This window comes from Urtica dioica, chromosome 6 (assembly GCF_054948205.1).
Source record: "Urtica dioica subsp. dioica isolate 48M chromosome 6, U.dioica_male_clone48M_v1_H2, whole genome shotgun sequence".
Taxonomy (NCBI): Eukaryota; Viridiplantae; Streptophyta; class Magnoliopsida; order Rosales; family Urticaceae; genus Urtica; species Urtica dioica.
Window position 1 is genome coordinate 3834635 of NC_142761.1, and position 72089 is coordinate 3906723.

At 40.5% G+C, this 72089-nt stretch overlaps 4 protein-coding genes and 1 pseudogene across 5 annotated transcripts; all 5 read left to right on the plus strand.

Moving 5' to 3' along the window:
• The first annotated feature begins 2041 nt into the window (after positions 1 to 2041).
• LOC149392994 (putative aspartic proteinase GIP2 pseudogene) lies at positions 2042 to 3244 on the plus strand (annotated as a pseudogene).
• A 2878-nt stretch (positions 3245 to 6122) lies between these two features.
• On the plus strand, positions 6123 to 7966 carry LOC149392995 (putative aspartic proteinase GIP2). The gene is made up of 2 exons (XM_089617510.1): positions 6123 to 6877; positions 7222 to 7966. Exons 1-2 carry the CDS (start codon positions 6183 to 6185, stop codon positions 7856 to 7858), a joined length of 1332 nt encoding a protein of 443 aa, XP_089473636.1. The 5' UTR covers positions 6123 to 6182; the 3' UTR covers positions 7859 to 7966.
• A 6301-nt stretch (positions 7967 to 14267) lies between these two features.
• LOC149392996 (uncharacterized) lies at positions 14268 to 16341 on the plus strand. Of its 2 annotated transcripts, XM_089617685.1 has the most exons (4): positions 14268 to 14312; positions 14806 to 15187; positions 15301 to 15751; positions 16054 to 16341. In XM_089617685.1, the coding sequence occupies exons 3-4, from the start codon at positions 15319 to 15321 to the stop codon at positions 16086 to 16088; spliced, it is 468 nt and encodes a 155-aa protein (XP_089473811.1). In that variant the 5' UTR covers positions 14268 to 14312; positions 14806 to 15187; positions 15301 to 15318; the 3' UTR covers positions 16089 to 16341. The 2 variants fall into 2 exon arrangements, with proteins under 2 accessions (XP_089473811.1, XP_089473810.1); XM_089617684.1 differs by lacking the exons at positions 14268 to 14312; positions 14806 to 15187 and having other exon boundaries at positions 15221 to 15751.
• A 2991-nt stretch (positions 16342 to 19332) lies between these two features.
• Positions 19333 to 21788, plus strand: LOC149392997 (putative aspartic proteinase GIP2). The gene is made up of 2 exons (XM_089617141.1): positions 19333 to 20072; positions 20968 to 21788. The coding sequence occupies exons 1-2, from the start codon at positions 19369 to 19371 to the stop codon at positions 21608 to 21610; spliced, it is 1347 nt and encodes a 448-aa protein (XP_089473267.1). The 5' UTR covers positions 19333 to 19368; the 3' UTR covers positions 21611 to 21788.
• Positions 21789 to 50737: 28949 nt separating this feature from the next.
• On the plus strand, positions 50738 to 52968 carry LOC149392998 (uncharacterized). The gene has a single exon (XM_089617712.1). It carries the CDS (start codon positions 50849 to 50851, stop codon positions 52904 to 52906), a length of 2058 nt encoding a protein of 685 aa, XP_089473838.1. The 5' UTR covers positions 50738 to 50848; the 3' UTR covers positions 52907 to 52968.
• The last annotated feature ends 19121 nt before the right edge of the window (positions 52969 to 72089 follow it).

Here is a 72089-nt window from a genome sequence, read left to right on the forward strand (position 1 = left end):
AATCTCGTGTTCCTTCTTTTATTTTTCGTTTTTTCTGTTTCGAGAGAGAGAGGTTTTGACAGAGTTAACCCAACACGGTTGGGCGAACTGACGAACTGAATCCAAAGACGTTTGGACGAAGTGCGAACTCATTCCAGGTCGATCTGAGGAAGTGACGAGCTCGACTGACGAAGAGACGAGCTCGACTGAGGAAGTGACGAGCTCGACTGACGAAGAGACGAGCTCGACTGGACGAGTGACGAGGTCAAAATCCCAATAGCATCGCCGATCCATTTTCCATCGAGGTTTCTTGAATCGTCATTGAAGAGTCGATGAAGAAGAAACAAATATCAAAATTGGAGGCGAAACACAGAAAATCTCAGAGATTCTTGCAAAAAAAAAATCTTGCGAAAAATCCCTCTGAAGCGTAAGAAGCGTCTCCGTCGATGAAGCCTCTTCCGTCATTAAAGTGATGGAGAGAAGAACTTGAAATTGAGATTAAGAAACGCAGAATAAATGACATTCTCAGAGGGTGCGAGGGTGCGAAAATTCGACCTTCGTGATTTTTCACAGGAGCATGCGTCGGAGATCTATGTTTCTGTCTAAATCGCCATTGGAGTCTGGGAGAGAAGGAAAAGTAGAGATCAATTGCCAAACATAGGAAATCGTGGACGAAGATGGAGTTTTCTGACCTAGAAAATCAAACACGAAAAATTCGCTCTAATACCATATTGGATTTCAAGTTTTTTATCGAGAGAAATTGATGAATTGGGAATACAAGCTCTGATATGTTTTATTCCTTTCTAAAATAATAGACAATACAAGCTTATATGCATCTGTGAAAAGACTAAGCCAAATGACAGACCGTTTGCAAACCAAAGAAACTACTTAAAAACTACTAAACGACAAAGAACAATTATTCTGAGATACAGACTAAGTAATTTTCTTATGTTCCAATGAATATATCCATGATTTCGTTATCTTAGTCAAATCAAAATATGTCCGGTTATAATTTTTATATCTCGTAAATTTTTATATTTATGTATAGATTTGTCGGAGTTAAGTAGTTTTTTGTTTGGATCTACTATGCTTAGCTGTTTATGGTTTGTGGTAGCCCACCATTTAGGGTAAGTTTTGGAGTGCGTGAGATGTGTGAGTCATCGCCGGTTTTAGATTTGATGTCCCTCTTAAAAAAAGGGTGTTATGTGGATGGATTAGTTTAATCTAAGTGCAAGGTTTGAAGTTCCTCTAGGTTTGAGGGTGGATTAAGATTTGAGTTTATGTCTGTATTTGGCAGTCTCACTTGCTCGATTCAGGATTTGCAGAAGACATTTGTTGAAGAGGCCTAAAAGAATTGTTGGCAGGATTAACATTATTAAACAAAATAGTCCGTTGTCTTTTTTGTTTCATTTGTCAATCTTCTATTTCTCATTTTCAATTTAGGACATTTTTTAATAAAGTATACCAGCCTCTATCCGGAATTTTTGTATGGCCGTAGTCAGTTCTTTTTTTAACGAGAATAAAAGTTTTAGTTTTTAATTCATTTTTTATACATGAAAAAATGTAATAATGAAAAATGATGAAGTGGTCTAATGGATCTTGATTAATTCCAAACACATGATGAAGTAAAAATAGGAGAGAGCTAACTTAATCAGCTCATCGATAATGCTTCATTACCTTGGGTCATATATATTGTAGCTAATCATTTATAATAAACTTAACTTCACGGCTATTTTTGGATAACATTAATAACTTAATAAAAAATATTGAACATTTAGTTAGGACAACAAGACAGACAGGTCAATAATAACTAAAAACAGGTTTCAGCTGTCTTCTCTTCTCGAAACCCCCCAAAAATACAAAATTTAACAACTTGTTTTATTAGCATAAATTTAGCACTAAATAATTAAGAGGCCAACAACAATATTTTTTCCGTTTAAAAAACGATCTTGAAACCAATTGATCCATGATATAACTAGTTCTATAGTAAAAAAAAAAAAAAAAAAAAAAAAACCAAATCCATGTATCCTCTTCCCACCCAAAATAAACACACACAGAAAATATGGCTTTCTCTTCATCTTCTCTTCATCATCTTCTGATCATATCATGTTTCTCTCTTCTCATCACACTTTCCCAACAAACACCTCTAATCCCAAATGCCTTAGTCATCCCTGTCACCAAAGACACATCCTCTAAGAAACCCCAATACACAACCCTAATCACCGCAAAAACCCCTTCCGTGCCTCTCAAGCTAACCCTAGACCTCTCCGGACGCTACGTCTGGCTCGCTGGCGCTTCAACCAACTCCTCATCCACGTTCCGCTCCGTCCGGTGCAAAAACCCGGCTTGCACCGCCCGGCTCTGCAACCCGATAACCCGCTCGAAGGCCGCCGGAAAACTAGGCTCCGACGTGGTGTCTCTCCGCCCCGAGCTCCACATCATCGCCGCAAAGCCAAAGCGCTTGATCTTCGCCGCCACGGCCTCGTCACTCCTCCGGGAAGGTCTTGCCTCCGGAGTCGCCGGGGTCGCCGGACTCAGTCGCAAGCCGACCGGACTCCCGTCCCAGCTCTCGACCCTCTTCGAACTCCCGCGGAGATTCTCTCTGTGCCTCGCTTCCTCGCCAGAGCCGGATCAGGGCTTCGCTGCGTTCGGAGGCGAGCCTGATTCTCCTCCGCTGACCTACACTCCGTTGCTCCAAAACCCTAAGAGACCAACGGAGTATTTCGTAGGAGTTGCGTCAATCTCCATCGATGGAACCGCCGTCCCGGGGCTGAGCCCCGAGCTCTTCTCCTTCGACGTGAAAACCGGTCGTGGCGGTACGAAGATCAGCACCGCCGAGCCTTACACGGTTTTGCAAACCACGATATTCTCCGCGGTCGTCAAAGCTTTCGACAAGGCGGTTCCGGCCAACTTTCCGAGGGTTCAGGCCGTGTCTCCGTTCGGGGCTTGCTACGCCACAGAGGGGTTCGAAGGACTCTCTCCCATGGTACCGAGGATCGACTTGGTTCTTGAGAACAAGGGCTCGGTTTGGAGTATCTTTGGTCCGAATTCTATGGTCCGGATGGGCGACAGTTTGGTCTGCTTAGGGTTCATAGACGGTGGTTCGTCTCCGTCCACGGCGATGGTGATCGGAGGTCAACTAATTGAGGACAATCTTCTTCACTTTGACTTGGCTGGATCCAAGCTAGGTTTTACCTCTTCGCTTTTGGAGAGAAAATCGAGCTGCTCAGGGCTCAATTTCACGACTAATCAATTTCGATTTTAACCAATTTTTTTATGGTACGTACGTAGGTGTGATCTGCATGGTCTGCATGGGGTATTTTATATATATATATATATATATATATATATATATATATATATATATATATATATATATATATATACATGCATAGGAAAACTGTTATGTCGCAAATCGATGTATATCTGTAGTGGAAACGACTTTGGCAAAGAAGTAGTTCACATATTTAAGAATTATTACGTTTTATCAATTAAATTAAATAAATTAATTTCGTAAAAATTGAAGTAACATGTAAAACCACAAGGAGAGCATCAAGAATATGTAATACATTGAGATCTACTAAAAACTATATTCTCTGAGACTTTTCCTGACAAGAGGAACAAATATGAGATCTGATCATGTTTATGAATCTCATGTGAGATAATGATTTGCATTTATTTTATTTTATCCACTGATATGTTGAAAGATGTTGATTTCTCCCCGATTGAAGCTGATCATGATTTATGAGGAACAAATTGATGGAACAATTTTTTTTATTATTGGAATGCATTTAGAACAGTTTGAGGTTTGATATAATTTCCCTTATATGAAATTTATACCATAAAAATAAAAATAAAAAAACTTTTGTAGAGGATAGATTCTTGTCGGTATTTTTAGATCTTATCCAATAATTATGAAATGTCAGTATATTAATTTAGGGAAAGAGGTTGACAAAAAATTTGAAGATATTTTTATTTTCATGTATATAAAATTTGTAACTAGTTAAACCACTTTAAACATGTGATTTTGGATCTATCTTACGTTTGATAATTTTTAAGGATGCCAAATGGCTTATGTGATAATAATTAAAGTCTGATTTGCCCTTATTTATTAACAAATTCGTCACTTTTCCTCTCCTATTTTTTTTCAAATAATTTTTTTTTTCATCAAAACTTCAAAAATTCGTATCTTTCTCATACGAACTCGAAATTGAGTGATTTCAGATCCTACAAATTTGTGGCGTCGATATCTTAAAAAATAGACCCATTGTGTTTGATGAAAAATTATATTTAATGCATCATATTTACGTTTTCATTTATTTTTTTTTATAAATTTAAGTTATTTCCATATTTAAGATAGTAACGTGATGTTTCTACATCTATGGTATTAAACATGATTTTTCATCAAACACAATAGATCTATTTTTGAAGATCTCGGCGTCACAAATCCGTAGGATTTGGAATCACTCAATTTCGAGTTCGTATGAGAAAAATACGAATTTTTGAAGTTTTGATGTAAAAAAAAATTATTTGAAAAAAAAAAATAGTAGAGATAAAGTGATGAATTCGTTAATAAATAAGGACAAATCAGACCTTAATTATTGTCACATAATAGTCACTAAAAATTGTCAAACATAGATTAAAAACAAATTTTATAGTTTTATTTTGACTATTTTTATGTTATGATTTATCATTTATGGACGTTGATAAGATCCTTTAGCCAAGAAAGCCATGGGTTTTCTGCCCCTGCGGGGATGGAGCGACAGAAGTTTTCCGTTGAAGTCCCTATCATTATGAGTCGGTTCTTTGTAAGAATCAGGAATTCCTCTTCCAACTTGTCCCGGTCATATAATAATCCAAAAATAGAAAAGGAGCTGCCCAAACTTAAAAGCAGATCCATGACTTTTTATCTTTTTCGAACTTTATCATCGCACACAGGAAAGTCTTAGAAAAATCAAAACCGACAGCGACACGAATATGAATATGAGAAGAGAACACGATATACATATAATTAATTAATATATTCGATTGTAAAAGTAACTAATTAGTTACTGCAGCGCGTTGATGTAAGTGACACAATCGCAAACTCAAATAGCTTCTTTGACCAATTCTTCTCTGGATTCTCAGAGTATGACCCTTTTTTTTTCTTTAATAAACGTCACAAATGATGATTTTTTTATCGCGAAAAATTATCCGTACACGCATAACTAAGTGAACTTGTTATCGTTGATATATTTATATACCGAACTTTAAAATAATTAATATTGCGGATAAGATGTATTTAATATTTAATTAATTTAATAGGCAATTACATCATTAACGATTGAAGCATTCACGGTACATTCCCTCCTGTCTCATACAAAGTTGAATTAATTAAATCGGTTATTTACAAAATATTTACCAAAGGTTGACTAATTTACAATTCCTATAGTTTAAGTGGCTTACGTAACCAATTTTTTGTTAAATAAAAGTAAAAAAATCAAGATCATAAAAGGTATAAAATATGCGTTTTCTTGTTGGATTTCAGATTGCTTTACTCTAAACAAAACATCGGAGAAATAAAAGAAGGCAGCTAGCATGACTATGACATGCATTAGCCATTTAATTAAGAAAACAAATTCCATATTACAAGTTCCCTGATTTACCACGGACAGTGTGATATTTATTATTGTTTTCCAGATTTAGATATGGAGCTATGGAAGACGTTATCATAAATAGTTTTAGAGAGAAGAATTGGCTAAAAACTTGACAAATGAATTAATATTTTTTATATTCAACAATTATATTTTATTTTATGATAATATATATTATAGTCAAATTTGTTGAATCCACTCATATAAGTATAAAATAAACCATTCATCAATATATATGATTGAAAAACATAAAGCTATATCCAGCTGTAACTTGTACATATAGGCAAGTCGGCAAGTTTGACCAATCAATCTCCTTCTAGCCGTCTTAAAATGAAACTCCCCAAAAAAGGAAAACTTTGATATCATGCTTTTGTTTTGTACTTCGATCAAATAAAAAAAATAAAAAAATAATTACTACGAGCGTCCACCTAAAAAATCTAAAATAGTTTTGAAAAAGACCCGAACGAATATAAATATCACATAGTCAATAGTATACAATTTGAACACTATAAAACCCCCCCACCAAAACTCTTACTTTATTCAAAACATCTTCACACAACTCATCAAAAAATGGCTTCAACTTCTCTTCATTTCCTTGTGCTGCTAATCTCCTCCTCTATTCTCTTCTTCACACTCTCAGCATCCAAAACAACGTCGTTTAGGCCAAAAGCCCTAGTGATCCCAATCACCAAAGACACGTCAGCAAACACAACCCAATACACGACGGTTCTAAGCCAAAGAACCCCTCTAGTCCCACTGAAGCTGACCGTTGACCTCGGCGGCGACTTCCTCTGGGTGGACTGCGAGAGAGGGTACACGTCATCAACTTACCGCCCGGCCCGTTGCAGATCGGCCCAATGCAATTTGGCCCAATCCAAAGCCTGCGGAGAGTGCACCGAAGGCCCAAAACCCGGTTGCAACAAAAACACGTGCGCGCTTTTCCCTTACAACCCTTTCATCAGAACCAGCACCAGCGGTGAGCTCGCCTCTGACGTCATCTCCGCCGCGTCCACAGACGGGAAAAACCCTGGCCGCCACGTCACCGCCAAGAACGTCCTCTTCACCTGCGGTTCGACCTTCCTCCTCGACGGCCTATCGCGCTCCGCCGCGGGAATCGCCGGACTAGGCCGGAAGAAGATTGGGCTTCCGAGTCAACTCGCTGCGGCTTTTAGCTTTGACCGGAAATTTTCCATCTGTTTGTCTTCGTCTCCGTCGGCGAAAGGTGTTGTGTTCTTCGGAGACGGTCCGTACACTTTCCTTCTCAGGTAATAAAGAGATAAACCTTTTGAGGCTTTGTTGGTAATTCGGTGGATTTTAAAATAGTCGTAATTAAATGTCATTTTTTCCAACAAAAAACGAATTATACACGTCAATATCCCACTTGTTTGAATGCTAGACAATAATGTTATACCACATTTCAAAATATATTATTGCAAATATGCTTTATTTTTTTATTTTAGACAGCTACAATTTTTTCTCAAACAAACTACAAACAATGTCTATTTTAGTTATAAATCTTCCAAATTTTGTTTCCCTCACGTTTTCTTTAGCACAAATTATAGTATCCATACTAAAACTAGAATGTATCTCAATTCTTATTTTTGATCAGGCACGAAATCGACCCAAAAGACCTGACCAAAACGCCGCTAATTCTCAACCCGGTGAGCACCGCCGGTAGCTTCTTCAAGGGAGAGTCTTCCTCCGACTACTTCATCGGCGTCACGGCCATCAAAGTCAACGGCCTAAAAGTCAACGGTATAAACTCAACTCTCCTGAAAATCGACCAGGAAACCGGAGTCGGTGGGACCAAGATCAGCACCGTCCAACCCTACGCCGTCCTCCAGACCTCGATTTACAAGGCCGTCGTGACGGCGTTCGTTAACGCCGTCAAGAAAGTCCCGAGAGTCAAAGCCGTTTCTCCGTTCACGGCGTGTTACGCCACGGGAAGTTTCGGAAGCACCAGAGTGGGACCCGCGGTGCCTCAGATCGACTTGGTGCTCCACAAGAGCGACGTCGTTTGGCCTATTTTCGGAGCTAACTCTATGGTTCAAGTCAACGATAAGGTTCTGTGCTTGGGGCTCGTGGACGGTGGAGATTCTCCGATGACCTCGATCGTGATCGGCGGCCATCAGATTGAGGATAATCTTCTTTACTTCGACTTGGCTTCTTCTACACTTGGATTCACTTCTTCCTTGCTCTTCAGTCAAACCACTTGTTCCAACTTCAACTTCACATCCAACGCTTAATGTTCTGGGAAGTGTCTAATAAATATAAGTATTTAATATAATAAAGGGAATTTTATTAATTCTCGTTGGTAATCTTTATAATCTATATCAAGCGTTGCCGTTTGTTTATATCAAGTTGTTTTATTCTTAAGTAAAGTTTTATGTATGCCCAATCTAATCCTTAAATGAACTATGCATTAATTACTACGTAATTCATCCTCCTCTATCTTTTGTATTTTTATCTTCTTCTTAGAATTATGTTTTGTTTAATTTGTTATATTTTACCATACATAATGTCATTATTCATGAATATTTTTCAACTCTGTATACATGTTGCATCTCTTACGTTTATTGTTCAATTCATAAAAAGAGTTGAAAAGATAATGAGGGTTGAAGGTGGAAAAATTACTAATTGATAAGGGTTTGAAGGTAATTCTTGAATTTCACAAAATTGGTGGGATAATTCAAATCTTGTAACAACTTTTTAAATGGGAAAACATGTATCGTTCTTTGTATCAATTCTTTCTAATTAAAAATGTCAAATAAATTTGGGGCGCCTTATAAAGTAGTCAAATTACGCACGAAAAAAAAAACCCGAACAAGAATATGAAGATGATCAACTATTGATAGTACTTAAAGATTATTAACTTTGTCGTAACTAAAAAAAAAAATCTTAAAGACGAAGATGAAACGACCACATATTAACAAAAATAAATGATTATTAACCGATTATTAATCGTGCAGAATCCCTGGAACATGTACATAATTAACTATTAACAATAAATTGTTATTAACATATATCAATAATTATTAACTTCCATATTCATAAAAAAAACTCATAATATTCGAGCGTTATGTCGAGAACTACAATGGCAAATGTGATCGATCTTTTGCTCGTTGAACATTCATAACCATGTCCGAAAAATTCAGAGAAACAAAAACAAACAAACAAAACACTAAAAACAGAATAAAACACAAAAACATCATTGATCTACAAAACATAAAAAAATGAAGTATGTAGGATAGAATCCCTGTCGAGAACATTAGGAATGAATCACCCCTGATTCCATAGAGCATTGCGCGTTATTGGATCTGTATGGATATCAATACATCGTAGGCCATATATATCGAACAAAAACAAATATATATATATATATATGTATATATATATATATATGTATATATAAAATACCCGATCATGGAACAACAAATATATACATTCACTTAAGAAGAAAAAAGAAAAACAAAAAACAAAACCTTAAATGTTGGATAAATAGATCGCTAAAGTGGAAGTCAATAAAGACGACGAGTCATAGCGTGTGTGCATGTGTGTAAAGTGATTAATTAGTTGCAACAATGATTGTGTGTGGTTCAGATTAAAAAGCTCTGTTTTTATTTTTAGAAAAAACTAAACTGCTTATCTAGTGTTTGGCAAAATTGTTTTTACAAAAAACTTCAAAAGCGATTTTAGATTTTGTACATGAGATGAAAAAGCTAGGATTCTTAGCTTTTAGAAAAAGTGTTTTTAATTTGGTATATAAATTACTGTAATATCCTCGTACAAAATATTATTCATATATATGTATATAAATAAGCATATTAATAATTATTATTTAATTATTAATAATATGTCTATTTTAGTCTTTTTACTATAATATATTTTTTTTACCAAACGCTAAATCAGTTTTTGATACCAGCAATAACTGTTTTATAAACAGTTTACCAGACACCTTGTCAATTTTTGAAAAAAATATTTTTTTTCAAAAACTGAATCTAAAAACACTTTTTAAAAAAACAAAACTATGCCAAACGGGGCCAATAACTAATTGCTACAAAATGGAAATAAATCGTTTGATATATTAGCAAAAAAATTGAACATAAAATAACTGCATGCGGCTAATAAATCGTTGATCGTGGACGGCTCGGGAAAACTAGCCGGCTCGGAAAAGCTAAGCGGCTCGGAACCTAATTGACGGACAAGATTTTCGGGGATCAGCTTAGAAACGGATTTCAAGACATACTTTAGATTCTGGAAATTTTCAGAAATGACATTCAACGTGAAATTACCAAAATACTCTTGGCTATTAGGGTTTCGGTGAAAAACTAAAACTCTGAGAAAACTTTTGTAAACATTCCAGTACGTATAAAACATAATTTTGATCACTTTTTGTAGAGGCACCACGGCCAAAATAATTTTTTAACTATTTATTAAAAATAAAGCAAGTGCTGAAATCTAACTTTAAAGTTTTTGTCAAAAACTGTCTGTGCACCGTTTTTAAAATAATCAGAAAATATTCTGTATTGGATAAAAATATTTTTCGATTAAAGTTTTAGATAGAAGAGATTTAAACCTAACTTTTCCAAAAAGAATTAACACAAAACCAAATTTGTTGAATCCACAGTAAACGTTTAAAGTCTGAAAATCGGGAATAGGTCTCAGGTCTTTGCACTGATTTGAAAATAATCAGAAAATATTATGTATTTCGTAAAAATATTTTTCGATTAAAGATTTAGATAGAAGACACTTAAACCTAACTTTTCCAAAAAGAATCAGCGCAAAACCATACTTTTTGAAACCAGCGCAAGCGTTTTAAGAAAACGTTTTCAAAGAATCCGAACCAGATAGAAAAAAAAGCATACCTAATTAGGGATACGAATTTCCAAACAAAGAGAGGAATAGGGGAGGGAGAGCAGAGAAGAAGCGTTAAAAGAAAAGGATGCGATGCTTATATATGATTTAATTAAACCCTAAAAGCCCAAACTCTAATCCTACTTATATTCTTAATATATTAATAATAATTATTATTATTATAATAAAGAATACACATCATCATGCGCTATTACGTTATATCATATTATATATAGTGAAATTTGTTGTAACTAGCCAAGTTTGTCATTCTTATTGGGGGAATAACTCAAGTTTCATTTTATTAAGCAAATAACCTATATTTTCGGCTCAGACCATAACGCCCTTGGTAAATTCGCGAATAGGTTAATTTAATTAACATACCGGAGTGCGTTAGGTTAATTAATTAACTTATTGGTTGAATATTAGTTTAGGTTCTGATTTTTTTGTGAGTAAAGTTAATTTACTAAATGATTGAATTCGGAATTAGGTTAATTAATTGAATGCTTTGAATATCAATTGACTTAAGTTATGATTTTTGTAAATTTTTTGTGAATTTCAAATCATTCACGAATCAGTTAATTAATTAACCTAACTCACTCCAGTAGGTTAATTCAATTAACTTACCGCGAATTTGGGGGTTCTAGGGTTCGTTCCTGGAAATTTCAACGCAGACCACGTGCTCGCTGGAAAAACCAGAAGAAAATGGTGGCGAAGCTTGAGAGTCGCAAGGAACCCCACCGCGCGAGACTGACGCCGGATCTGGAAGATCCCGAGCTCGGCACGCCGAAGAGAACGGGCTCGCCGAATCTGGAAGATCCCGAGCTCGGCACGCCGAAGAGAACGGGCTCGCCGGATCTGGAAGACCCCGGGCTCGACGCGCCGAAGAGGACAGGCTCGCCAGATCTGGAAGACCCCGGGCTCGACGCGCCGAAGAGGACAAGCTCGCCGGATCTGGAGGCGCGACTTTGGCAATGGTTGAGGAGAGAGAGAGAGAGCGTGTCTGTGTGTTCTATGTTTACAGCTAGAGAGAGAGAGAGAGAGAGAGAGAGAGAGAGAGAGAGAGAGAGTTGTGTGAAAGGGTAATTTAGGTAGTTTAGATTAGTTGGGCTATTCCCTTAATTAAATGAAACTTTGGCTATTCTCTTAATATTAATAGGTTGATTTGGCTAGTTAGCAAAATAGCCCCTTTTTTTTATCTATACGAAGCTCTGCCATTTGTTTATGTCAAGTTGTTTTCTTAAATAAAGTACTTGTAATTCTAATACTTAATACTTAAAAAATTAAATTGTTATACATGCGCAAGCCTATAATTTAAATTTTTGTCCTTGGTGGGTTGTACGATGAATCAGCACGTTTGCTTTAGTACTTCCTTAATTCATATGCTTATATGTATTAAATATCATTGTTTAGTGTCTAACACTTGTAAAGCCGTGACTAATAAAACATGTGTTTATAGATGCTTTATTTGCTAGAGAAGGACTTTTGTTTTGCTCAGAGGAAGAAGCCGATCTAATGTATAGTTTAGCTGGCTAATTATGTTGTTTACGTGCAATAAAACGACATTAAGTATAAATTGTCTACGAAGTCCACGTGGGTGGATATACATACCTTGGTTAGAAACTAAATTTTATCTTCCTAATAAACAACTACTAAAATAAAAAAACATGAAACTCTCTCTCTCTCTCTCTCCTTCCAAAAAGCCTATTTTTTTTGCCGCCCCTTTAATTTTCGATCGTCGGCTCTGAACAATCCAGCGACACGGCTCCGATCCGGAGGTAGGGAGGACCATTCGCTCTCTACGTATTTTTCTCTTCTTTCCGGCGTCCATCCTTCTATGCTCAACGTCGTCTTCGTCACCACCGTGGATCTCTGTTCCGGCCACCATCCTCATTTTCCCATTTTGCTCTACATGAATCTCTCTACCTATCAGGCAGGCCTCCGCCACCATATATGCAACCAAATCTGCCACCATATGTGCAACATGATCCGCCACATGGTCAGCCCGCCGCCTCGTTTCATCGACCGCGGCCACTCATCTCTCCAGTCTATCCCCCACATCGTCCCTATTTCTGATTCTCGCGATTCCATCGTCAAACATTGCCAGAGGTTTTCTGGGTTATGGGTCTGAGCCGCGGAGTCCCAGCGAGTGAAAGTGGTTTTGGCTTTTGGGTCCTGCTTGCGGATGGTACCTTGGTGTTCTTTTATGTTTTTAATGACTAGTTTTCATTTTTTTTATCTTTACTTTTGTGTTATGAACTTGGATTAGTACGGTGTTATGTTTTGGATTGGAGACGAGTTAGCTGTCGTCCACATTTCCGCTCGGGAAACTCTGTTAGACTTTTGCCCATACGGCCTGAACATATGTCTTCATCGTGGTCAATGAACCACATATGGTTGAATATCTCCACCATCTATCCATTAAGGGTTGTATGAAAAGAGCAATGCTCTTTTATATTTGTGCCTCATGTGCAAAAATTGGGCTATTATCTGTATTTGGCATTAACGTTTGCGTTAGCGGTAGATCTTTCCAATCTAAGTCTCTATTATTCATTGGATCTATAAGGTCTAATATTATATCTGACGAGATTATTCTCATGTTCTAATAAAAAAAATTTATTCTCCCTCTCATTATATATACTAGCTCAAGCGATGCGCTTCGCACAATTGAATAAAATTATTAATAAATTTAAGAGTAATTATCATAAAATTATAGTAAAATAACATATGAATAAGTAATACTCATACTATAATTCATTAAAAAAAATGTGTAAAAGAAAATAAGAAGAGTGTTGAATGAAGTCCTTCTCTATTTGTACCCGATGGCGGAGTCAGCTTAGGCTTAGAGTGGGCCAATGCCTCTTTGAACTTTTAAAAATTAAATTTTTGTTCTAATATTATATATTTTTAGCCTAAAATTATTATTTTTTTTTTCATATTTGCCTCTCCTAAATATTTTTTTTTACACGCCCCTTATAAATTTACAATTTTTACTCTAAAATTTTATATTTTTAGCCTATAAGTATATAATTTTTCATATTTACCCCTATTGAATATATATATATATATATATATATATATATATATATATATATATTTTTACACGCCCTTTAAAAAATAAAATAAAAGATATTTAATATTTATCCCCTAGCTACAAATTCTAACTCCGCCAGTGTTTGTACCCCATAGAAAAATATTAGATGAAAATGACATCATATATACTGAATAAGTGATTAGCGATGACAATAAGTAGAGTTTAGCTAGGATCTTTCAAAACCAGATTCTACTAACCAAAAAAATTAAAATCACACGCCATATCCTACCCAAACAAAACACATATCGTGCCTGTGACACTAGAACTTGTTTACTAAAAAAAACATCACCGTATACATATCATGGAAAATTATTAAAATAAATCCAGTTTTAATACCCCATATCAAGCGACCTCTGGCTTCCTCGTTGCCTATCTTAAATGAAACCACCAAAACAGGCAATGGAAACCAACTATGGATCATGCTTTTGTACTTTTATTATCACATAATTTAGGGACGACCTGAGTGAGGGTGCGGTCCACCAATTTAATGTAAAATAGTGTTGGACGTTGTCAAACGTCCATATGCAAGTTTTTAGCTATATTAGTTTAGTTTTTATGTAATTAATATTTATTATAGATAATAACAGTCTGTTACATATTAATTAGGATAGTTTGTTTGTTTCACAAAGTCAGCCCTGTTTGTTAAGTATTTTCAGAGATATTTACTTGTACTCAGCCTATAAAAGGCAACACATATCAGCAATAAAATCACTCAATTACTTCTCTCCATATCACGCTTATCAGCTTTTATTATGGTATCAGAGCAGTAATCTCTTCTTCCTACGATTTTATTCTAAAACGTTATCAAAATTGTAGGCATTTTTTATCATCATCTTAATTATCAGTTTATTGTCTCCTCTTATAATCGCTGCTTTTTCTATTAGCAGCAATTTTTTTATTTATTTTGTCTGTTGCTTTTCTATTAGCAGCAATTCCATATCAGACTATTGCTTTAGCAATTTTCTTTCCTTCTCAACAATATATACGGTCATCACAGCCTGCCTGTATTTTCTTTCCATATTAGACTATTGCTTTAGCAATTCTATATATGTATACTGTCTTCTTATTTACTCATATATAATTGCCGCTAATTAAAGCAATCCTAATATAACAATCTCTAGCATCACAGACTACTTAATTCCATATATATCGATATTATTTTTTAATATCAATCGTTCAAATTGTTTCACTATCAACAAAGATTCATAAGTCTATTATCATTCTCACGTATTTTTTTCTCTTTCTCAGGATACACAAGCAATGTCTCTGTACTCTATCCACCATTCTGACAGCCCTTCCACGGTGCTTGTGACTCCTCTGCTGACGGGAGATAACTATGGATCATGGAGCCGCGCTATCACAATGGCGCTTCGTGCCAAAAACAAACTCGGTTTTGTGGATGGCTGTATTTCAGCTCCAACGGAGGAAGAAGACCTTGCTAATTGGCGCCGATGTAACGATCTAGTTAGTAGCTGGATCCTCAATTCTGTGATGCCGGAGATCCGCCCGAGCATTCTATATGCTGAAACTGCAGCACAAATCTGGAACGATCTCAAAGATCGTTTTAATCAGTCCAACGCTCCAAAAATTTATCAATTGAAGCAATTGATCTCTGCTCATAAGCAAGAAGGTATGTCCGTATCTTCTTATTATACCCAACTGAAGTCCTTTTGGGATGAGCTCGGTTCTATCATTCCTCTACCTGCTTGTATTTGTGGGAATGCAAAATCTATCATTGAGCAGCAACATCAAGACCAAGCGATGGAATTTCTCCAAGGTCTCCATGACAACTTCACGGCTATTCGAAGCCAGATTCTCTTGATGGAGCCCTTTCCTTCTACCCAGCGCATCTACAATCTCGTGCGTCAAGAAGAGAAGCAACAAGAAATCAATATGCGTTCAACGCCATCAATTGATTCTGCAGCCTTAGTTGCTCCAAAAAATATGTCTCGTCCCCCAGGAAAAAGGCCACGTCCGTATTGTGAGCACTGCAACAAGCACGGACACACACTAGCAACCTGTTTCCAGATCCACGGCTTCCCCGACAAAAGGACCACGAAACAAGCTTCCGCTCACTACGCTGGAGAATCTGCCTCAACTCATTCCGCTGGAAATTTGACTACCGAGCAATACAACAAACTTCTAGCCCTCCTTGCAACTGAGAATTCTACCGAGCCATCGGTTCATCTCACAGGTAATGTACTCTCTTATTCTCCACCTATTTGGATTATAGATTCTGGTGCGTCTAACCACATAAGTTCATCAATATCATATTTCTCTTCTTATGTTGCTATTAATACCAAAATATCTGTTCAATTACCCGATGGATCTTATGTATATGTCACTCATATTGGGACAGTCATTCATTCCCCAAATCTGATTCTCACGAATGTCTTTTACATTCCTTCGTTCAAATTTAATTTGTTATCTGTCTCACAATTATCAAAATCGTCTAATTGTGAGATTAGTTTCTCTTCTTCTGGTTGTCTATTTCAGGACCGAACAACGAAGACGACGATTGGTCGGGGTAGAACTCACAATGGACTTTATCATTTCGATGCTCGTTTTATTTCAAATTCTGCTTTTCATTCCCAAATTTGTAATAAGTTCGATTTATGGCATTCACGCCTCGGACACCCTTCTAATTCTCGTTTTCAATTTCTAGTTAAAAATAATGCAAGTATTGTTGCTAATAAGAATTTTCTTTGTGATGTATGTCCTCGTGCAAAACAATCACGTCTCTCATTTCCTAATAGTACATCTGTTTCTTCTCATTGTTTTGAATTAATTCATGTTGATATTTGGGGCCCTTTTTCAATACCATCCAATAATGGCTCAAGATATTTTTTAACAATTGTCGACGACTTCTCAAGATGTACATGGATATACTTAATGAAAAATAAATCTGAAACATTTTATATGTTAACCCATTTTTTTAATCAAATCAATCGGTCTTTCAATAGAAGGATTATGAAAATCAATCATGGTAATGGTGTATGTTCTTACCACAACTTCAAACAATCAGATCCGATAATGGAACCGAATTTCTTTCCAAACAAATTCAATCTTGGTTTCATGATAATGGAATCATTCATCAACGTAGCTGTGTCGCGACACCACAACAAAATGGCATAGTCGAACGTAAACATCGTCACTTACTCGATGTCGCTCATTCTTTACGCTTTCAAGCAAATTTACCTCTCTCTTTTTGGGGTGAATGTATCTTGACAGCTGCTTATCTCATTAATAAATTACCAACTCCATTGCTCAAATATCAATCATCTAATCAAATCCTTATCGGACACGCTCCATCATATTCATCTCTTCGTGTTTTTGGTTGCTTATGTTTCGCTAAAAATATGCATCCGCAACATAAGTTTGATTCTCGTGCCAAAGCCGGAATTTTTGTTGGGTACCCTTTTGGCCAAAAAGGATACCGAATATACGATCCATCAACAAAAAATATTTATGTTTCACGAGATGTAATTTTCCATGAACATGTTTTTCCCTTCCAAGACGTAGCATCCAAATCGTCTGATAACATACTCGGCATCACCCCACTTGATGATAATTGTGATATCTCTCCATCACCACCAAACACCGACTCTTCATCCACGTCTTTAGAGCCTAATAATCGTGCTCTCAATCAGCCAGCTTCTTCTCATCTTGGAGAATCTAGCGTTTCTCAAACAAACATTCACACTCGTCCTAATCGTGACCGCCATCCACCTCGTCACCTAAGTGATTACGTTTGCACTAATGTATCAACAGTGACAAAATTTCCTTTAGCAAATTATTTCTCTTTGTCACGATATTCTCCCTCTCATCGAGTGTTTCTTTCCAAAATCATCGATCACTCAGAACCACAGTCTTATTCACATGCCATGAAATCTAATGATTGGCGCGATGCTATGGCCAAAGAAATAAAGGCACTTGAATCGAATAACACATGGTCTATATGCTCTCTTCCACCTGATAAAAATGCAATTGGGTGTAAATGGGTTTACAAAATCAAATACCGTGCTGATGGTAATATTGAACGATATAAGGCACGTTTGGTAGCTAAAGGCTACACTCAAATCGAAGGTGTGGACTTTCATGATACTTTTGCTCCAGTAGCCAAACTTGTCACTGTTCGTCTTTTACTTTCTATTGCATCCATTAAGAATTGGTCTCTTCACCAACTCGACGTGAACAATGCTTTTCTCCAAGGAGATCTTGATGAGGAAGTATACATGAAACTCCCTCCTGGTTTTTCAAAGTACAACAAAGACAAAGTTTGTAAGCTAAATAAATCGATTTACGGCTTAAAACAAGCTTCTCGTCAATGGTTCTCCAAATTTTCCTCTACTCTCATTCAACGTGGTTTTATCCAATCCATTTCTTACTATAGTCTATTCATTTACAATCGTGATGACATTTCAATTTTTATTCTCGTTTATGTTGATGATATCATTATTACCGGCAACAATGACAATATGATCTCTAAAATGAAAACATTCCTTGCCAATTCATTTTCAATCAAAGACCTTGGACCTCTCCGATATTTTCTTGGAATTGAAGTCTCTCGGTCTAAACAAGGTATATTTCTTTGCCAACGAAAATATACACTTGATATCCTCTCTGATTCCGGACAGATTGGCAGTCCATCCCCTTTTCCTATGGAACAAAATCTTAAATTACGGCCAACTGATGGAACACCTTTGTCTGATCCTACAGTTTATCGCCGCCTCGTAGGACGTCTTCTATATCTTACCGTTACACGCCCTGATATTCAATATTCTGTCAACACACTAAGTCAATTCATGCAAAATCCTCATTCTACTCATCTTGATGCAGCACATCGTGTTCTGCGCTACTTAAAAGGATCTGTTGGTACTGGACTCTTCCTTTCTGCTACCAGCTCCCTTTCTTTATCCGGCTATGCTGACTCTGATTGGGCTGGTTGTCCGACAACACGTCGTTCGACCACTGGTTATTTTACCATGTTAGGCTCTAGTCCGATCTCGTGGAAAACTAAGAAACAATCAACTGTCTCACGCTCTTCTGCTGAAGCGGAATATCGCTCGCTTTCATCCCTCACTTCAGAATTACTTTGGCTGCGGTATCTTCTTCGGGATCTTGGTATTTGTCATGACCATCCAATTCCTATATATTGCGACAATCAAGCGGCTATTCACATTGCTCAGAATCCTGTCTTTCACGAACGAACTAAACATATCGAAATTGACTGTCATTTTGTTCGTGAAAAAATTCAGAAAGGTATCATCTGTACCGCCTACCTACGTTCTTGCGACCAATTAGCAGACATCTTCACCAAACCGCTCGGCGCCGATAATTTTCGTAGACTACTTTGCAAGTTGGGTGTTCTTGACATCTCAATCCCAGCTCCAACTTGACGGGGGGTGTTGGACGTTGTCAAACGTCCATATGCAAGTTTTTAGCTATATTAGTTTAGTTTTTATGTAATTAATATTTATTATAGATAATAACAGTCTGTTACATATTAATTAGGATAGTTTGTTTGTTTCACAAAGTCAGCCCTGTTTGTTAAGTATTTTCAGCGATATTTACTTGTACTCAGCCTATAAAAGGCAACACATATCAGCAATAAAATCACTCAATTACTTCTCTCCATATCACGCTTATCAGCTTTTATTAAATAGTTTTGGAAAAGACCCAAATAAATTAATAAATATAGTCCACAGAATACGACAAAATAATACAACTTAAAACACTATAAAAACCAAACTCTTTCTTTAACATAATCACACACTCTAACGCACCATTTCTCCACTCAAAAAAGAAAAAATGGCATCTTCTTCTCTTCGTTTCCTTGTATTACTATTACTAATCTCTCTTCTCTTCACGCTCTCCCCAGCCAAAACAACGTCGTTTAGGCCAAAAGCCCTAGTGATCCCAGTCACCAGAGACACGTCAGCAAACATAACCCAATACACGACGGTGCTAAGCCAAAGAACCCCTCTAGTCCCACTGAAGCTGACCGTTGACCTCGGCGGCGACTTTTTATGGGTTGACTGCGAAACCGGGTACACGTCATCAACTTACCGCCCGGCCCGTTGCAGATCGGCCCAATGCAATCTGGCCCAATCCAAAGCCTGCGGAGAGTGCACCGGAGGCCCAAAACCCGGTTGCAACAAAAACACGTGCGCGCTTTTCCCTTATAACCCTTTCATCAGAACCAGCACCATCGGTGAGCTCGCCTCTGACGTCATCTCCGCCGCGTCCACAGACGGGAAAAACCCTGGCCGCCACGTCACCGCCAAGAACGTCCTCTTCACCTGCGGTTCGACCTTCCTCCTCGACGGCCTATCGCGCTCCGCCGTGGGAATCGCCGGACTCGGCCGGAAGAAGACCGGGCTTCCGTCTCAGCTAGCCGCCGCGTTCAGCTTCGGCCGGAAGTTCGCCGTCTGTTTGCCTTCGTCTCCGTCGGCGAGAGGCGTGGTGTTCTTCGGCGACGGTCCGTACACCTTCCTTCCCAACTTCCCTCCCAGGTACTAGTCAACATCGTCGTATTTTTGTTTTGTTTTTTCTATTATATTTATGCGTTAAAAAAGTTGTAATGGAACTTTGAGATAAATATTATTGAACTAAAATAAATTAAAACTTAATATTTGACATTTCTGTAACTGAAATCGTGAGGGAGAATTATTTTCTTACCTCTTTGTGCCAGTTTCTTATTTTGTGATTAATCAGTTATTAAATTTTGAAATCCGAAATATAAATTTTTTTTATAATAGACTAATCACAAAAGGGATTACGAAAATTTTTATAATTTTTTGCACAAATCATTTATTAATAGAGCTATCAAATTTTATATTTTGATTAATTCTGACAGAATTATATTAATTTAGTAATATTGTATCAAAATTTGAATAATCAAATAACATAATTAATATATTTATTATTTGTTGGAGATCGCTTTATCGTTATAAAGCGACAAACAATTTATATTTATAATTTTATTTTCAACAAATAGAATTAAAATATTCCTATTATTTTTTTCAAAAATTAAGCAATATAAGTTACATAAACATAAGCGTTCGCGTTTTAACCAATGTTTTGTAAATTTTTCATAAATAGTTAAAATATTTCGTAAATAGCAAAAAATATGACGTAACCAACGTTATTTACATATATTTATTAAAATTTTAATCTATGTTTTTTTTTTCTTTTCATTTTGATAGCGTAAATAGAGTACGTGATTATTTATCATAAATTAACGAAACGTTAACTATTTGAAAATTTTTAACCTTTCATATAGCTAGATAGCTACTTAACTCTTATTTTTTTTATCACGTTTTATTTCGCTCAAATTTTCTTAGATCCAAAGGAAAATAGAAGAGAGATTCTCAATTTTTTTTTTTAATTTTAAATCCTATTTTCTAGGTCCGTAATTGACCCAAAGGACATGCTTAAGACGCCGCTGATTCTCAACCCAGTGAGCACCGCCGGTAGCTTCTTCGAGGGAGAATCTTCCTCCGACTACTTCATCGGCGTCACGGCGATCAAAGTCCACGGCCTGAAAGTCAACGGGATAAACTCAACCCTCCTCGAGATCGACCAGGTAACAGGAATCGGAGGGACGAAGATCAGCACCGTCGAGCCCTACACCGCTCTCCACACCTCGATCTACAAGGCCGTCGTAACGGCGTTCGTTAACGCCGTCAAAGACAACAACGTTCCGAGAGTCAAAGCCGTCTCGCCTTTCACGGTTTGTTACGACGCCAAGGGTTTCGGGGTCACCAGGGTGGGACCCGGGGTGCCTCAGATCGATCTGGTCCTCCACAAGAGCGACGTCGTTTGGAATATTTTCGGGGCTAATGCTATGGTTCAGGTCAACGAGAAGGTTCTGTGTTTGGGATTCGTGGACGGTGGAGATTCTCCGATGACCTCGATCGTGATCGGAAGCCATCAGATCGAGGACAATCTTCTTTACTTTGACTTGGCTTCTTCTTCACTTGGATTCACTTCTTCCATGCTCTTCAGGCAAACCAGTTGTAGCAACTTCAACTTCACGTCCATCGCCTAATGATTTATTATTATTAACAAAGTTGCGTGTATTTTTCTCGGAAATGTCAAACAAATTTAAGTGTTTGCCCTTTTGTTATTGTAATGTCGTTTTGTCTATGTCAAGTTGTTTTATTCTTATATAAAGCACTTGTAATTCTGATACTTCGTAAAAAAATATTGAGTTTTATGTTTGCCCAATCCTATAATTTAAAGTTTTGTCAGTAGTGGATTGTATTATTAATCTGCACATTTGCTTTAGTACTTCCTTAATTCTTATGATTTTACTAAAATAACATTGTTTAGTGCCTAACACTTGTAAAGTATTGGAAATGGTTCTATGATAGAGTTTCTGGTTTTCCTGAGGGGAAACAAGTTTTTTATTGTTATTTGTCGTTTATTTTTCTTTTTAAGTGTTTAGCTAAAACGACGTGTCGTTGTTATTAGTTGAACTTGTTGAATTCTGTATTTAAGGATTTCAAATCCTTCTTCGATGGTTAATGAAATCAAATAAGTCTTTTCTCTTCATTCCTTTCTCTCTCTAGAATTTCTTTCTCTCGATCTCTGAATCCAATATGGTATCAGAGCTATTTTCCGCAAAATCTGAGATCGACTAAATCTTTTTCTCTGATTCTCATCTTCTCGATTTCGTTTTCTCGGATCTGGCACGATAATGACGGACGCAGAAATCTCATCGACGGAGAATCCTCTCGCCGGAGAGCACGCCGGCAATTCACGACCTAGATCTACTATCGAAGACCAATTCTCTCCATATTACCTTCATCATTACGATTCTTCTGGAGGAAGCCTCGTCTCCAATGTTCTTACTGGCACTAATTACATGCCTTGGAGTCGATCTATGTTGATTGTTCTTGAAGCCAAGAATAAATTGGGATTCATCGATGGAAGCATCAAGAAGCCTTCACCTGATGATCAAGATTTGCTTCGTCTTTAGAGTCGGAACAACAGCACCATTATTGCGTGGATTATGAATTCCGTAAGCAAAGAAATCGCAGCCAGTCTTCTTCTTGGAGGTACCACCATGGACATTTGAAATGATCTGAAAGATCGCTTCCAACAGAGCAATGGACCGAGGATTTTCCAGTTACGACGCGAATTCATAAATCTGACTCAAGATCAGCAATCTATTGGTGTGTTTTTTACTAAACTCAAGTATGTATACCAAGATCTCTGTGAATTCAAGCCAGAATGCACTTGTAGCTGTTCTTGTGGTGGAAAAGCGAAGTTAAGCCAATTTGCCGAGTCAGAATATGTGATGCAGTTTCTCATGGGCCTCAATGAGAATTACACTCATGCTCGTGGCCAAGTGCTTCTTATGGAGCCTATTCCTCCCATTAGTAAAGTGTATGCAATGCTCAGCCAAGAAGAAACACAAAGATCAATTGATCTCGACACTAGCCTACAGACTGACCAGTCCAACTCTCTTGCGATGTCTGTTCGTGATGATCAAAAGATGCAGAAAGGCAAGGAGAGACCTCTTTGCACACATTGCAAACTGCTAGGTCATACTGTGGACAAATGCTACAAACTACACGGCTATCCACCTGGCTACAAGCCAAAGATGAAAACTCAAGTCAACACCGTGGAAGGATCATACAATGGCGTCGGTGGTGATCACTCTTCAGCAGTTGCTTCCTCTACAAGTTTGTCAGCGGATCAGATTCATCAGCTGATCTCTCACCTCTCAAGCCAGCTCTCTTCATCTACTCATATCACTCCTACAAGTTCCAATGATGTCAACATGACTACGTTCCAAACAGGTTTTTGTGGTTTGGTAAATTTTACTGGTAGTTTGAATTTTGCTCATGCTTCTTGGATCCTAGACTCCGGTGCATCTAAACATATTTGTGCACATAAAAGTTTGTTTTCAGAATTGAAGCATTTACAAAATTCAACTGTCATTTTACCAAATCATACTATTATACCCGTTGACTACATAGGAATTGTTAGGATCAATGATGATTTTATTTTACATGATGTTCTTTATGTTCCTAGTTTTAAATTCAACCTCATTTCTGTACATGCTTTGACCAAAGATTCTAATCTCAGTGTTTGTTTTGCACATAATTCTTTTGTGATTCAGGACACCAAGCATTTGAAGATGATTGGGTCGGGTAACTCATCCAATGGTCTCTATGCATTGTCCAACAATCATTTCATCAGCAATACTACACATGGGAATAAGATTTCTGCTTCCATATGGCACCAAAGACTCGGACACTTGTCTACTAAAAGACTAGATGTACTTAAACATCGGTTAGCTTTTACTCTCAATGATTTAGATAAGATACCTTGCCATGTGTGTCCAATGGCAAAGCAGCATAGGTTACCTTTTCATTCTGCAAATAATCTGTCTGTTTCTCACTACTACAAATTAACATATTGGGTGCGGAAGGGTATTAGGTGCGACATGTCGCACCTAAATGTCGCACCTAAGCTCATATTAGGTGCGACATGTCGCACTTGATACTCCGTCAGATGACTTAAAATTTCGCTGATGTTTAGTGGTATCCGGTGCGACACTGTCGCACCTAATATGATTATGTCGCACCCAATAGTTTTAAAATTTAAAGTTGTCAGCCGTATTCCCCCGAAATTTTTTGGGTTTCGGATTTCATATCCGGTGCGACACTAGGTGCGACATGTCGCACCTAATACGAGTATTGGGTGCGACAATGTCGCACCCAATAGTTTTAGGGTAATATAAATACCCGAGACTCCTTCTTCTTTACCCGAGTTTTCAAAACTATCTCTCTCAATCTCACTCTTTCTCTCTCTCCGACCAGCCTCCACTCGGCCGTGAACCTCCGGCGACTTGCGTCTCCTCCGCCGTGAATCTCGCCGTCCTCCAAGGTACGCCTCTCTCTCTCTCTCTCTCTCTCTCTCTCTCTCTCTCTCTCTTTCTGTCTCACCCTCTCTCTCTCAATCTCATTCTCTCCGACCAGACCCGCGCCGCCCGTGACCACCTCGGCTCAGCCCGGTCGTCCCCCGCCGCCCGTGACCTCCCCGCGCCGCCCGTGACCTCCCCGCCGCCCGTGCGCCTCTCTGCCGCCGTGACCTCCCCGGCACCGTGACGTACGTTTCTCTCTCTCTCTCTTATTTCTGTCTTTCTCCCGCCGCCGTGACCACCTCGGCTCAGCCCTGCAGATCGTCCCCCGCCGCCGTGACCGCCTCGGCTCAGCCTTGCAGATCGTCCCCCGCCGCCGTGACCACCTCGGCTCAGCCCGGTCGTTCCCCCGTACCCGCTGCCACCCTAACAACCCTCGGCTCACCCGCTGCCGCCCAAATAGCCTCGGCCTCGCGTTTAGCTCGTCGCCTCGTCGTCGCCTCAGAAAAGGTTAGTTTAGAAATGGATTGAAATTATGTGTTTGAAATGGATAAATGTTTAGTTAATTAGTAATTTTGAAATGGATTGAAATTAATTAGTAATATATATGAAAATAGTAATATGTTAGATTAGAAATGGATTGAAATTATGTGTTTGAAGTGGATAAATGTTTAGTTAATTAGTAATTTTGAAATGGATTGAAATTAATTAGTAATATATATGAAAATAGTAATATGTTTAGTTAATTAATTAATTAGTATTGAAATTGAATTTGAAATGGATATATGTTTAAATTAGAATATCGAGTTAAGTGGTTGAAATTAAAATGAATAAATGTTGAAATTGGAATGTTGAGTTAAATTGCTATATGTTGAAATTAGAAAGTTGAATTGGAATATTGAAATGGATATTCGTTTGTTAATTAGTTAATAAGTATCATATGTAGTTAGATTAATTACTAGTATATTTTAAAATGATTAGTAACATGTTACATTTAATGTAATTATTGAAAATTTATTGCGACCGAGCCACAGAGGCTCGGTTTAGTATTTAGTATGTTAATAGGATAGACCTGGTTGGTTATATATGTGTTTTTGTTTTAAATTGCAGATTTTGGTTAGTCAATATTTTAGGGGAAACTCTGCCGAATTTTCGGTAGAATAATAACTATATGTAATATAACGAATTCTAACCATTTTTTCAAATTAATATATATTTTTCACAATTTCTCTTTCACTCTCACTAATTCGATCTCGAATCTTTCAAATGTTAACGAGTCACTCTCAATTTCCTAACAATTCATCACTCTCAATTTCATAACAATTCACTTTAAATTTCAAATATTCACTCTCAATTTTACCTCTCAGTTTTACCTCTCAATTTCCTAATAATTCACTCTTACAAAATGAATTCTAACGATTCATTTTTATCTCCCAATTTCCCGTCTCATTCAGAAGAATGTCAAATCCAAGTAGGGACTGGATTACCGAGAACAATCGGTTGAGTTTGCAATATAAAACAGGGGTTAACGAGTTTATCCGCGTTGCAAGCAAACTCTCGAACAAAAACGGTCATTATCGTTGTCCTTGTAAGTCTTGCAATAACGTGAGATGTCTGGACATCAGTGTCGTAAAGAATCACCTTTTGAACAAGGGGTTTACCCCGGGATACACCGAATGGTATCATCACGGCGAACGTCGAATGGTAGAAGATGCCAGCGAGACTAACCAAAGAGGAGTCGGTGGATTGCACGATGCTCTCCATGATAAAATGGATCACGAGGACTTCGACGATTTTACGGATCCGACTCCGAGTGAAGTGCGTGCAGATGAGCAAGTGGAAGATTTGTTCGCTGAGTTGGAAGCAGAATTGTACCCTGGGTGCAAAGAGTTTTCGTCTTTTTCGTTCTTGGTTTCGTTGATGCACATCAAAGTCACGAACCATTGGACGAACAAGTCGTTTACAGAATTGTTGCAGCTCTTGAGGAAGTCTCACCCAATTGGTAACCGAATTCCGGAAAAACACTACGAGGCAAAGGCGAAGCTGAAGCGTTTCGGCATGGGATACATCCAAGATCTCGTTAAGGGTCGCGAATGGGAAATCGTTCATGAATGCAATCAACGTGGGATATGGGACATTCCTGAAGTTGATCCGACCACTTCAGCATCGATTCCATTGACAATAGAATTGTCAAATATCGACCGTCTTAATCATCGACACGAAACTGCTACGGCCGAGCTTGTTACTGTCGTTGAAGATGATGAAGAAGTGGATGAAGAAGATGAGGCGCTTCCGTTTTTTAGGGAGACGATGTTGATGTCGATACTAACATTACATCAAGTGACAACGATGAATGACTAACACCATGTAATAACCGTAGTCGTCGAATACTAATTACATAGTAATTAAAAATACTAACTACAATTCATTTTGCAGGATGTCTACTTCAGGTCAGGACCCATCAGGAGGAGAGCGTGACCCCCTGCAGATGCCGAGGAAGAAACGAGGACCAACGACTGGCGTCGTTTCTGCGAGAGCTGGTCTTGGGACCCCTGGAGCGAACAAAGTTCGCTACGATCAGAATGCGCAGGCGTTCTACCAAGACGTCAGGGAGAGAAATCCGTTGATCGGGACGTTCCAAAACCGATTAGGAAACCTGATCAAGAGTACCATTCCAGTCGACCTCCCAGACTGGAACCATGTGCCTGCGCAGAGTGTGGCGGCTCTTATGAACTCGATTCATAACGAGTATCACTTCGTTTATGAACATCCCGAGAGTGGCGAGCTTGTGCCTGCAGATCCTATTCGCAACGAGATTGATATGGCTATCATTCGCGATGCGAAGAGGATGCGCTGTGGCCAGAAGTCGAGGTTGTCACAGCTCTTCTTCAAGACATTTTGCGGGAGTAAGGAACTCGCTAAAAACGAAACTCCCGAAGGCTATAACCAGGAAGCCTGGTTGAAAGCAATAGAGACGTTTGACTCGCCGGAGCATAAGGTATGAGTTGAACTTCCGATGGTTATTCGAATTTCTTAAAATTAAACTTCACGTATTTATGTCTTGCAGGCGAAATCTCCCCGCAACCGAGAAAATTCGAAGATGAAGAAGACGAAGGCGAGACAAGGGTCGCTTAGTTTTTTTGGTCATCGCTCGAGGAACGTAAGTCTCTTAATATTAATATGCAATATAAATGTGATTCATATTTTAATGTTGAAAAATTACAGCGAAGAGAAGATGGGAGTATAGGCTCGGCTTTAGCGATATGGTTAGAAAAACACTAGGACGCTAAGGGATCGTGGACGACGGACTTCGCGAAGACGCAATACGTAAGTTAATTTTTTTTTATTTACTATATTTAATTACTTTATTTCTTCTTATCTGATAAGGTTTTTGTGGTTTTATTTTGAAGGATCAAATCACCGCCCAGACGATAGACATTTTGCGGCAAGCGGCGGAGCAAAACGTCGTGATCTCCCAAGAAGATGCGGAGACGTACGCGATGCGCGATGTTTTGGGAGTACGCAGAGACTGGGAAGTCGGTTTAGGGCCTTCGATCCCAAGGTCATCGTTGGGTGTTGCCCAAACGCTAGATAGAGGCTCGTCAAGTTCGTCATCTCAGACCGATCCACTGGTTGCCGAGATGCGAGCTCAGATGGATGCCCAACAAGCCGAGCTGCAAGTGATGCGGCAACAGATCGCCTTCCTCAGCCGGCAGGACAACCAGCCTCCCACGACTCCTCAACCTCCGCCTGCATCGCAACCAGGTGGGACGGATCAGCAGACGCCAGGTTCCACGCCGGGTTCTATGGATTACTTGCGAGACCGTCCTTACGGAAGCGGCGGAACGAGCGGCAGCGCGTCAGGCAGCGGTGGACGAGGACGCGGAAGCGGTTCTCGAAGTTCTAGCAACTTATTCGGTAGAGGGAATTCTACTATCGATAAGTTTTATAAGAAAAAGAATTAGGAATTCATTTTTTTTCGCTTTTTTTGGAAAGAATTTGTATTTTTAATTAAGAATTCTATTTTCAGAATATTATTTCTAATTCATTTAGAATTTTGTTAATTAATTTTTATTTAATTTTAAATGAATTTTAATTTACTTTTTTTATTTTGTATTTTTTTTTAATTTAAAAAACATATTCGGTGCGACAATGTCGCACCGAATATCATGGCGCGAATGGCAATAGGTGCGACGCTGTCGCACCCGATATGAATTTACCCGCAAATTTTATAAAATTTGGTAGGAAAATAACTTGGGCATTAGGTGCGATAAGTCGCACCTGAAAGTGTCGCACCTAAAGGGGTACTTATTAGGTGCGACATGTCGCACCCAATAACTTCTGCGACGGGTTATCCGGTGCGACTCTGTCGCACCCAATGTCGCACCTAATAAACTTTTAGGTGCGACATTATGAGCATTGGGTGCGACATTCGTCGCACCGGATAACATAATTTGTCCTAGTGTCTTGTTTTGATTTGATCCACTGTGATGTCTGGGGACCTTATAATGTACCTTCCAGACTAGGACATAGATTCTTTCTGACTCTTGTCGATGATTCTTCTCGTTTTTGTTGGATTTTCTTAATGCACAAGAAATCAGATGTTCATGCTATTATACCTCGTTTTTGTGCCTATGTCTTGACTTATTTTGCTGTTTCTATTAAGAGTTTTAGATCTGATAATGCTCATGAATTAGTCTTTGCAGATTATTTTGCAAAGAATGGCATCATTCACCAATTTTCTTGTGTTGAAACTCCACAACAAAACTCAGTTGTGGAGCGTAAACATCAACATCTTTTAAACGTTGCACGAGCTCTTCTTTTCCAGTCTAAAATTCCTATCCGGTTTTAGAGTGATTGTGTCTTAACTGCCACATATATTATTAATCGGTTACCTGCTCCTTTATTATCTAACAAGAGTCCTTTTGAGTTACTCTACAAACAGGTTCCAACATATCATCATATGCGTGTGTTTGGTTGTCTATGTTTTGCATCAACCTTGCAAGCACATAGAACAAAGTTTGATGCACGTGCGAGGCAGTGCATTTTTATTGGCTATCCTCAAGGGATTAAAGGATATAAAATTTTGGATTTGGCTTCAAGAGACATTTTTGTTTCACGGGATGTGGTGTTTCATGAAAAATTCTTCCCTTTTCATGATCCCAAATACAAGGATATACAGATTGATCCTTTTGAGCATATTCCCATTCCAAAACCTGTTCCCAGTCATATCCCTGCCTATCCACCTGTGCCTGCCCATGATTCAGGTCCAGTTGTGTCAGTACCACCAATTGAAGAGACAGTCAACCCATCAAGTGTTCCAGTTGACATTTCCTCTTCCTTACCTATTGCACAAGAACTGATTCCCAGAAGATCATCAAGACAAAGTGTTCAACCTCATTACTTAAAAGAGTATCATTGTCATCTCTTTCAATCAGGTGATACATGTTCCTCTAAACATACTCTGGATAAAGTTCTTTATTATGATAATCTATCCTCTTCTTTCAGACTTTTTTGTCTCTCTGTTTCAGCTCAATCTGCCCCCCAGTTTTATCACATTGCAGTCAAAGATAGGGATTGGAGGTTGGCAATGGCTGAAGAAATTGATGCTATGCATAACAATCACACCTGGACAGTCATGCCTCTCCCACCAAACAAAATTGCCATTGGGTGTAGATGGGTTTATACAAATAAATTCCATTATGATGGTACCCTGGCTAGGAAAAAGGCTAGATTAGTCGCCAAGGGTTACACTCAGAAAGAGGGAGTTGACTTCCTCGATACTTTCTCTCCTGTTGCTAAACTAACAATTGTTAAAGTTCTTCTTAGTTTAGCATCTTCTCAAAATTGGCATTTATCACAGCTAGACATTAGCAATGCCTTTCTTAATGGTGATCTCTATGAAGAGGTTTTTATGGATTTACCTTTGGGATACCATGTGCAGGGTGAACATACAGGTACCAAGATGGTTTGCAAGCTTCATAAATCAATCTATGGGCTTAAACAAGCATCAAGGCAATGGAATCTAAAATTCACTGAATGTGTGCTACAAGCAGGTTTTATCCAATCTAAGAGTGATTATTCAATGTATACTCGTGGGTCAGGACAAACATACATTGTGATTTTACTCTATGTTGATGATATTATTTTGTCTGGTCCTAGTTTGAGTGCTATTTATGAGATCAAAGATTTTTTGAGTAAGGCTTTTAGGCTGAAGGATTTGGGTGATCTTAAGTACTTTTTGGGGTTTGAGATTGCTAGATCACAGCATGGTATCAATGTCAATCAAAGGAATTATGCTTTACAGATTCTTGACACTGCAGGTTTCTTACACTCTAAGCCGGTCAAGACTCCTATGAATCCATGGATCACTCTCAATCAAGAGGATGGTGACCCGGTTTCTGATCCTGTTTTATATAGACGTCTTGTTGGAAAATTGTTATATTTGACCATCACAAGGCCTGACATTACATTTTATGTGCATTGCCTTAGTCGTTTTGTGCAGACTCCTCGTTTCCCTCATCTACAGGCTATGCATCACTTACTTCGATATTTGAAGTCAAGTCCAGGATTTGGCCTTTTTTATCCTTCTTCTTCTTCTGTGGCCCTTAAAGCTTTTTCTGATGCTGATTGGGGCACTTGTGTCGATACTAGACGTTCGGTAACTGGCTACTGTGTTTTTGTAGGAGACTCACTTGTTGCTTGGAAGTCCAAGAAACAAACCACCGTTTCCAGGAGTTCTGCAGAGGCGGAGTATCGTTCTTTGGCATCAACTGTGAGTGAGGTGGTGTGGATGCAGCAGCTGCTACGTGATTTCCAAGTCAAGTCAGTGGTTCCAGCCGTGATCTATTGTGACAATCAGGCAGCTCTTCATATTGCCTCGAATCCAATTTATCACGAGAGGACAAAGCACATAGAGATTGATCTACATTTTGTTAGAGATCATCTTCAGCGTGGCTTTGTCAAATTATTGCCAGTTCGGACACAACACCAGTTGGCCGATATCTTCACAAAGCCATTGGCCTCACCAGCGCTACTACATCTTATTTCCAAGATGAACATGAAGAATATCTTATGTTCAGCTTGAGGGGGTGTATTGGAAATGGTTCTATGATAGAGTTTCTGGTTTTCCTGAGGCTTTCTTAGGAAACAAGTTTTTTATTGTTATTTGTCGTTTATTTTTCTTTTTAAGTGTTTAGCTAAAACGACGTGTCGTTGTTATTAGCTGGACTTGTTGAATTCTGTATTTAAGGATTTCAAATCCTTCTTCGATGGTTAATGAAATCAAATAAGTCTTTTCTCTTCATTCCTTTCTCTCTCTAGAATTTCTTTCTCTCTCGATCTCTGAATCCAATATAAAGCCGACTCAACAACGTGTGTGTTATTAGAGATGCTAAATTTGCCAGATAAAGAATCTTGTTTTGCTCAGAGAAAGAAGCCGATCGAATGTATGTAGCCTAGTTGGCTAATCATGTCGTTTACGTGTAATAAAATGACATTGATTAAGTTGTCTACTAGTCCCACGTGGGTGGATGTACATACAAGCTTGTTTCGGATCACTAAAAAAATCTATATCTATAGATAAAAGGTTAGATGACTAAGATTTCGACTGTTAATTCATTCCTGGAACTCTATAAATTTTAAGAACAGAGAGAACTTTATAGCCAAGTGGCCCGCCCAAGCCCAAAGAAAAGGGAAACGTGTATATTCAATAATAGATTTCTCTTAAAAGTTTTGGAAAATATGATTAATAATAAGTAAACGGAAAAATGGTATGAAATAGCCAATTCAAACTATGACTTTTGCAAAATAGCCATAGTTTCATTATGTATAGCAAAATAGCCAATTGAGAGTACTACGACTTTTAATCTTGGCTCGATTAATTTTAATCCAACATTCATAAAGCTTACATTCTGTCTTTATAGTTTGTTGGGATTAAATTTAATCCAATCTAGATTAATCTTACTTTGGCTAGTTTGCTTATAGTTGACAAACTATGACTCAATACTACAAATTAACATATTGGGTACGGAAGGTTATTAGGTGCGACATGTCGCACCTAATAGTCGCACATAAACCTGGCCTAACGGTAGCGGGACGGGACGGAATCCCCGCTACCGTTAGGCACAGTAACGGGAGCGGGACTCCCGTTACTGTTGACGGACGGGACTCCCGTCCCGTTAAGCTGGCGAACGGTAACGGGAGTCCCGTGGCGAATTTTTTTTTTTTTTTTTAAATCTCGGCCGTTGGATCAAACGGCCGTTGGATCTTTGATCCAACGGCCCAAAAAAAAGAGTCGTTGATTTTATGGCCTTTTTTTATAGCCGTTGGAGTATTTCGGCCGATTTTTTTTTTTTTTTAACCCATTTATTTATAAAATCTATAAATACCCCCCCAATTCATTCATTTTCTTCACACTTTTCATTCACTATCTCTCAAACTCTCTCAATTTCAATCTCAAATACTCTCAATCTCTCTCGATTTTTCATGGCATCTTCATCCCACAACCGAGGTCGAAGAGGAAGAGCTTCCCGAGGTCAACAAATGCACCGTTTTGAAGAAAATAGGTTGCACTTATCTCAAAACGCCCCTGACCCAAACACCCAATACTCCTTCGATCCAAATTATGAGGTCAACAACGTGAACAACAAGAGGAGACCCGACAACGACGACAACGACGAGCACGACAAGAACAACAAGAACAACAACAACAACGTGAAGCACCTCAACAACAACAACAACCACCTCAACAACAACAACCACCACGACGTCGTGCTAGGTCCGTTGTGTGGACCTTCTTTGAAGAGGTGATTGCGAATGGCGAAAAAGTCGGAAAATGTCACAGTTGTGGCAAAATATTCAGCGCTCACAACACAAGAGTCGGGACGTCGCTATTGTGGAGTCATCACAGGCACTGCCAGGGGACACCATCTGGAGCCTCGTCAAGCCAGGTAAGTCACATCGATCCCGTAAGTTTTAGACGTGATTTAGTAGAATATTTTGTTTCCACCGATCAATCTTTTAGTCATATCGAATCTCAAGGCTTCGTTAGATTCATTAGTTCTATAATTCCAAATGTTCAAATTATGTCTAGGAAAGCCTTGAGATCCGATATCCTAAAATGGTTTTTAGGAGAAAAGGAACAAATGAAAGACACAATATCATCTGGTAGATATAGCGTTGCCTTAACCTCGGATATATGGACTGGTCAATCTAAGATGGATTTCATGAGCGTTGTAGTGCACAATATAGACGACGATTGGAACCTAAACAAACGTATCATTGCCTTTAGGAGGATAAAAGGTTCTCATACTGGTGAAAACATCTTAGACATCATAGTTAGTGTTATAGGTGAGTGGGGTTTGAGCAATAGGATTATATCTGTAACCTTAGATAATGACACAAGCAACAACGCCATGATTAGGGAGTTAAAGGAGAAACTTAACGTTGACGATACCCTTTTGCATCAACGTTGTGCTACCCATATCATAAACCTCATAGTTCAAGCCGGAGCCGCTAGTTATGACCATTCGATCAACAAGATTAGGAATTACATTAGTTGGATAAATAGTTCAACCTCTAGAGTAGATGAGCTTAAGAGACGCCTTAGACTAAACGGTCTCCAAGAACGCACCTTTCACCTAGATAACAAAATTAGGTGGAATTCTACATTTCTCATGTTGACCAACTTCTTATCCGAGCATTACGTCAATGTTATTGTTTCTTACATTAACAGCGAACATGGCGAAAACGCTATATCCGAATATGATATTAGGATGGCTGAATCATTTGTTTCTTTTCTCGACATTTTTTACAAAGAAACTTGTTATCTCTCTGCTGTTTGCACTCCTACTTCTTTTCTCGGTCTTCATACTATGACCGCAATTGTTGTGCATCTTGATAAATATAAAAACGAAACAATTTTTCAAGATTCTATTCAAGCAATGACAGCCAAGTTTTTAAAATATTGGGGGGCTGGAAAGGTTCCATTATTATACGGTTTTTGAGCCATTCTAGACGTCCGATGTAAAATTGGTGGTTTAAAAAAATTTCTGAAGTACATTAGAAACCATTTTATGGACCAAGATTACATTGCACTTGATCTCTCGAGGATCGTGGAAGCTTTTTTTGATCTTTTCAAGGTATACGAGGCGAAACTCCTACCGCAATACCGAGCACAACCATCTCAATCACAGACGCAGTATCCGAGAAGACACCAATACACGAATGTCTTCGTCAACGCGCCCGCGTACAGCCCATCACCTCAACAACAAGAAGCTGGGACAAGTCAGACGAGGTCGAGCGCAACCGACGCACGGTCCCATCCGGAGATCCAAGAGTACGATCGGAACGATTGGGTCAGGACGGATGACGAAGCCATCGACCTCTTGGTTTGGTGGAGACAGAATGCGAGGAGGTTCCCGGTCTTGTCATCTATGGCACAAGACATCCTCACCATCCTTGTTTCAACCGTGTCATCTGAGGCGGCTTTTAGTAGCGCGGGCCGCATCATCGATGATAGAAGATGTAGCTTGAAACCGGAGATGGTCGAAGCATTGACGTGCGGTAAGGATTGGATTCAACATAGAAATCGAGCACAAGAAACATTCATGTGCTTCGATATTCTTGACGATTTTGAAGTTGATTTCGCAAATGTAAACATAAATGGTTAGACTAACTTGTATAACTAAGGGATATCCCGGCCCTTGTCCAGGATAAATTTTCAAATAATTAACGTGGAAAGGGGTGCTCTTTTTCCTCGCCGTCGCACCTTTTTAGGGGTCGGTGAGGTTTTTTAGGAGGCCCATTTTTTATTTCACATTTTTTTTTCTACCCATTTACTTCAAAATCTTTTCAATTAAGTCCTTGTATATAATTGTTGAACTTCATTTAAATCTTCATTTCTACCCACTTAATTTAAATTCCTTTCAATTACATCCCTCTATTTAATTATTTAAATTCATTTAAAACCGAAATTTTTATTTTTTTTTAATTTTTTTTATGCCTAACGGGGTCCCGAATTCCCGTTAGGCAAACTCCCGTCCCGTCCCATTACTTAACGGGACGGGACTCCCGTTTGGTCAATTAACGGGAGTCCGGGCTTTAGCCGGGATGGGACTAGCGGTTAATACCGCTAGGCCACGTTTAGTCGCACCTAAGCCCATACACTACTACAAATACAGTTTTTCGGTGCGGATGACTTTTGGGTGCGACTTTTCGCACCTAAAAGTCGCACCAAAAATTACTTTCGGGTGCGACTTTTCGCACCCAAATGTCACTGAAGTAACCAAAAATTTCGCTGATTTTTTTTTAATTTGGGTGCGAAAAATCGCACCCAAAAGCTCATCATACCTTTGGGTGCGACAAAGTCGCACCCAAAAGTCCAAAACATTTGGTCTAAAAATTTAGCGGGATTTTGTTCCCTCTTAATTATTTCACTTCTAAAATTTTGTTCCCCTCTTTTTAGCTCTGCCAAATTCTATCCCATTAGATGAAGAAGGGAAAATAAGAGAAAAGAAAAGAAGAAGAAGAAGAAGGGGCCTGAGCGGCCGAGAGAGAGAAAGAGAGATTGAGGGGGAGCGAGAGAACGAGACTGAGAAGGAGAGCGACCGAGGGAGAGGACGCGCGGCCGACAGCATCCACCGAGACCGAGCACCGCTCGCACATGACCGCGGCAAGCCGCCGAGCACGCCGACCGAGAAGAGACGCCGGAGAATGAGAGGGAGAGCGCCAAAGAGATTGATTTCACGAAAGAAGGTGAGGAATCCTCTTCCCCCGAAATTAATTTTGAAAATTAGGGTTCGAGATTCAAATTGGGGTCTTCTTATTCCAGTGATGATTCTTGTTGAATTGATGTGTTGTTGAGGTGGTTTGAGCTCGGTTTGGATTGCTAGTACTCGAATTGGTGAAATGGAATTGTTTTTGTTTGAATTTCTTTTTCTTTTGGCCGAATTTGATGGAAACTAGGGTTATGGATTTGGAAATTGGGGCTTTGTGATTCCGAGAAATGTTTAAAGATTAGAGGTGTATTAGAGTGATTTTTATGCTCAGTTATGTTGTGGATTTGATGATTTTCGGATTGGTGATGTTTTGTCTCGGAATTCTTGTTTTGGTCGTGTGTTTTGGTTTTGGGTGCGCGTGTGTGCGTTGTTGATGTGGACTGGAAATTGTTGTTGTTATTGGTAATCTCAGGTTGCTAAATTGTTGTTGTGGTCGTTCCTGAGTGTCAGTTCGGTTGGGCTCGATTTCTGTTATACCTGTGTACATTGGATTGAGATTTTTGGGTTCGTTATCGTTAGTCTCGGGTCCTCTATTTTATGTGTTTGAATTGTGGTCGCTGGTTGAGTTGGAATTGTGTTCATTTTAGTTTCGATGATGATTTGAATATGTGTGTAGTATGTCGGCTCATGATGGTTCGGCTGAGAGCTTGTTAGGATTTTTGGCTGAATTATTGACATGGTTTGTGTTTTTGTTTTGGCGGTTTGCAAGCGAGCGATTCGCGTGCACTTCAGGTTGATCGGAGAAGAACACCAGGAATTCCACACTCAGCTCGTCAATGGCTTCCAATCTTTGACCGCCGAGCTCTCTCACTACATTCCCGCCATTCTTTCTGAGCTGTAACGCCTCAGTCGCATTTGTTTTTGTTTATCTCTTTTTTTGGCGCGTCATGTTGCTTGAAAATGTGTTTATATTTTCTCTTTCATTTGTCTGTCTTTGTATCATTTTATTATCGGATTTCTAGCACAAGTAGTCTATGAGATGTTATGCAAATGTCATTTTATTATCGGTCAGTCTCATCACGAATCTCAACCCCTCCCCATGAACCTCAGTCTCATGATGATTCATCGTCTCTCTCTCTCTTGTGTGTGTGTGTGTTGTGTAGGTGTACCAGCAATCCATCGCGGCAGTGTGCAATTTGGAGTGGGAGTGGCAGAGAAGAAGTTGATCAGAGAAGAAGTGCACAAGTGGCAGCGCGAGCACGCCGAGGTTGAGTGAGCGCCGCCGCGAGCATGCCGAGGTTGTTTACTTTTCATTGAATCTGGGTTTTGAATATTGAGCTTGTCCGTGTGAATTCTTGGCCGTGTGAATTGTTTGGCTGTGAATATAAAACCAATAATCTGAGAATTGTTAGTTTTGAACAGCCTCTGTAAATTGACGTGGGCAGTTTGATACCTATTTAATTTGGATTTGTTGATATTTTTCCTGAAAATTAGACGTTATGGGCTTTCTAAAATGACCAAGAACGTGTAAATCCGTTGAGATTTGAGTGAGTTATGAAGTTTTGAAAACAGGGTTTTAAAGCTGGGAATTGTAAGCGTGTGTTTGAATTTTTGGCCGAAAATTGGAAAAAAATTAGGGTTGAGGAATTATGATGTGGGGCTTTTAATTTTTGAGATTAGTTTGATGATTCTGGAGTGTTTTGTGGCTCGGTTGGTGTTTGTGTGCATGTATTTAATTTCTTTTTATTTTTATAAATAAATTAAGAATCGAAGTCACTTTTAAATCAGGTGACAACTAAAGCATTGATAATAATTACGTTTTTCAAAGATTTAAAGTCACTTTATAATAGAGTGACGTCTAAAGCATCATTTCTTGGTGACTTTTGTGTTGTCAATGGTGCCCACAAGAAGAGTAGTAGTGTCTATTTGTGTACATTTGATGTAATATAGTCTTACGAAGACTCTTGCTTGTAATTGCTTATTCATTAATAAAAAGTTGAAACATTCATTCATTCTTCCTTGTATGTTTGAAGCTTTATGATAAAACATTAGTCTTTATTCCATAAACAAACTTAACAACTTACGAAGAGACAAATGTAGATTTGCATGAATAAACTCTTCGTAGTTTGCTTAAAACAATATATTCGCAATCTTAGGGTCAAAGGACTATTGACCTCAGTATGATTGTTAGAAGAATCTATGATGTCTGGTTATGGGGCATTGAGAGTTTGAGACTCTATAGTTCTTCTAGGTATCTTCCGAAGGTACTGAATTGACCAGTGCACTTCTAGAGACAAGATAAGAACAAACCATTTAACCTCTTATGTCTCGAAGTCACTATGTATGAATTGCATCATGCTTACCTTAATCCTGAAATGAGACATGTCATTTCACACCTTAGTATTCTCATTTGAGAAAGTCAGAGTTCGGACTCACTATGTGATTCCGAACAGGGCCTATTGGTGAAGTACTAAGTTGTGAGAATGTCATGAGTAACTTTGTGAAGTTCTCATAGATATGGAATTCATGTACAAGATTGCTGAAATGCAATGTATGTCACCTCATGCTTTGTTCCTTGGAGTGTGAATAAATGAACTGGCCAGTGTCCAAATTGAGTCCTGACTCTTTTGGATGAAACAATGTGACTTGTTAGCTCCTCGTCAATACATTGTTTCTAACTTATTCACAAGCGACAAAGGAGTTGAGGAAATAACAGCTAGAAGGGTAAAATGGTAATTTAGTAAATCCCGACTAGCTGATGACATTCATGAAGGGTAAACATAGATAATATTCAGTGGATCCGCTCATCATAATTAGGTCGAATTCTTGAGTAGAAAATAAATTCATTTGAACCGAGAGATTTTCAGTGTCAGCTCTTTAGTGGAGTCAGTTGGCATTAAGCTAAACTTGGAAAAGGTTTGTGAACTTTTGAGTCCAAGTGTTTAGCTCAAACTTTGTTCATTTGGGTCCATGAGGTCACTGTCACGAATCACATCGATAGGAATAGTTAAACTGGAAGCTAAGTCAAAACAAGAACGAAAATTGTCAAAAGGGTATTTTTGTCTTTTGAGACATAGGATGAAATGAATGTCAATAAATTTTTTTGACAAGTTCATTTGATGACTTAATGTCACTCGGCCATAACTTGATTATTGGGCCTTGTGGATTAATTTCATTTCATAAGAATTTTATTGAAAATTCTAAATGGACCTTTTCTTATGTTGTCATGAACAAGTGAAGAAAATTCTAGAAGCCTTTCTAGAAGATTTGGGCGCCTACTACCCAAGAGGAAAGAGATATTTTGTGCATAAATGTATTTAGATACTTGCCAAAAGAAAAAGAGGAAACAAATTTCCTATGCATGGCATAAGGGAATTTCGGCCATAAGGGTCAAGAGAGAAGCAAATAAAAGAGGAAACAAATCCAAGGACTTGCTTGGCAAGTCTTGGCCGTGTGCCTCATAGAAGAAAAGGGGAAATTGGCTCATTAATATGTGATATTCTATAGAAGAGGAAACTACCTTATTGAAGGTAAGACCTCTCCTATAAATAGGAGCCTCATTCCACACTTTTCATTCATCCAAGTTTAAGAGATTTGAGAGACTCTCTCTCTAGAACTTTGGCCGAAACTCCTCTCTCTCTCTCTAGTTTATTTTCGATTTTTCTTGTTTTGGCACCTAGGTCCTCACTCGACCTAGTGTTTAGCTCTGCGACTTCAAGACTCGTTCTTAAGTCGTAGTGTTTAAAAGTGCCCACTCACTAATTCCTTTATTTCGAGTGATTTAGTGATAGAAACTTTCGTGGTTGCTCGAGGTGCCGAGGAAAGAAAGAGAGACGTGCTGCGAGGGGAGACGAGCGTTGCAAACTTTCCAAAAGCTTCTTCAAAGTTCAAGCTTCAAGAAAGGTTAGTAAACTTCTAGCTCATATTAGTTTTTAATTACATGTACTTGCTCTTTGTCTAGGTTAGTAAAAACTGTTTTTACTTGTAAAGAAATTTTTTAAAATTCCGCCGCTTCCTGAAGCGTTTAATCTTTTTCTTAAACCCTAGATCAATTCCAACATTTTGGGTGCGACTTTAGGTGCGGAAAGTCGCACCTAAATGTCGCACCCGAAAGTCATGACTTTTGGGTGCGACTTTTCACACCCAAAGACCTTTAGGTGCGGACTTTTGGGTGCGGAAACGTCGCACTTAAAGTCACACCTAAAGGTGTCATTGGGTGCGACTTTTGACTTTTAGGTGCGAAAAAAATCGCACCTAATGCTATTTTTTGTACTAGTGATATTAGGTGCGACATGTCGCACCGGATACTCATCCGGATGACTAAAAATTTCGCTAATGTTTAGTGTTATTCGGTGCGACAACGTCGCACCTAATATGAATTTGTCGCACCTAATACCTTTAGGTGCGACATTTTTCGCACCCAATGGATTTCAAATTTAAACTTCCCCGCCGAATCCCTCCGAAATTTTTCGGATCTGGGATTTCATATTGGGTGCGACTTAGTTGCACCCAATATGATTCTTAGGTGCGACAATGTCGCACCTAATAGTTTTAGGGGTTTTAACCCCGGGCATCTTCTTCTCTTTCACTCATTCGCTCTATCTCTCTCAGCCAGCCCCGCCCCGCGCTCTCTCTCTCTCTTAGGCAGCCCCCCGCCGGCCGTGACCAGCCTCCCCCGCCCCGCCGCCTGGACCAGCCCGCCGCCCGCTCCGGTACGTCCCCTCTCTCTCTCTCTCTCTCTCTCTCTCTCTCTCTCTCTCTCTCTCTCTCTCCGTCTCATCGTCTCTTAATCTCACTCTCTCTCTCTCTCTCTCTCTCTCTCAGCTAGCCCCCCGCCCCGTGCCCCGCCCCGCACTCTCTCTCTCCCAGCCAGCTCCCCGCCCCACGTCCCGCCGGCCGTGACTAGCCTCCCCCGCCCCGCCGCCTGGACCAGCCCGCCGCCCGCTCCGGTACGTCCCCCCTCTCTCTCTCTCTCTCTCTCTCTCTCTCTCTCTCTCTCTCTCTCTCTCTCTCTCTCTCTCTCTCTCTCTCTCTCCGTCTCACCGTCTCACCGTCTCTCAATCTAACTCTCTCTCTCAGCCAGCCCACCGCCCCGCGCCCCGCCGGCCGTGACCAGCCTCCCCCGCCCCGCCGCCGCCTACATCTCTCTCTCTCTCTATTTTTTTTAATTAAAATAACCTGTCGCATCTGATATGAAATGATCCGCTGCGACTTTAGGTGCGACAAAGTCGCACCTAAAGGTATACATATTAGGTGCGACATGTCGCACCTAATACCTTTAGCGACGGCATATTAGGTGCGACTTTGTCGCACCTAAAGTCGCACCTAATAAACTATTAGGTGCGACTTTTGAGGTATTTGGTGCGACAATCGTCGCACCGGATGACTATATTTGTCCTAATGACTATTTTACAAAAGCTTAAGTTCTATTTGACTATATAGTCGCTTGACCCTAAGTAAACAAAGAAAAGGAAACATATAGACATAGAGATATTTAATATTAGGTTGCTTTTTTAGAAATTTCAATAAATATTACCAATAACACATGAACTTCTATTTTTATATATCAAATGTCTAGTATTATTTTTTATAAATTTGGCTAGTTGGACTAAAATACCATTGAAAATAAAGGAATTGAGAAAATAATAAGTTTATGATCCGTCGGTGCATACGATATCGCAGCTAGCTACAAGAAATCTCATTTATGGCAATTGAGGTGCACAAACCAACAACAATAAAAGTAGTTGCCGAATGGGCCGGCCCAAAGTCATCCAAATGGCCCTAGGCGAATCAATATTTTGGGGTTTTTCGATAATAGTACAAATTCAAATATATAAAAATATAAAAATTTAAATATTTTGGGCATATATATAATATATATTTAAAATTTTGGGGTCCAGCCCAATCGCAGACCCTAGACACCGGTCTTGCTTGCCTATAATCAGGGCCGGCTCTGTCGATTATTTTAATCATTCACGATTACTTTCTCATATTGGGTGCCTATTGGATTTTGACCCACACAATTAAAAAAAAAAAAAAAAAAGTCACTACTCCCAAATATGACGTACAATAACCATACCCGCTTAAAAACATAGGAATCGTTTAATCACACCCGCGTTTTTCTTCTCCATTCTCAGAGAACATGATTTGAGGCTCTTCTCTTTCTTCGCCGTCTGCAGACTAAACCCCCTCGATCTAGTCGTCCTCTTCGACTCCCACACCATCGACCACACCTCCTGCTCCATCGTCTCCCACCGTCTCGGCCGCCAGAGCCGCGAACGCCACGCTCTTGGAAAAGCTAAGGGAGAAGTGTCGCAGTGGCAGAGTGGTCGACCTAATCTCATCTCCGCCGCAACTTTGTTCTTCCTAAGGCCCTCACTTCTGCGACGGGACGTAAATGAACTTGTCCTCCCCAATTGTCTTATCTTCCTCTCTCTCCAATTCTCGGGTTAGTATTTCTTTACTTCTGATTAAGCATATACTTTAGGGACAACTTTTTTAGAACATATTTAGGGGATTTGATTCTAGGATTATCATATTTTTAGGTGTTATATGATTTGGCGACCTAATTCTCGCTCTCACTCTGCGGACAGGACTATCAACAAACTTGTCTCCGCCTTTTACCTCGCCGGTCATTCCTCTCATTCTCCCTTTTTTTAGGTATGTTATGCTTTCTTTAATTCTAATAGCATATGCTATAGAGAATGTTTTAGTTTAGAACATATTTCGTGGTTATTTTATTTATTAGTTTTTTTTATTTGGGGTTATTTGATGTTTAATCGAATTTTTTATTTGAGGATTATTTGACTTGTAGGGTTTTTTTATTTATTCTGGCAAGTTGTTTCCAAAGAAATTCAAGCACAACATATTTAGCTACATTATCCAACCCAACACACTTACGTAAGTTCTAGCTTCTCTGCTGATGTTATAGAGTCTTGAGTCTTCGTTAGAGACACTAACATAGAGTAATTTATATAAGGGTCTTTTAGTTATATAGCCACCTGACTTCTAACGTTTTGTATAATAGCCAATATTTTATTAATTTTTCGTAAATAGTTATCACAATTTAATTACGCCGTTCAAAAGACATAAATACCCAACAACATTTCCGCCTATTATTTTCGCCGAGTTTAATAAGAAAAATCAAATATTGGGCATTAATTGGAAATCGCGAAAATAAACTTGTCCACTAGAAGAAAGCTCGTTTCATCTGCATGTCGTTTTCCATCGAAAACGGCATTTCATTTGCCATTTTTCACAATTTTTTACGTTCGATTTTTCGTCGACGTGTCGGTTTTCCGTAAACCAAGAAGCTCGAAATGGCATAAAAAATGACATTTTGAACCTTGGTTTTAACACAGCTAGCTGTGATATAATGGATCCGGTTTATGAAAATATTTTCGCATATAATAATGGATCCGGCCTTACCTCTTCTTTCATGTGTAAGAGAGATGAGTTCAATTCTAAAAATGACAATATTTTCCTTATCAAAGTTTAAATATTTTTTTTATAATTCACGCTTAAATATACAATGTAATTCATTAATTATATTGTTAAGTACATCGGCTATATGCGTGTGTGAATGTATGTAACTATGTATGAATGAAAATGAAAAATTAAGACCAAATAAACATAACAAAGGACGTCTCTACTTTCCTTAACATTTCAATTTTCATGATTCTATTTGTCCTTGCAAAAAATATAATCATTATAATAATATATATCTTTTGGACCATTAATAATTCTGGTTAGTCAACGTGAAGTTTTATGGAAACATACACATTTGTATAAAAAAAATCAGGAAGGTGAATCAAAACTAGCTATACAAAATCACCTTCTCCTTATATATATACATATATATATATATATATATATATATATAAATATATATATATATATAAATATATGTATGAATAATTTTGTGTCTCGGTTTTAACACAGCTAGCTAGCTAGTTGTGGAACAATGGATCCGGTGACACAAACCCTAGCTTTCAAAACCAACGACAAACGGCTGATAAGAAGAACAGCCTTGATAATCACTCTCATAATCATCTCAGGTTTTTCCATAATTCGTCTCACATCGACTCTACTCACCCACGTCCCTCTCTTGCCAACCTTCACGCTCATCTCATGCCGCCGCCAAAAGAAAAACCCATCTCCACCCAAACCTCTACGACCTAAACGCCAAGTTCATCGTCCACAACCCAAACTCCAACGCAGTTCTCGTCTTCAAACCCCGTATCTAAAACCAAGTTTGGTTTTAGATGGAACCCCACACCTTTAAGATGGTATCAGAGCGGGGCCCATTCTCGGTTGTGGGCTACCTAATCGGGCTTATACTTCACGCTTCCAGTGTCTGTGCCGATGTGTGCCTGTGCCTGGGCGTGTGAGGGGGTGTATCAAGGATAGTCCCACATCGACTGGGTATTACGATCCTGGGCTCTTTATAAGGTTTGTGGGTTACTCCTCTAATCACCAAGCTTGGTTTTATATGGAACCCCACACCTTTAAGACCCCGCGATGACGTCACCGTCGTCGAGCTCCCGGAGAACACCGCCGTCGCTGGCGGTGAGGAACGCGGCGGTGGTGATCGGAGCCTCCGGCTTCGGGTTCTCTGAGGTCGGGTTCAGGTTCTCAGGTCGGGTCGAGTGCGCTGGCGAGAGGGGTTTTTGGTTGAAGAGGGAAATAAGGGTCGAAGTGGTTTGTGAGGAAAGGAATGTTTTGGTCGGAGATAATTACGATAATGCCACTGGGGAAGGAAGGCCGGTTTTGGGTCCGATGGGACGGTGTCTCGTGACGGGCTTGTGGTTTAGAGTTTACGAATGGACTGTTTGGATGGCTTTGTTGGCTATTCTTTTTTTCTCTGTCGTTTTCTTCGCCTTGCTTGCCATTGAATGGACAACGCACGAGTTTGTCGCGGTAACTATATACGTATTACGTACTACAACATTTTTTTTTTTTTTTAGAAACTTTAAGAGTAAATATTAATTCTGTTTTCTTCTTTTGTAAGGTTATGGCACACTATGGTATTGCCTGGCAGACTAAGGACGTCGGCGATGGAGAGGCGGTCAAGAATGTTTAGAATGGAAAAAAGACAAACACGACATGCTTAATTTAACTTTATTTTAAAGTATTATTCACGTTATGATTTCTAAATTATATGTTTAAGAAATAGTTTATATTTGTTTTAACCTTTATATTATTTTCGTTAATGTATTCCTTATGCATATTGCGCTATGTCTTCATTTTTCTTAATAAAAAACAACGCTTCAAAGTGAAAAATGACACACACTACTCTAGTCTCGTGAGCAAAGTCAAGGCATTGAAGTAAAGAAGATAACCAAATTAAAGAGCCATCCAAAAAAATTCTCAATTTCTATTGGTTGATCTTAATGGCCCATGACCCATATGCCTTGGCTCCCTATAAATACCCGCCCATACACATTTTTTAGATAAGTTACTTCCAACTTAGACTGTACAAAATTATCTCTCTTTTTCTCTCCACACCTCATCTCTCTACAATTTAGAGATGAGATGAGACCCCTCATCTTGTTTAGCTCTTCGGACTAGTACTGAGCGTCGAAGCGCATGGCAGGCAATTCTTTCGCGCCCCATGTTATCGTCAATAGTCATACATGGATATGTGCGAAGACATTCCTTGTTGGTGCAAGCAACAATCACAAAAAGCAGCAGTAATTCGATTGGTCATGACAATACTCCACCCGAGCTTCGCTGGTAGGGAACCTATTTGAAGATCTCGAGAGCTTCAACGAGTGGTGCAAAAGTATCTTATATCATTCTGGAGGACACATCCCAGAACTATGGTCAACATTGACTGTTTTAGCCTACTAAATATGAAAATGACCCCTAAAACCCTTCTTTTCTCGACCACCAATTTTAGGGCGTACAAAGAGTATCGAGACAAGAGAAGCTGCAACAATACAACCACAACCTATGGTATCCGGTAAACAAGAACAATGCATTACTGTAAGCAAGAAATTAGACTAAACTATTAGCAAAAATAGTAATAAATTTGTGGTGATAATAATTGTTACTTTGGGCATTATTTTTTTCTTGTTCAACCATTCCACAATCAACAAACATACATATATTACACACATTCATTGGTCTATGTGCTACTTCCTGTAAGGATGAGTTATTTGATAAATTACATAGCACTTTGCATTTCATTAATTGTATTTTTATCTTCTGTATTTCAAAAGATAGAAAGATTCGAAGAGCAACTTCAAGGCATAGAGTTGCCTAAATTTAACGCTTCATAACCAAATTATTATTATTTTTTTTCATCTAAATCATTTATTCGTCACATACAAAATAAATCATTCCAATGTGAGTAGCACTAATAATCGTTCACTTTTGGTCACTATTTACTGGTTTCTTTAGTCTACTGTTATATTAAAACTTTTATGTATATAAAAAAAAAGTGCCATCCTGCTTCTACATTACACCAATGTGTAATATATTGGTGAGCTTAAATCGCCCAGAATGAGAAATATAGTTATGTTATTTTTGCCTCACGTTAGCTTTGAAGACGTTGAGCACAAACCTCATGTCATCACCATAAGGAAAACTAGGAAAGTCACTCTAACCAAGTGTAAATTTGTAATACAAAAAATTGGCTGCTTAAGCCACAAAATGTGTATCAATTTAAAATTGGCCAAAGTTTTGTTAATAATCCGTAAATAGCCTAGATGCTTACGTGGCAGCTCATTTATGAAGGATTTTTTTACTGATTTGTCTTTGTTTGACCGATTTAGTAACTTCTTTTTTAGGCAGTTTTTTTGTTTGAAATTTGAAAAAAAATTCGGCAAGTTTTAATTAAACAATATTCAATATTTTGCGAGATTTTTGAAAATTCTGATTCAAAATTTTAATTTTGAATTCGTGCAGGTAGTTATTATGAGCGCATATTTTTAGGTTATTAGTTTCTAATTTTGTTACAAAGTATTTACTGGAAATCTGTTAATAATAATTCTATTTATTGAAAATATTTATAGTTGATATTTGTTGAACGCTTTATTCAAATACATTTGGCCGCCAATAGTTGTTCAAATTTTTATTTTTCCAGGATTCAACGTTTGAAATATTATTCCCAGAAATCATAACCGTCCCAAAGTATGTTTTGTATTTACAATGAATATACTGTAAATATGCTTCTTATTTACAATGAATATACTGTAAATATGTTTTGTATTTACAATGAATATACTGTAAATATACTTCTTATTTACATGAATATACTGTAAATATGTTTTCTATGAACAAAAAAAAAAAAAAAACTGTTCTTCGCAGTGTCGCAGATCGGGACCTTGGACGCAAATCGCGGAGATGAGGACGAAGTGACGCTTTAACGGCGGTGGTGACGTGGTGGTGGTCGTGATTATTAGTGGTGGTCGTGATTATTAGTGGTGGCGGCGGCCTGAAGGAGGTGCTGCCTCTCGCGGAGTTGGAGGCGGGGAGAACCATTTCACATGCACGCACGCCCAGAACTATTTATGGCTGTGAAATCAACTCTCCGGTGCTCTCTGCGTCGTTTCCCGGTGTCTCCTCTCGGTCCGGCATCCATGGCGGCTCGTGGCTGTCCTCGTTTTCTCGGCTGGAACATGCGCGGGTGGTGCTCGGTCTCGGCCATTGATGGCGCGCAAGGAATGAAAAAGAAGATAGGAGAAGGAGATGAAGGAGACGATGACGATGAGAGAGAGGAGGGGGGTGCTCGGGCTCGGCCATTGATGGCGGCCAAATCCTCTTTTTTTTTTTTTTTCCTGAAGAGCAGTAAATAGCGTCCAAATTTGTGGTGCGTGATGTTTAAATTCGTTTGTTAATGCATTTATGGAGTTTTAAATGCTCCATTGATTTATGCAAGGTAGTTATGGTCGAATTTTTTCTTTCCATTTTAATTACGACGCTGAAAATAATGGGCGGGAATAACAAAGGACAATCTCGTCCAAATTTGACTGTTAATAAATGACACTGGCTATTTACAGCTTATTAACGAAAGGTGGGCTTAAAAAAATTGCTTATTTTTTGGAGGCCATTTAACTTAATTACCCACTATGACGTGTTAAAGAATCAAAAGAAAATAATTGCATTATACTCACTAATAACGGTTACAAGACACTAGATCTACACATACAGAAGAGAGAACATTAAATCAACACAGACTCACGGCTAAAAAGAAAAAGCATATGAATTAGAACATCACCACCATTGATTATGAATGAATAACAGATCACCTTGGAAATTTAAAATTCAAAAACAACCGTAGGGGAATATTCCTTCAAACCATTAGGTAAATATATTTACGGTTTGATATTGCTAAATAGTCAATGTTTCGTAAATTTTAAGTAAATAGTCATTTTCATATATTTACAGACGTAAATATTAGATAAATATTAGATAAATATCACTTCCATTTATTATATTGTTGCGATATTTTTATAACTAGCACGCAAGCGGACGTATCGAACAAGTAATAGTGTTACGTAAGTAACGGATATCGATCCCACAGAGACTAGTTACTCTAGCGATTTTCTAAAACTTGATGCTAATTAATTCCAAGTAAAATTAAGAAGATGGTTGTAACAAAAGCAATAATAAAACTAAAGCAGAGAGTTAAATACGAGTTTTGCAAGAAGAGAAAGTAGGGGTCACGATTTCACCGGAACTAACTAGGACGGGGGTTTCGGGCTCGAACAACAAAATCTACTCCTATGGATGCTAATCTCACTCTATCAAACTTATTCACTAGCCTCTCTCGAGTGTTCTAGCAAACCTATGCAATTGACGGATTATTGTCCTCTCGGCATCTAATCCTATTAAAACAATCACACGCAATGAAACAAGAGTTAAAACGATTACATAAATTGCCTAGATTTTCTAACCTAGGATCAACTATGATGACATGAACAAAAGCACGATTATTTACTCTCTCTCGAGTAGCTAAACAATCCTAGATAACAGTTCTAATGGTGATCAAGCACTAGAAAGCATAACGAACAATTCATATCAAGCAATCCATAATAACAAAGCAAACAATGATTATCTAACCCTAACGAGCCCCCCAACCATTATCAATCCCGGCTACATCGCAACCCCAAAAGAAACTTAGCCTTTAATGGAATTCATAATCAACGCTAAACAAAACAGAATAATTAAAAGCACTAAAATAAAGATTGAAACCAACACAGAATTCATATTAAATAAAATTGATGTTCAACAATAATTTAGAGCAATAAAATAAAGAAATGGAAGAAAGAAGAACGATTGAATTCGGAGAAGGAGAACTCGTCGGGTTGTCAATTCCGTTGAAGAACGCCGTTTCCTCTTTCAAAAGCTCTCAAGAACAACCAAACAATAAAAAAGAAACTAAAACAAAAAGGAAGGTTTGTTTTTCAGAGCTTAGAGTCTAATATATAGGTCAAAGGGTGATTTTCGGAGCATATTGGGCCTTTGGAGTGGTTTAATTCGCCCAAAAACATCAAAAACGGAAAGTAAGTCCGTCAAAACCCGAAGGAGGGCGCGGCGCGCGGTCGTCCTTGCGCGGCGCGCGGTCTGAATTCCAGGTTATGCGCGGAGCGCGCATAAGACTCTGTGTATTTTCATGATTTGCGTTCCCGTATGCGCGGCGCGCTGTCGTTGATGCGCGGCGCGCGGTCTCGAATCCTGTCATCGCGCGGCGCGCGTAGTCGCCAATTTTCTTGCTTGTGCTTTTTGACTCTATTTCGACCGTTTTGTCTCCAAATCCCGTCCTCTTTCCATGAAATTGATTGTAGACGCTCTATTACTCATCTGAATCTGAAACTACTCAAAAACCTACTAAAAACCATTAAAATACTTGAGGACTCGTCGGTTTTTGGTTCGGGAAATAGGAGTTTTACGCGTGATTAACGCACCTATCATATATCACGTCATGTTTATGATTATTTACCTAATTTTAAAAAATATTGGTTATATAACAATTCCAAACGTTTTACTTAGCTATTTAGCAAATTTGAAACAAATCAGAGAAATAGGTAAGTTAGTGGTTGTAATTCCAAAACTATTAATCATTTAATTGAATTTAACTTTTTAACCAAAATCTTATAATACCAAAACTATAACCAAGTTTATCAATAATCACAGTTGCTTGTTAACATGTTTGTCAATAAACACAATTATTTATTTACAAATTTATCAATAAATAATCATTATTTTAATATTTGATAAATTATAATTTTGCAATTAGAAGTCATTAATAGATTTTTATTTTTTTAAAAATCAAATGGTTTAACCCAAAATTGACAAGCAAAAAAGCCTCCTATTTTTTTGTGTTGCCTGGACCGGGCCAGATAGTATATATGCCATGCCATGTCATGTATATAAATTATATTACATGTACATGTCATGTCATGGCATGGCGTCACAAGCGTAATACTAGCCAAAGCCATTTAAAATTCCAGAGAAGACTGATCTTGCGGTTGCGGGAATAATAATTAATGAATTTTCTAAGCAGGAAAGAAATTTATGTAATAAATAAGAAAATTAAAGAAACAAGACCGTGTTCCCCAAGGAAAAAAAAAAAAAAGATCATGACCCGTCCCCTATAAATTTCAAACCATTCTACACTCTTTCAGAGACAATCTAAACCCCAACAAAAAGAACAAGAAACAGAAAAGAAAAAACCCTTTCAACAATGACGATATCATCTCCGTCCCCACGCCTCCTCTTGGGCCCACCGGAGGTCGTTCGCAACCACCGCGAGCAGACCCAGATTCCGGCGATCCCTCCCTCAAACGCGTTCATGGACCTCATGGTCGCCCATTTCAACGACCCCGATGAATCCTCGTCATCGACAGGCTTCACCGAGAACGGTTCGGCGACGTTTCTCTCCACCGGAAACCCCTGCCTCGACTTCTTCTTCCACGTCGTCCCAAACACTCCCCCGGAATCCGTGGCCACGCGCCTCTCCGCCGCGTGGGCCCACGACCCCCTCACCGCCCTCAAGCTCGTCTGCAACCTCCGCGGCGTCAGAGGCACCGGAAAGTCCGACAAGGAAGGCTTCTACGCGGCGGCGCTCTGGCTCCACCGCCACCACCCCAAAACCCTCGCCGAAAACGTCGCTTCCTTGGCCTCCTTCGGCTACTTCAAGGACTTGCCCGAGATTCTCTACCGCCTTCTAGAAGGCCGTGACGTCAGAGCCATCCAACGCGCCGAGTGGGCCCAGAAGAAGCCGCCGAAGCCGTATTTCTGCCACGGTCCGAAACGCCGGTATCGAACCACAAAAGACGGAAAGCGTCGGGTTTACTATTTATCGCAGAAAAAGGGCTCTTCTTCGCGCAAGAATAGAGTGAAAGACCTGTCTCTCTCGCCGGAGACTCGAGCTCTGATGGCTCTGAAGAGGGATCAAGAAGAGAAGGAGAGAGCCAGAGAGCTGAGATGCGACAAGGCCCGAGCCGCGGCGGAGAAGCTTCTCCGGCGATACGAGGAAGACCGAGACTTTCGATTCTTGCACGACAAGATCTCCGACCACTTCGCCGAGCGCCTCGCGGCCGACCTCGAAGAGACGAGATCCAACCCCGAGAAGCCCTCGATCAGCCTCGCGGCCAAGTGGTGTCCGTCGCTGGACTCGTCGTTCGACAAATCGACTCTCCTCTGCGAGAGCATCGCGAAGAGGGTCTTCCCGCGGGAGAGTTACGCCGAGTACGTCGGATTGGACGAATCTCACTACGGCTACAGAGTCCGAGACCGGCTGAGGAAGGAAGTTCTCGTCCCGCTGAGAGACTCGCTTCAGTTGCCGGAAGTTTACATGAGCGCAAATCGATGGAGCTCTGTCCCTTACGAGAGAGTCGCTTCCGTGGCCATGAAAAACTACAAACAACTCTTCATGAAGCACGACCCGGAAGGCTTCGAGGAATACCTCTGCAATGTCCGTCGAGGAACCGCCAAGATTTCCGCCGGAGCTCTTCTCCCCCACGAGATCGTCTCAGCCGTCCGAGGAACCCGCGTCCGAGGAACCCGCGACTTCGAGTACGAACGAGCCGAATCCGACGGAGACGACGTGGCGGAAGTTGCGGAGCTTCAATGGAAGAGAATGGTCGAGGATTTGCGAAAGGAAGGGAAGATGAGAAACTGCTTGCCCGTCTGCGACGTCTCGGGAAGTATGGGCGGCGATCCCATGGACGTGTCCGTGGCTCTCGGGCTTCTCGTTTCGGAGCTCAGCGACGAGCCGTGGAAGGGCAAGATCGTAACTTTCAGCGAAAAGCCGGAGCTTCACGAAGTCAGAGGCGAAGACGATCTTCTGTCGAAGATACGGTCGGTGGAGAGGATGGGATGGGGCTACAACACGGATTTTCAGAAGGTGTTCGACCTGATCCTCCGCGTGGCGGTCCGCGGGAAGCTCGGGGAGGACGAGATGATCAAGAGGGTGTTGGTGTTCAGCGACATGGAGTTCGACGAGGCCTCGCCGGGCAGGCCGTGGGAGAGCGACTACGAGGCGATCGTTCGCAAGTTCGGCGAGCACGGGTACGGGAGAGCCGTGCCTCAGATCGTGTTCTGGAATCTGAGAGACTCGAGGTCGACTCCGGTGACGGAGAAGGTCCGAGGAGTCGCGTTGGTCAGCGGGTTTTCCAAGAACATGTTGAAGCTCTTCATGGAAGACGACGTAGAAACCCCTTCCGATTTGGGTCCGGAGACCACATTGCAATGTGCTTTGGTGGGCGAGGAATATCAGAAGCTTGTTGTAGTCGATTGATTTTGATTGATAAAAAAACAATAAATCATACTGAAATTCGTATCTGTTCATTTCTTACCTAATGATCAATCTTTCTGGTGTGAATATGTCTTCTCTGATCGTACATTTCACTATTTCTCTTTGGCATGTCTAGTTATGTACATATCAGATCAAATAATTCGCACCCAAATCACACATTTGCAGAGCTTCTAAAGTTGCTTATAATTACACTACGTTTAGAAAACCCCTCTTTGCCTCCATTTAAATTCGTTATTAGAAATGTTGGATTTAAAATAAAGAATGGTTAACCATAGTTTAGAGCTATTATATTATAAAAAACGAAAGGCATTCTAACTGGAACAGGAATGCATCAATTGTCGTCGTATTTCAATTATCCTATTTATTTTATGAGAAAAAACCTGAGTGAGGTTAGTAACACAGTTCCTCCGAAAAACATTATAACCAAAACCTACCTGATCAGAAGCAGCAATAACATACCTGAGAAGCAGCAATATTTTGATTTGTTTCAAATGTTTGGCGATTCAAGTCTGCTAAACATATTATATGTTTGTTCACCGAAACCTGATCAAGAATGAGAAGACGAAAATGTACAAATTCCATGACAGCACGCAGGTCAAACAAATTCTATGAAGTTGCGAGAATTTGATGATAAAAAAAACTCTACAACGAAACAGTATTTCATCGAAACTTAGACATACACGGGTCAAATAAGTTCTATGAAATTCAGAGAATTTGATCAAAATCTACAACGAAAAACTATTCCATCGAAACTTAGACGATACACAGGTCAACCAAATTCAATGAAATTCCGAGAATTTGATCAAAATCTACAACGAAACAGTATTCTACCAAAACATTGACAAATGATCAAAATCTATAACGAACTGGTGCTCAATCAAAATCTAGAATCCGTTTGAGATCTTCATAGATTTGGGAATGGGCTTCGATCGCCGGGTTTACCAGCGGCCTGATTCGAGCACTGGTATATTCTACAAAATTAAAAGGCAACAGAGTACTTTCTGAGCGTCAAATGGCTGCTTTTGAACTTTGTTATTGTGGGGGACCACAAAACTTTTCAATCTGTCATTTGTTTTTTTATACATACAACATATTCCTTATAATTAATAATATTAACCTTGAAGACTTTAGATTTATCACATGTCATGTCACATGTCACTAGAGTTGTTTAGGACTTAAATTTCAACAATTTTAGGGTCAACACTTAGAACCAAAATTCGAAATACCGTTTTCCATGCCATTTCGAGTCTCCTGATTTATAAAAAATCGAACGGAAAAAAATATGAAAAAGACAACAAAAACGTTGATTTCAAATGCGGTTTTTGTGAAAAATCGACATGCCCATTGAAAACCTAACAGAAATTATGTTTCAAAATAAACTAATAGAAAGATACTTGTAAATATAGTCTAAATTTTAAACACTAAAAATATACCCCTATCAAAACTCACACCACAAAATGCATCAAAGCGAAAATAGTAAGTGTAAACATTACAACCTATCATCAAATAAAGATGTTCCGCACTAGCTAAAATAAAAAATGAAATGCAGTAATAGGATCTTGATGTGGATGGCCCGGTTGGATAAGTTTATTTGACTTTCTTGAAGCTCACAATATTGGCACCATATGAAATGTCTCATGTACAATAGTTTGAAGTTTTGAATATGCTTGTTGTTGTCGGCTTGATCATACTCCACGGAAGCACTTATGAGTGGATATCTTGGTACACATGCTATAATGTGCTCGACACCGAATCGATCTACGTGTACACCAAAGGTATGACCCGTACTTCTTTGCGTATTAATTGTGGTACTCCTATTGGATTAAGATAAAGGTAAAAAGGTTAAGTATAGGAACCGTTACTCATAGTTTCTGATGTAGTGAATGACATAGTGTCGAACTGAGACATAAAATGATCGACATCGTAGTCACTGTCAGATGACATGTACGACCCCATTCTTCTTTGAGTTCCACCGGATTACAATTTCAGGTAAATTCCAACATTTAAAATATATATTTGGGATCATAAACTTACTTAAAAACAGAAATCAAATGGTTGGGAATCTTTTTTTTAGTCGCCGGGAGGTTCGTCGGAAAAGTGGTGGCCGGAAGTCTCCAAAATATCTGAAAAAAATATATAACGTAGATCGTCATAATACAAACGACATTAATGAACGAGATTATATTAGATAAATCAAATTAGTCACTAAAGTAAACAAATGAATTTGGGTTTAGGGTTTAAAAAACAAACCTAGAAAACCAGATTTTGGGGGTCGGACGTGTTTGTTCTCTTGACAGGATACAATGGGGGTCGGACGAGTTGAAGTCACGGCGTTCGATGGAAAGTCAGATTTTGGTGTTTGGAGTACCAAAATCCGTGCCCTGTTGTCTCACCACAAAGTGCTTATAGCACTAGAGCCCAAAGACGAGCTCTGGTCCGAGGAGAACAAGAAACGAAAGGCGGAGATCGATGAAGAGGCGCACAATCCCCTCATTCTCAATCTTGCCGACGAAGTAATCAGAAAGGTTTTTGGGTGTACTACTCCTCTTACCCTATGGAGTAAACTCGAATCCCTTTATTCTAATCAGTCTGTACCTAATCTTGCATATCTTAAGGCTTCTCTTTTCTCTTATAAAATGGATGCTGGCAAATCTGTCGATGAAAACCTGGATGAGTTCCTTAAGCTTACCCTGGTGCTAAAAGGAACTGATCATGCGTTAGATGATGTCAGTACCGTTATGATCTTGATGAACTCTATCCCAGACAATTTTCAAGTTGTCAAAGATGCTTTTCAATATACTGGTACTGTACCAACTTATGATCTCTTCTGTTCTGCTCTCAAGACTCGAGAACAAGAACTCAAGAATCATAAGTCTAAGTCTGGTTCTAACCTGTTTGTTAAGTCTAAGACGGGAAATCGAGATAAGGGAAAGAAAGGAAAGGGGAAGGACAACAAGTCCCAGACAGAGACCAGGAAGTGTTATCACTGTGGAAAAACTGGACACCTGAGGAAGAACTGCTTCAAGTGGCTTGAGAAGAACAAGCCTCCGGGAAACCCTGAGACCAATCTAGCCTCCAGTTCTGGTGGAGCTCAAGAAACCTCTGAAGTCCTGAATGTGACCACCAAGTCCAGGATTGATCAGTGGATTCTTGACACTGGCTGCTCGTTTCACATGAGCCCTCAAAAAGAATGGTTTACCAATCTTTCTGAGGTCTCTAATGAGACAGTTTACATGGGTAACAATAATGCTTGTGATGTTGTAGGTATTGGATCAATCACCCTGAAAATGGCAGATGGTAAGTTGGTCACCATGACCAAGGTAAGGTACATCCCTGGACTCAAGAGGAATCTGATATCCCTTGGAGTCCTGGATGATGAGGGGTGTACTTATTCTGCTCAAAAGGGTAAGTTAATGGTCTACAGGCAAGGTAAGAAAATCTTGAGCAGCACTAAGGTTGCTGGTCTGTATATTCTAGATGGCATTACCCTTGATATGCAGGAAAATTGTGCAGCAGTGGCTCAAGACAATCTGTCAAGCACTCAGAAGTGGCACCTGAGGCTTGGCCATATGAGCCAAAAGGGTCTCACTGCCCTACACAAACAAGGTTTGTTAGGTAATGACTCTATCTCTGATCTTCCCTTTTGTGAGCCTTGTGTTATGGAAAAACAACACAGGCAGAGTTTCCCAACTGGGACTCATCTGTCTAAGGAAATCCTGGATTATGCTCATGCTGATCTATGGGGTCCTGAGTCACATGAGTCTCACGGTGGGAACAGATACTTTCTGAGTATTGTTGATGATTTCTCTAGAAGGGTTTGGACTTTCCTTTTAAAAACAAAAGATGAAGCTTTTTCAAAATTCAAAGAGTGGCAAACCCTTGAAGAGAATCAAATGAACAAAACTCTGAAAGCTCTAAGAACTGATAATGGCTTGGAATTCTGTAATGCTGAATTTGACCTTTTCTGTAAGGACCATGGCATCCTTAGACATAGAACCGTTAGGTCAACCCCTCAGCAGAATGGTGTTGCTGAAAGGATGAATAGGACCCTTCTAGAGAGAGTTAGAAGCTTGATGTTCACCTCGGGTCTCAGTAAATCCTTTTGGGGGGAAGCCTTAGCCACAACTACCTACCTTATCAACAGGAGCCCAAATAGGAACCTTGACCTTAAGTGTCCCATAGAAATCTGGAGTGGCAGAAAACCCCAGTTAGGGCACCTTAGGATCTTTGGCTGTGCTGCTTATGCTCACACTAGGGATGGGAAGTTGGACCCTAGATCTCTGAGATGTGTCTTTCTAGGTTACCAACAACAGAGTGGTACTAAAGGGTATATGCTTTGGGATAAGAGCTCTCAAGGGGTTAAAATCATAATCAGCAGAGATGTTGTTTTTTATGAGAGTTCTTTCCCTTGTAAGATCAACACCGAGCCTAGTGTTCCTCCTGAACCTGAAACCCTAAGTAACCCTATTGAGGTGGAGCTAACCAACCTAGAGAACCATGTCCCTGACCCTCAACCTGAGCCTGATCCTATTGAGCAAGGCCACCAGGCCCCACCTGATCAGGAGCCTGATGATAATGCTGAGCACACTGATCAGGTGGAGCAACTTGAGAGGTCCGCTCAAGAGGGTCTAGAAACCTACCAGCTGACTAGAGACCGAACTAGGAGAGATATCAGACCACCCTCTAGATACTCTTATGCTGACCTTGTGTTTACAGCCCTAGTTGCAGCTCATGAAACCCAGAACTCTGAACCTGAAACCTACCTGGATGCCATGAGTTCTAAGGAGAGGGTTAAATGGCATGAAGCCATGGTTGAGGAGATGAATTCTCTGAATGTCAACAAGACCTGGATTCTGGTTGAGAAACCTAGCACTCAGAAACTGGTGGAGTGCAGATGGCTTTTCAAAATCAAAGAGGGTCTATCTGACACAGACCCTCCTAGATTTAAAGCCAGGTTGGTTGCAAAGGGCTATACTCAGAGAGAATGTATAGATTTCACATAAATCTTCTCTCCTGTGGTAAAGTTCAAAACTATCAGGATCACGCTGTCCCTTGTGGCAAGTATGGATCTTGAACTCGAGCAGTTAGATGTGAAAACTGCTTTCTTACATGGTGACTTGGAAGAAGAGATTTATATGAGACAACCTGAGGGCTTCACTGACAAAGCTCACCCTGATAAAGTGTGCCTTCTGAAAAAATCTCTGTATGGTCTCAAACAAAGCCCAAGGCAATGGTATAAAAATTTTGACTTTTTCATTCTAAGTATTGGCTTTACCAAGAGTAATTATGATAGTTGTTTTTATTACTCATCCTTGTCTGTTGATCCTGTTTATGTGCTTTTATATGTTGATGATATGCTAATTATAAGCAAGTCTGTGGAGAAGATCAACAGGTTAAAACAGGAGCTGAACACTGTCTTTGATATGAAAGACTTGGGTCAAGCCCGGAGGATTCTTGGAATGTTGATTGAAAGAAAAAGAAAGAACTTTTGGCTTAAAGCTCATCAGAAATCCTACTTGGAAAAGGTTGTGTCCAAGTTTGGGAGTCTGGACTGTAAGCGTGTACCTATGCCTCTTGCTCCACATTTCATTCTGAGTAAGACTCAGTGTCCAGCCTCCAGAGCTGAGATACTCAGAATGGAAAGTGTTCCCTATGCTAATGCTATTGGTTCTTTGATGTATGCCATGATAAGCACTAGACCTGATTTGTCCTTTGCTATATCTTTGCTTAGCCGTTTTATGTCTAACCCAGGTCCTGAACATTGGTTGACGGACTTACTTTCCGTTTTTGATGTTTTTGAGCGAATCAACCCATTCCAAAGGCCCAATATGCTCCGAAAATAACCCATTGACCTATATATTAGACTCTAAGCTCTGAAAACAAGAAGCTCCCTTTTAGTTTTAGTTTCTATTTTATTGTTTGGTTGTTCTTGAGAGCTTTTGAAAGAGGAAACAGGCGTTCTTCAACAGAATTGACAACCCGACGAGTCCTCCTTCTCCGAATTCATTCGTTCTTCTTTCTTCCCTTTCTTTTATTTATTTCATTGCTTTAAATTATTGTTGAACATCAATTTTATTTAATATGAATTCTGTTTTGGTTTCAATCTTTATTTTAGTGCTTTTAATTATTCTTTTGTGTTTAGCGTTGATTATGAATTCCATTAGAGGCTAAGTTTCTTATGGGGTTGCGATGTAGCCGGGATTGTTAAGGGTTAGGGGGTTCATTAGGGTTAGATAATTATTGTTTGCTTCATTATTATGGATTGCTTGATATGAATCGTTCATTATGCGTTCTTATGCTTGATCACCATTAGAACTGTTATCTAGGATTGTTTAGCTACTCGAGAGAGAGTAAATAATCGTGCTTTTGTTCATGTCTTCATAGTTGATCCTAGGTTTTAAACTCTAGGCAATTTATGTAATCGTTTGAGCTCTTGTTTCATTGCGTGTGATTGTTTTAATAGGATTAGATGCCGAGAGGATAATAATCCGTCAATTACATAGGTTTGCTAGAACACTCGAGAGAGGCTAGTGAATAATTTTGATAGAGTGAGATTAGCTTCCATAGGAGTAGATTTTGTTGTTCAAACCCGAAACCCCCGACCTAGTTAGTTCCGGTGAAATCGTGACCCCTACCTTCTCTTCTTGCAAAACTCGTATTTAACTTTCTGCTTTAGTTTTATTATTTCTTTTGTTACAACCATCTTCTCAATTTTACTTGGAATTAATTAGCATCAAGTTTAGAAAATCGCTAGAGTAACTAGTCTCTGTGGGATCGATATCCGTTACTTACGTAACACTATCACTTGGGCGACACACGTACGCTTGCGTGCGCGAGAAATATCGCAACAGGTTTTTGGCGCCGTTGCCGGGGACTAGTCTACAATAGTGATTGAATTTACTTGCTCTTGCTATTTAATTTCTTAATTTTTGTTTTCTAATTTTTTGTGTCACTTTCTTGCTTTTGAAGGTGTATGCGAAAAGACGGGTCATCCGCTCTCGTTCCAATCAACCCTGAGATCGAAAATTTTTGCAGAAAAAATCGAAAAGAATCAAAGGAACGAGCAATGGAAGAGAACAGGAACAACGCCGAGGAGCCCAAGACCCTGTTCCAATACGGGCTGCCGCCGACCGATGCCACACAATCGGCCATTGTTCTTCCGGTACTTGCGGGTAATCAGAATTTCGAAATCAAGACCGGCGTGATCCATATGGTGCAACAATCCCAATTTTCGAGATCAGCAACACGTTCAAGCTCCACAACATCTCAGACGAAGCGATCCGCCTCCGCCTCTTCCCGTTCTCACTGCGGGATCGAGCCAAAACTTGGCTCAACTCGCTCCCTCCTGGCTCCATCACTTCGTGGGCGGACTTGCGCGTAAAGTTCATCTCGAAGTTCTTCCCATTCGAGAAGATGCATAAGAGGCGTAACGAAATCCATTCGTTCTCCCAGTTCGATGGTGAGTCGTTATTTGAAGCTTGGGGGCGCTTCAAGGAGCTGCAGCGGAAGTGTCCTAACCATGGCATCCAAGGGTGGATGATGGTGCAAATTTTCTACGGCGGCCTTTCTCCTTCATCGCGCACCCTCGTCAACACCGCCGCAGGGGGATCCTTCTTCCAAAAGACCGAGGAAGAAGCTCATGCCATCCTCGAGGAGCTCGCATACAACAACGACCAATGTCCTTCCGAGCGAAGAATTCAGAAGCGCGAGCCGGTCACGCCCGAGATGGAATTGATAAAAGCTCTCGCAGTATAGGTGGCCGACCTCACCAAAACGCTCCACGAGCAGAGAGCTACAGTTCATGCTATCCAAGCCCCTACTCCCGAGCCGTGCTTCTGGTGTGCCGGCCCTCATTCTAGCGATGAGTGCGCGCAAGGGAACAAGGGCCAACAAGCAAGCTTCATCAACAATCGGCCGCCCTACAATCAAGGCCCGATGAGCAACTATCAGAACGGCGGATGGCGCGGTCCCCAGAATAACATGCCGATGCAACCCGCACCGCAAGCTCAGCCTCGACCGCATCAGAATCAGCCCCGACCACCACCGTATCAAGCCCCACCATTTCGAGCCTACAAGAACGAGACCAATCTGGAGGAGCTCGTAGCTAATCTGGCCACGTCGACGACTGCCTTCGTGAATACCACCACCGACTTCATGCATGAAACGAAGACAGCCCTCTCGAACCAATCGGCACAGATCCGAAACCTCGAGACGCAGGTGGGGCAGCTCGCCAACGCCATTCACACACGACCCCAAGGCACGCTTCCAAGCGCCCCCGAAGTGAATCCAAGGGAGCACTGCAATGCCATTTCTCATCAACACGTTGCAGCCACCAAGAGCCCGAAGAAAGAAGAAGAAGAGGCTGCCCCGGTCACCAAAGCTCTTAAGCCGCACCCGCCGGTCCATACATATGAGCCGCCACTTCCGTTCCCGCAAAGGCTCACGGTGGCACTTTCCGCCGAGTGTAGTGCGCTTCTAAAACAAGAGCTCCAGCCAAAATTAGAAGATCCGGGCAAGTTCACATTGCCGTGCACCATTGGAGACATCTTCATCGAGAACGCGTTGTGCGATCTTGGTTCGGGCATCAACCTTATGCCGTCGGCCGTCTTCACCAAACTCGGGGTGGGTGAACTAAAGCCCACGCGCACCACTCTCCAACTGGCGGATCGGACTGTAAGGCACCCGCGCGGTTTCGTGGAAGACCTCCTCGTGAAAGTTGGAAAATTCACTTTTTCGGCCGATTTCTACGTCATCGACATGGACGAGGATCGCGATATCCCCATTCTTTTTGGGAGGGCTTTCTTAGCCACTTGTGGTGTTCGCATAGACGTGCAAAGAGGGGAGCTAAAGACGCGCGTGAAGAACGAGGAAGAGACGTTCGGGATCTGTAAAACCCGAAAGCGCAAGAAGGAAAAAGAAGAGATCTACGTCATCGAGACGTACGAAGTCGCCACTTCACCACCCACACCTCCGCCACGTGGTCCCCCGGAAAAATCAACAAAAAATGCGAGCAAGGAAGCAAAGCCGAAATCTCCATTCAAGCCATGGCGAGGACGTTGGCCGGAACCATTCAAAGAGGTATGGAGGAAGAAAGAGCGCGTGGAAGAAGATCCACCGCCGCCCGAGCGCGGCGGCGACGAGTAGGGGAGTTCTACCACCCCCGCGAGGTAAGTTCTCTGTCTCCCGTGTTTTTATGGATCTACATTGAGGACAATGTAGAGATTGAGTTTGGGGGGGTGAACTACTTTGTGGGGGATTTCTGTTAGATTAGGTTGTTTTTTTTTTTTTTTTTTTTTCTTAATTTTGTTTGGTGATTGCTTAGAGGTGATAGTATTAAAGTGTTTTCTCTCGTTACTTGTCAATGATACCATGTATTTGCGAAGAAATCCGAGTTTGAGTCAATTTTAAAATTTTTTGTGCTTCATTGTGATTGACTAGTGGTTTGAGTAACGCAATTTCGGTTGATTTTTCCCATTTATGCACACACGTCCGTCTCGGGGTTTGAGTAGTCTCTTAGAGGTTCGATCACATCTTTAAATGTCTTTTAGCTCACGAACACTAAGAACCGCTCTAGTCCTCTTCGAGGCGAAATGACCTGACACGAACCGAGGAAAAGTGATTTAGGCCTTCATTTTGTTAGCCACTCCAAGCCAAAAAGCCGTCCCGTAACATCCCCTTGAGCACCCTTTTCAGAAAAAGCCGAACGATTGATCCTTTCTCGATACTTAGTCAGAAAAAGCCTAGCCAATCATGTTTGAAATCCCACAAAGAACCCCGTTAACTTAGCGACTCTTGAGTGAATTCTTTCGATTTTGTGACATGTTTTTGACTAGTCTCTACGTGTTTTATAGTTCATTAGACACCACGCCGGTGATTGTTCGTTTTCATGTTTATTGTTTTGTATAAAGAAAAAAAAGAAAAAGAAAAGAAAGAAAAAAAAAAGAAAAAAAAATCGAAAAAAAGAGAAAAAGAAAAAAAAAAAACTACAAAAAAAAGAGTGTTTAATTTATGCGTTTTATTTATTTATTTGTATTAGTTTTTGGCGTGGTGTTCTGTGACATTAGTTTTAGAGACTAGATGTTGCATAGTCAAAGTTTGGGGGGAAAACATTGGAAAGTAAAGGCCTAGGAGAGAAAACGTGCGCGAAAGGTGAAATTTTATGTCATGAACGTGGGAATGGGTGAGCAAGAAATATCATGTGAAAGTTGGTGAGTTGGTGAGATTGAGTCGCTAGGTTGACGTTTTAGCCACATTTTGACCATATCCTACCGTTGACCCTAGCCTAACATTACAAGCCGACAAAGCCCTATTGATTTCCTTGGTAAGTGTCTTGCATTAGTGGAGAGTGAGCGGCGAAAATCATTATGGTGTTCGAATTTCATTCATCTCATTATTATTGGAGCATTCTACATTAGAAGATGTGAACGAACATATTGAGTTGACCTCTCTTTCTTTTGGGACATATTTCACACACGGATGATTTTGATCGAGAATGTGTTGCAAAATGCCATTTAGTCAATCTAATTATTTTTGGTTTCATATGATGATTGACTTGGATTCGGAAATTTTTGTAGGTTGAGGCATGTGACTAACACTTGATATTGTTGCTAACTTTGTAATCGCCATTCGTTTTTAGTGTAACTTCTTTGGTGTGTTTATTTTACTGTTTAGTCTTTTGTGTTGCTTGAGGACAAGCAACGGTTTAAGTTTGGGGGGATTTGATAGGTGCGTTAATCACGCGTAAAACTCCTATTTCCCGAACCAAAAACCGACGAGTCCTCAAGTAATTTAATGGTTTTTCGTAGGTTTTTGAGTAGTTTCAGGTTCAAAAGAGCAATAGAGCGTCTACAATCAATTTCGTGGAAAAAGGACGGGATTTGGAGACAAAACGGTCGAAAAATAGTCAAAAACAGCACAAGCAAGGAAATTGGCGAGACAGCGCGCCGCGCAACCACCATCGCGCGCCGCGCCAAGGCAAAGAACGAGACCGCGCGCCGCGCGCCTCAAGTTGCGCGCCGCGCATACCGGGAAACGCAAACATGAAAATCACAGAGTCTTACGCGCGCTCCGCGCATAGCTGAAATTTGGAGCCGCGCGCCGCGCAAGGAGGACCGCGCGCCGCGCCCTTCTTCGGGTTTTGACGGACTTACTTTCCGTTTTTGATGTTTTTGAGCGAATCAACCCATTCCAAAGGCCCAATATGCTCCGAAAATAACCCATTGACCTATATATTAGACTCTAAGCTCTGAAAACAAGAAGCTCCCTTTTAGTTTTAGTTTCTATTTTATTGTTTGGTTGTTCTTGAGAGCTTTTGAAAGAGGAAACAGGCGTTCTTCAACAGAATTGACAACCCGACGAGTCCTCCTTCTCCGAATTCATTCGTTCTTCTTTCTTCCCTTTCTTTTATTTATTTCATTGCTTTAAATTATTGTTGAACATCAATTTTATTTAATATGAATTCTGTTTTGGTTTCAATCTTTATTTTAGTGCTTTTAATTATTCTTTTGTGTTTAGCGTTGATTATGAATTCCATTAGAGGCTAAGTTTCTTATGGGGTTGCGATGTAGCCGGGATTGTTAAGGGTTAGGGGGTTCATTAGGGTTAGATAATTATTGTTTGCTTCATTATTATGGATTGCTTGATATGAATCGTTCATTATGCGTTCTTATGCTTGATCACCATTAGAACTGTTATCTAGGATTGTTTAGCTACTCGAGAGAGAGTAAATAATCGTGCTTTTGTTCATGTCTTCATAGTTGATCCTAGGTTTTAAACTCTAGGCAATTTATGTAATCGTTTGAGCTCTTGTTTCATTGCGTGTGATTGTTTTAATAGGATTAGATGCCGAGAGGATAATAATCCGTCAATTACATAGGTTTGCTAGAACACTCGAGAGAGGCTAGTGAATAATTTTGATAGAGTGAGATTAGCTTCCATAGGAGTAGATTTTGTTGTTCAAACCCGAAACCCCCGACCTAGTTAGTTCCGGTGAAATCGTGACCCCTACCTTCTCTTCTTGCAAAACTCGTATTTAACTTTCTGCTTTAGTTTTATTATTTCTTTTGTTACAACCATCTTCTCAATTTTACTTGGAATTAATTAGCATCAAGTTTAGAAAATCGCTAGAGTAACTAGTCTCTGTGGGATCGATATCCGTTACTTACGTAACACTATCACTTGGGCGACACACGTACGCTTGCGTGCGCGAGAAATATCGCAACAAGTTTTTGGCGCCGTTGCCGGGGACTAGTCTACAATAGTGATTGAATTTACTTGCTCTTGCTATTTAATTTCTTAATTTTTGTTTTCTAATTTTTTGTGTCACTTTCTTGCTTTTGAAGGTGTATGCGAAAAGACGGGTCATCCGCTCTCGTTCCAATCAACCCTGAGATCGAAAATTTTTGCAGAAAAAATCGAAAAGAATCAAAGGAACGAGCAATGGAAGAGAACAGGAACAACGCCGAGGAGCCCAAGACCCTGTTCCAATACGGGCTGCCGCCGACCGATGCCACACAATCGGCCATTGTTCTTCCGGTACTTGCGGGTAATCAGAATTTCGAAATCAAGACCGGCGTGATCCATATGGTGCAACAATCCCAATTTTCGAGATCAGCAACACGTTCAAGCTCCACAACATCTCAGACGAAGCGATCCGCCTCCGCCTCTTCCCGTTCTCACTGCGGGATCGAGCCAAAACTTGGCTCAACTCGCTCCCTCCTGGCTCCATCACTTCGTGGGCGGACTTGCGCGTAAAGTTCATCTCGAAGTTCTTCCCATTCGAGAAGATGCATAAGAGGCGTAACGAAATCCATTCGTTCTCCCAGTTCGATGGTGAGTCGTTATTTGAAGCTTGGGGGCGCTTCAAGGAGCTGCAGCGGAAGTGTCCTAACCATGGCATCCAAGGGTGGATGATGGTGCAAATTTTCTACGGCGGCCTTTCTCCTTCATCGCGCACCCTCGTCAACACCGCCGCAGGGGGATCCTTCTTCCAAAAGACCGAGGAAGAAGCTCATGCCATCCTCGAGGAGCTCGCATACAACAACGACCAATGTCCTTCCGAGCGAAGAATTCAGAAGCGCGAGCCGGTCACGCCCGAGATGGAATTGATAAAAGCTCTCGCAGTATAGGTGGCCGACCTCACCAAAACGCTCCACGAGCAGAGAGCTACAGTTCATGCTATCCAAGCCCCTACTCCCGAGCCGTGCTTCTGGTGTGCCGGCCCTCATTCTAGCGATGAGTGCGCGCAAGGGAACAAGGGCCAACAAGCAAGCTTCATCAACAATCGGCCGCCCTACAATCAAGGCCCGATGAGCAACTATCAGAACGGCGGATGGCGCGGTCCCCAGAATAACATGCCGATGCAACCCGCACCGCAAGCTCAGCCTCGACCGCATCAGAATCAGCCCCGACCACCACCGTATCAAGCCCCACCATTTCGAGCCTACAAGAACGAGACCAATCTGGAGGAGCTCGTAGCTAATCTGGCCACGTCGACGACTGCCTTCGTGAATACCACCACCGACTTCATGCATGAAACGAAGACAGCCCTCTCGAACCAATCGGCACAGATCCGAAACCTCGAGACGCATGTGGGGCAGCTCGCCAACGCCATTCACACACGACCCCAAGGCACGCTTCCAAGCGCCCCCGAAGTGAATCCAAGGGAGCACTGCAATGCCATTTCTCATCAACACGTTGCAGCCACCAAGAGCCCGAAGAAAGAAGAAGAAGAGGCTGCCCCGGTCACCAAACCTCTTAAGCCGCACCCGCCGGTCCATACATATGAGCCGCCACTTCCGTTCCCGCAAAGGCTCACGGTGGCACTTTCCGCCGAGTGTAGTGCGCTTCTAAAACAAGAGCTCCAGCCAAAATTAGAAGATCCGGGCAAGTTCACATTGCCGTGCACCATTGGAGACATCTTCATCGAGAACGCGTTGTGCGATCTTGGTTCGGGCATCAACCTTATGCCGTCGGCCGTCTTCACCAAACTCGGGGTGGGTGAACTAAAGCCCACGCGCACCACTCTCCAACTGGCGGATCGGACTGTAAGGCACCCGCGCGGTTTCGTGGAAGACCTCCTCGTGAAAGTTGGAAAATTCACTTTTTCGGCCGATTTCTACGTCATCGACATGGACGAGGATCGCGATATCCCCATTCTTTTTGGGAGGGCTTTCTTAGCCACTTGTGGTGTTCGCATAGACGTGCAAAGAGGGGAGCTAAAGACGCGCGTGAAGAACGAGGAAGAGACGTTCGGGATCTGTAAAACCCGAAAGCGCAAGAAGGAAAAAGAAGAGATCTACGTCATCGAGACGTACGAAGTCGCCACTTCACCACCCACACCTCCGCCACGTGGTCCCCCGGAAAAATCAACAAAAAATGCGAGCAAGGAAGCAAAGCCGAAATCTCCATTCAAGCCATGGCGAGGACGTTGGCCGGAACCATTCAAAGAGGTATGGAGGAAGAAAGAGCGCGTGGAAGAAGATCCACCGCCGCCCGAGCGCGGCGGCGACGAGTAGGGGAGTTCTACCACCCCCGCGAGGTAAGTTCTCTGTCTCCCGTGTTTTTATGGATCTACATTGAGGACAATGTAGAGATTGAGTTTGGGGGGGTGAACTACTTTGTGGGGGATTTCTGTTAGATTAGGTTGTTTTTTTTTTTTTTTTTTTTTTCTTAATTTTGTTTGGTGATTGCTTAGAGGTGATAGTATTAAAGTGTTTTCTCTCGTTACTTGTCAATGATACCATGTATTTGCGAAGAAATCCGAGTTTGAGTCAATTTTAAAATTTTTTGTGCTTCATTGTGATTGACTAGTGGTTTGAGTAACGCAATTTCGGTTGATTTTTCCCATTTATGCACACACGTCCGTCTCGGGGTTTGAGTAGTCTCTTAGAGGTTCGATCACATCTTTAAATGTCTTTTAGCTCACGAACACTAAGAACCGCTCTAGTCCTCTTCGAGGCGAAATGACCTGACACGAACCGAGGAAAAGTGATTTAGGCCTTCATTTTGTTAGCCACTCCAAGCCAAAAAGCCGTCCCGTAACATCCCCTTGAGCACCCTTTTCAGAAAAAGCCGAACGATTGATCCTTTCTCGATACTTAGTCAGAAAAAGCCTAGCCAATCATGTTTGAAATCCCACAAAGAACCCCGTTAACTTAGCGACTCTTGAGTGAATTCTTTCGATTTTGTGACATGTTTTTGACTAGTCTCTACGTGTTTTATAGTTCATTAGACACCACGCCGGTGATTGTTCGTTTTCATGTTTATTGTTTTGTATAAAGAAAAAAAAAGAAAAAGAGAAGAAAGAAAAAAAAAAAAAAAAAAAATCGAAAAAAAAGAGAAAAAGAAAAAAAAAAACTACAAAAAAAAGAGTGTTTAATTTATGCGTTTTATTTATTTATTTGTATTAGTTTTTTGCGTGGTGTTCTGTGACATTAGTTTTAGAGACTAGATGTTGCATAGTCAAAGTTTGGGGGGAAAACATTGGAAAGTAAAGGCCTAGGAGAGAAAACGTGCGCGAAAGGTGAAATTTTATGTCATGAACGTGGGAATGGGTGAGCAAGAAATATCATGTGAAAGTTGGTGAGTTGGTGAGATTGAGTCGCTAGGTTGACGTTTTAGCCACATTTTGACCATATCCTACCGTTGACCCTAGCCTAACATTACAAGCCGACAAAGCCCTATTGATTTCCTTGGTAAGTGTCTTGCATTAGTGGAGAGTGAGCGGCGAAAATCATTATGGTGTTCGAATTTCATTCATCTCATTATTATTGGAGCATTCTACATTAGAAGATGTGAACGAACATATTGAGTTGACCTCTCTTTCTTTTGGGACATATTTCACACACGGATGATTTTGATCGAGAATGTGTTGCAAAATGCCATTTAGTCAATCTAATTATTTTTGGTTTCATATGATGATTGACTTGGATTCGGAAATTTTTGTAGGTTGAGGCATGTGACTAACACTTGATATTGTTGCTAACTTTGTAATCGCCATTCGTTTTTAGTGTAACTTCTTTGGTGTGTTTATTTTACTGTTTAGTCTTTTGTGTTGCTTGAGGACAAGCAACGGTTTAAGTTTGGGGGGATTTGATAGGTGCGTTAATCACGCGTAAAACTCCTATTTCCCGAACCAAAAACCGACGAGTCCTCAAGTAATTTAATGGTTTTTCGTAGGTTTTTGAGTAGTTTCAGGTTCAAAAGAGCAATAGAGCGTCTACAATCAATTTCGTGGAAAAAGGACGGGATTTGGAGACAAAACGGTCGAAAAATAGTCAAAAACAGCACAAGCAAGGAAATTGGCGAGACAGCGCGCCGCGCAACCACCATCGCGCGCCGCGCCAAGGCAAAGAACGAGACCGCGCGCCGCGCGCCTCAAGTTGCGCGCCGCGCATACCGGGAAACGCAAACATGAAAATCACAGAGTCTTACGCGCGCTCCGCGCATAGCTGAAATTTGGAGCCGCGCGCCGCGCAAGGAGGACCGCGCGCCGCGCCCTTCTTCGGGTTTTGACGGACTTACTTTCCGTTTTTGATGTTTTTGAGCGAATCAACCCATTCCAAAGGCCCAATATGCTCCGAAAATAACCCATTGACCTATATATTAGACTCTAAGCTCTGAAAACAAGAAGCTCCCTTTTAGTTTTAGTTTCTATTTTATTGTTTGGTTGTTCTTGAGAGCTTTTGAAAGAGGAAACAGGCGTTCTTCAACAGAATTGACAACCCGACGAGTCCTCCTTCTCCGAATTCATTCGTTCTTCTTTCTTCCCTTTCTTTTATTTATTTCATTGCTTTAAATTATTGTTGAACATCAATTTTATTTAATATGAATTCTGTTTTGGTTTCAATCTTTATTTTAGTGCTTTTAATTATTCTTTTGTGTTTAGCGTTGATTATGAATTCCATTAGAGGCTAAGTTTCTTATGGGGTTGCGATGTAGCCGGGATTGTTAAGGGTTAGGGGGTTCATTAGGGTTAGATAATTATTGTTTGCTTCATTATTATGGATTGCTTGATATGAATCGTTCATTATGCGTTCTTATGCTTGATCACCATTAGAACTGTTATCTAGGATTGTTTAGCTACTCGAGAGAGAGTAAATAATCGTGCTTTTGTTCATGTCTTCATAGTTGATCCTAGGTTTTAAACTCTAGGCAATTTATGTAATCGTTTGAGCTCTTGTTTCATTGCGTGTGATTGTTTTAATAGGATTAGATGCCGAGAGGATAATAATCCGTCAATTACATAGGTTTGCTAGAACACTCGAGAGAGGCTAGTGAATAATTTTGATAGAGTGAGATTAGCTTCCATAGGAGTAGATTTTGTTGTTCAAACCCGAAACCCCCGACCTAGTTAGTTCCGGTGAAATCGTGACCCCTACCTTCTCTTCTTGCAAAACTCGTATTTAACTTTCTGCTTTAGTTTTATTATTTCTTTTGTTACAACCATCTTCTCAATTTTACTTGGAATTAATTAGCATCAAGTTTAGAAAATCGCTAGAGTAACTAGTCTCTGTGGGATCGATATCCGTTACTTACGTAACACTATCACTTGGGCGACACACGTACGCTTGCGTGCGCGAGAAATATCGCAACAAGTTTTTGGCGCCGTTGCCGGGGACTAGTCTACAATAGTGATTGAATTTACTTGCTCTTGCTATTTAATTTCTTAATTTTTGTTTTCTAATTTTTTGTGTCACTTTCTTGCTTTTGAAGGTGTATGCGAAAAGACGGGTCATCCGCTCTCGTTCCAATCAACCCTGAGATCGAAAATTTTTGCAGAAAAAATCGAAAAGAATCAAAGGAACGAGCAATGGAAGAGAACAGGAACAACGCCGAGGAGCCCAAGACCCTGTTCCAATACGGGCTGCCGCCGACCGATGCCACACAATCGGCCATTGTTCTTCCGGTACTTGCGGGTAATCAGAATTTCGAAATCAAGACCGGCGTGATCCATATGGTGCAACAATCCCAATTTTCGAGATCAGCAACACGTTCAAGCTCCACAACATCTCAGACGAAGCGATCCGCCTCCGCCTCTTCCCGTTCTCACTGCGGGATCGAGCCAAAACTTGGCTCAACTCGCTCCCTCCTGGCTCCATCACTTCGTGGGCGGACTTGCGCGTAAAGTTCATCTCGAAGTTCTTCCCATTCGAGAAGATGCATAAGAGGCGTAACGAAATCCATTCGTTCTCCCAGTTCGATGGTGAGTCGTTATTTGAAGCTTGGGGGCGCTTCAAGGAGCTGCAGCGGAAGTGTCCTAACCATGGCATCCAAGGGTGGATGATGGTGCAAATTTTCTACGGCGGCCTTTCTCCTTCATCGCGCACCCTCGTCAACACCGCCGCAGGGGGATCCTTCTTCCAAAAGACCGAGGAAGAAGCTCATGCCATCCTCGAGGAGCTCGCATACAACAACGACCAATGTCCTTCCGAGCGAAGAATTCAGAAGCGCGAGCCGGTCACGCCCGAGATGGAATTGATAAAAGCTCTCGCAGTATAGGTGGCCGACCTCACCAAAACGCTCCACGAGCAGAGAGCTACAGTTCATGCTATCCAAGCCCCTACTCCCGAGCCGTGCTTCTGGTGTGCCGGCCCTCATTCTAGCGATGAGTGCGCGCAAGGGAACAAGGGCCAACAAGCAAGCTTCATCAACAATCGGCCGCCCTACAATCAAGGCCCGATGAGCAACTATCAGAACGGCGGATGGCGCGGTCCCCAGAATAACATGCCGATGCAACCCGCACCGCAAGCTCAGCCTCGACCGCATCAGAATCAGCCCCGACCACCACCGTATCAAGCCCCACCATTTCGAGCCTACAAGAACGAGACCAATCTGGAGGAGCTCGTAGCTAATCTGGCCACGTCGACGACTGCCTTCGTGAATACCACCACCGACTTCATGCATGAAACGAAGACAGCCCTCTCGAACCAATCGGCACAGATCCGAAACCTCGAGACGCAGGTGGGGCAGCTCGCCAACGCCATTCACACACGACCCCAAGGCACGCTTCCAAGCGCCCCCGAAGTGAATCCAAGGGAGCACTGCAATGCCATTTCTCATCAACACGTTGCAGCCACCAAGAGCCCGAAGAAAGAAGAAGAAGAGGCTGCCCCGGTCACCAAAGCTCTTAAGCCGCACCCGCCGGTCCATACATATGAGCCGC

Bases quoted from the DNA above. Each gene is read 5' to 3' on its own strand.
- LOC149392995 (XM_089617510.1), top strand. From the start codon at position 6,183: ATGGCTTCAACTTCTCTTCATTTCCTTGTGCTGCTAATCTCCTCCTCT. The intron at 6,878-7,221 runs GTAATAAAGAGA...ATTTTTGATCAG, and splicing joins CCGTACACTTTCCTTCTCAG to GCACGAAATCGACCCAAAAG.
- LOC149392996 (XM_089617685.1), top strand. From the start codon at position 15,319: ATGGAATTTCTCCAAGGTCTCCATGACAACTTCACGGCTATTCGAAGC. The intron at 15,752-16,053 runs GTAATGTACTCT...TGTCTATTTCAG, and splicing joins GCCATCGGTTCATCTCACAG to GACCGAACAACGAAGACGAC.
- LOC149392997 (XM_089617141.1), top strand. From the start codon at position 19,369: ATGGCATCTTCTTCTCTTCGTTTCCTTGTATTACTATTACTAATCTCT. The intron at 20,073-20,967 runs GTACTAGTCAAC...CCTATTTTCTAG, and splicing joins CTTCCCAACTTCCCTCCCAG to GTCCGTAATTGACCCAAAGG.
- LOC149392998 (XM_089617712.1), top strand. From the start codon at position 50,849: ATGACGATATCATCTCCGTCCCCACGCCTCCTCTTGGGCCCACCGGAG.